Below are 72,089 nucleotides of genomic sequence, written 5' to 3'. Positions count from 1 at the left end.
AGCTTCCCAAGTAATACAAAGTTAAAAACCCAAAGCAATCTTGTAGTAGTCCAATAAGCAAAATTTAAGTGATACTGAAAAGAAAATATATATGCATATTGCTTACTGGAAAATTTAATTTAAGTTCTGAGCCTTATTGTTTCTTCCAAAGTAGTCTTTCTCCTTGAGCTTCATATGGGTAAGAAACCTCTGTTAAAAAAAAAAAAAAAAAAAAAGGCAGTTAAGACCAGAATAATTTAATTTTGACAGATGGTCTTGTGTGAGACCCACAGTAAGAGGAGAAGGGCACAAGGGACAACTCTTCTTGTAGGGACCTGCCTTTATGCCGGCTGATCTAGCTGTTGTGTAGTTGCGAAGGGACGTTCAGGACGTGGTATGGTATGAAGGGCATGTGAGCCATCCTGGGTGCTGCTAATAAGAGGGTGCGTGCTCATAGTAAGTGTGCTGGGTAAAGTCAAACCAGCGACTCTGTACGTGTGAACAATTTTTTTTTTGTCTGTACAAACTCTAATTTTCTCCTATGTTTTAGAGCAGCTCTTCCCCTGGGCCCTGCCCCTTAAAGGAAGCCACTATACAGGAGGGGTTTCCAATGTGCAAAGTAGGTGGCTGGAAGGAGGAGGAGGTGGTAGGAAGGTAGGCTGTGCAGCTTGAGGGAGGTCCCTTGGGAATCCGAGCAAAACAGCTGCTTCTGGGGATGGGCAGCCATGCCTGACCTGGGGTTTCTGCAAGTGGGACTTGCCCAGGTGAAATCATTCAGTCCCATTCTTGTAAAAAGTGGGACTAGGGTACAACTGGTTGACGCGCGTTTTCTTATGACTTATCGTTGTGTTACTGACTTCTGCTCTGAGTTGCCATCTGTTCCTCCTTGGCAAGGGAACTGTTGTGCTTTTATTTTGTGTATTCATATGGTATCTCTGTTTATACACAGTAGGTTTTGGACTTGCTTTGCTTTTCCCAGCCTTCTGAGACTGCAGTTCTCCATGTTCAGAGCAAAAATAAGTTGTCCTCTCGATTCTAGTTGAATTCAAGCATAGTGTTTTGTTTTCCTGGCTGATACAACAAAATGGCTAATTTTCAAGAACAACTATAAAAATTCTCTTAGGATAGCTTTAAACTGGTTCCCTCTTCTGTATGAGGACTTTTTTTTCTTTGTTATGATTATATGTGCAGTTTCCAAAAGAAAGACAGTTGATATAAGGCCATTACATCTATTGTTCCTGCTAGTTCTGATTTAAATCCTGGGATTCCCTGGAGAGCCTATACAATTCATCTTTGTGCAGCAGTAAGGCCATGACTGATGAGGTGGTTCATCTTGTCCTACAACTTCATCAGAGCTGAGAATTAAGCTTAAATGTTTTATATCCTCCACTGCATTAATTCTTTTGGGGGGTTAAGATTTAATTCAGTAATTGAATATTGCAATACCATACAATAATATAATGTAATTAGTGCTTACCTAGTTACAGCACAGTTCTTTCAGCAGTACTGTAATTTTTCCCTTAATAGCCCTGTATTTGTCTTCTGAAAATGGTTGCTTATGGAATACACAATTAAGCATCTTCCTTGTTGTAAATAACTAGACCATATTCTTTGAAGTTTGTATATGGTTGTTGAATTCTAATTTTTATATCAACAGCTCTGTCGCATTCTGTCAAGCTGCCAAATTTTCTAGTAATTTGTAAGGAAGCAGAAGTTCAAACTTTCTTCTCTGACTTCTTTGATGCTTTCTGTCACTGTAAAGGTTGCTGGTACAAGAAAAGTTTGCGTGGTGTCCAGTTTAAAACATTTCCTAGATAATGGAAGATGGAGATTTGTAAAGGAGAAACTTTAAATGTTGTATGACTTAATCCAGTTCTGTCATTCATTCTCTCTCTCTCTTTCTCTCTCCTCTCTCTCAAAAATGCTTCTGTCCAGGCAGAACTTTTTTTTTTAACTTAAAGTGGGATAGGGCATTACTGCTAGTGTGCACACTGCGTTAAACTGCAGGTGACTAATGTCTAGTTCAAGTGCTGGGTGTTCTCTGGCCAGGTTTAATGACTGAGCTTTGCGTATTTGAGCTGCTGTTTAACATGCCCAGTTTGTAACTTTACAGGGCCTTGTACTTTTCTACGCTGTCAACAGAAAAGCCTAAAATAGCTGTAGGTTTGGGTACATTAGAACCCATAAAACTTTGCCCTCCTCTAGAGTAAAGAAGCTTCATATGATATAATGGTAATACATTTATGTTGGTATAATAGTTTCCTCGCTTGTCTTCATAAAATAAAACATAGAAATGGTTCGGTTATTAGGCTTTCATAAAGTTTCTAAAAAAGTTTAAGAGATCCCAAAACATTTGATGTTGGTTACTCAAGTAACAGAATTTAGCAGAATTCAGTGTTGAGGATCTGTTCTGCTGCATTTTAGATTCCTTCCCAGCTGTCTTCAGTTAGCATGCTATTGAGCACTTGTTTTCCTATTACTATTACCAGTGTTTGGGACTTCAATGTGGTACAACTATTCCATTCTATATTTTACAGGTCAAGTTTTATTTTAAGTAGCATCATTTTAACATGCAGGTAGTTTGCTTCGCTAGTTCTGCATTTGCTTCTAGACTGGCCTGTACAGCTGGTACGTTGAAATGCACAACCTGTAATAGTGTGGTGAGTCTGAAAAGGCTTGAAGTTCATTAGAGAACCTTAGCTGAAACTTTGTGCCTCTCCAATTATTCGGATAATTAGTGCTTTTTCTAATCTCTGCTCTCATAGAGGCAGTACTATTGTGTGACTACAAGCTGTCTTAATGAGTAGGTCACAATGTGGCAATTTTTCTGGTGAATGCTGCAGGCTTTTTCTGAAACCTTTACCTCTTACTGGCTTTGTTCTTTGGGGACAGGACTGTGAGGGTACAGTAGTGATTGCCCTAAAGTTTCAGGCAAACATCAGAGGACTTGGCACAGCAGACTTCTGAAACACACAGTTAAATATTGGTTCAGCAAACAGCTGCAAGCGTTGCAGTTTGATTTCAGAGACACAGTAATGATTAATCTAGGCAGAGATTTTAATCATGCTTGAGAGAAATGCATCCTGCCTAACATCTGTAAATACAAACTCATGCTGTACTTGCTGCAGTTGTATGTCCTGGTCTAACTGAAATTAATTTTCTCAAATTAGAAACTGTTTAGTCCCCAGTCTATTTGGGGACCTGGAATAGGTTGGTATTCAGAAAGGAAAATATGGGGAACTCTGAGCACTTGGAGCAGTGCAGTCAATTGATTCTGAAAAAGGTGTTCTCATATATCATTGGAGCTCCTCACTCATGGTTAAAAGTTTTGCAGTACATTGTTAATAACTGATAACTGGTTTGTAAGTAATGTTTTAAACAAGAAAAAAATTTCAGGTGCTTAACCCAACTGAAAGCTCAGATGTGATTCACAGGAGTATCTGAGTCAGTATTTGGAAACATCTCTAAATCATGTGGGCGTCTAGCATGTATTTCTGCAACTGAATTTCCCTTGCTTCTGTATTGCTTGGGTGCATGGGGATTCTGTTATTTGGTTTGACAGTGCCCCATAAATAAGTCTGTATGAACACCACAAAAGGTAACCAAGAACCTCTTTTAATAGTGCATGATGGTTCTTTTCAAAGTATTAGAATTTGAATGCTGCTTTTTAAAACTACTGAGCTGCTTATAGATAATCTACAGACTTTAAAATTCTTAAGCACTGTTGTAAACCTGGAAAATATCACAGTTTCCCTTTGCTTTTCTCATGCTCTGTGGCAGTGGTTATCTACCCACCTGATTTGTACCTGCATGGAAAGAAGCTATAATTTGTTTTAATACCTTAAGATTTTAAGACCTGTTACGTTCTAACACTTTTAAGAGATCTTGGCCTTCCAACCATTTTAGTCCTCATAGTTCATCACTAACTTTTAGTCTTAGATGCTTGAGCTGAACAAGGGGCCTCCCGATGTGTAGGAATTCACTTGAATGCAAGTTCTCTAGTGTGTGTGCTGCCTGTAATGCTGGCCAGGAGTGCATTTCAGCGGGTTTTGTGGTGTGCTGCTGTTTGCTTATAGGCAGACAGCTATAAAGAAGCTCATGTTCTGTAAATCAAAAAAGGTATGTAACCAAAAATGAGCTGGGCTAGCCTGAACAGAGTTCAGGTCTTCTTGCCTGACCAAAAGCCGATTTTCAGCAGGACAGTGAAGTCCTGTGTGGTAGATCTGAAGAGCTAATCTGTCCTCACCGAGGAAAGCCTGAGTTGCTGAAAAGGCTAGTAAGTCATGTGTTTATTACTAGAGAAAACATTTCCAAGTCTCTTTAACACTTGAAAAATTGCCTAGTCGCTTCTTTCTTAAACAAAATCATACAAAAATGGTTTCAAGGTAAGCTTATTACACCTTTATTGTAATTCTATAAGTGCCAGTGGTTTAAGCCCACATGTTGGTGGAAATAGAGTGTTTCATACTGTCCTTTTACCCTATAAACACTTCAAACCTTGTTTTGTGCTTTTTGGAAACTCTTCATGCTTTGTTAACCATTTTCTTGCAATATGAGGTAGGCCTTTTAATCCAGTGTGAATATTTAATTAAATACCTGCCTGAAGTATTATAGGCGCATGCAGCTTCTGACGCTGAAGAGGAGCTCCCCGTTCTGTGTCTCCTCTGTCTGCAAGCATGTTTTATTAGCAGGGAGAAATGATACAAGTCCTTGTTTCTTACCTTTTTATCTGTATTTAATTTGCTTCTAATGTACTTACAGTCAGTGGTGTTGACTTCAAATGACTAGCTGCAGGCTATTGAACTTATTTTAGAGTTGAAAAGTTGCTCAGAAGAAAGTGAGCCAGCAGGTCAAGAGACATGTTTTTAATGTGAATTTGTAGAGTAATGTGAGGATCTAGCAGTTACAGCTGGTGAGGGAACTTGGAGTAATGATACCTGACTACTGTGACCTCTCTTAGTCCAGAAGTAGAGTTCTTGACTGAATTTAGTTTCACTTTTTGGATGAGTTTGGTTTAATTCTGATGATGCTGAAAGCAAAAAACCAATTGCGTTAGAAAAGAAATGTAATTCTAAAGGGAGGTTTTTATTAAATAAGTGAATTTTAATTTTTACTTATTGTTTAATAAAATCATAGTATAAAATCAATTTGAAGGGATGGTTCAGTTTCTTCAGGCTAGTAAGTTTTTATGTAGGCAGATGTTGTTGAGCACGTACACAAGAGTGACGCATAGCAGTATACAAGCAATATACATTTTTTCCATTTGCTCTGTATTAGTTAAAAAGATAAGCATTGGGGTCTTCTTTGTAATAAATCTTTATCACTGTAACTGGCAGTTTCTAGAATAATGTATAATCTCTCAAATTCCTAAGGTAAGTCTTCTGTAGGAGTCTGAGAATACAGTGTCCTTAGTGTCCTCTTATGTTTCCCATCTTCAGTTTTTTGTTTGCTTCTTGTCTCTTAGGAATGCCCGTGAGAGGAACATGTGCAGAGATTTCTTTAATGTAGGCAGGACAGAAGGCACCTGCCTTTCCAGGCTGAGAGGCATAGGCAATTGAAGAGCCGCTTGGTATTTCTGCATAGACTATCCAAATGTACACTTTGCCTAGCAGTCTGATACAGTTGTGACAGAGGGAATTTTTTGAAGTGGAATTTTTTGTCAAATTGTAGCCCCAGATGTTGCACCTGCTGCAGTGAAAATCTTTTCAGTCTTGGGGTACTTACTGGCTTTTGGATGAGCTTGGGTTTCAGCATAAAGGGTGGGGGAAAGGTTAAATTTATCTAAATGATGGCCACTGTTGGAAGAAAGGTAGTGTCCTCAGTGCTCTGAGGTGGGGGGCTCCTGCCTATGTTTCTGAAACAGTTTTCTTGCTGCTTTTCTGAGCTTTTTGGACACCAGTTGTTTTAAACTTCTCACAGTACCCTTGGTAATATCCACAGTGGGATTTAGCATATGTTTTGAGAGTTTTTTCAAAGATGCATTGATTAAAACGTAGCGACTTAAGTAGTCTGTGAATGGTGAAATGAAACAATGGTTAAACTGTCATTTAGAGCCTTGCCTACCCTACGTGGTTTCTGTAGCTTCACTGATGCAATAAAGACAGCTAGGGCTTTAATGCTGACTCTTCAGCTGATAACAAGTCAGATGTCTTGCAGTTGTTCTAAGCAGTAAACTACCTCAAAAACAATATTAGACAGTAATCACAGGGCAAATTGCTGTGAAAGATCAAACAGTACAGAACAGAAAACGCAAAAATAATCTCAGGGTAATCGCCTTTTGTTTTCAGAGTATTGCCACTTTTTTAGATTAAATGCTTCATTTTGACCTATTCTTTTGGATGTAATCAAAAGATACTGCCAATTTCTGAACTGATTTATTTGCAGCTAGTTTTTTGTCTTTATTCTTTTCTTTCTGCTTCCTCAGTTTCTCTAATCCTGGGATCCCAACCTGTATCCTAGTTATGCTTTTTCTATTTTGTTCTCTTAGAACTGCACTTTAGAATGAATATTTTATTTCTAAAAACAATATTGGTGGGAAAAGCAATTCTGAAAAAAAAAACCCCCACCCCCAAAAACCCAACCAAAAAACCTCCCCCCCAAAATGTAACCAAACAACAAAAAACCCCAACCAAACCCACATACAAAAAACTTGTAGTAGAGAATGAATAAAACAAAGTCTGGGAAGACAGAAATGCATTTTACTGTTTTGTGCTCCTAGGTGTGATCAACATATTGCTTATCATTGTTTCACAAGCAGCTGGTTTCAAAGGCTTACGCTTACTAGACATATTAAAGAATATTTGTATTAACTGATGCAGTTTTTGTAGCAAATCTTTCTGAAACTTATTCATAATAGAAATGTTACTGGAGGTATTTGAGGTGACCAAAAGCCCTTTGTTGTTCATTCCAGCTAAAAGCTTAAGCTGCTGTCCTAGAAGAAAAGTTCAAATCTGCTTACTGTCAAGGCTATTTAAAATTTAAGGACTTGACTTGTGAAGAAGAGTCCTAGATCAAAAAAAAAAAAAAAATTACGGTTTCTGCGTGTCTAATGGGATACAGGTTTCTTTGAAAAAGATTTATCTGCCCCATTTACTTTCCAAAACAGAAATATGGAATTTGATCCTCTTTCTGTGAATCTGGGAACTGCTGCCACCAACAATAGGACAGGAAACTGGAGGCAAAGCATGAACCTGAAAGGTGTTGCCATCCTTGCTGCTGTGATACATACAGCAGTTGCCTTTCTGAGACAATGGCACCAACCAAATTAGATCTGTGAATCCCTGTCCCTTGAAAAGAGCACTGCTAGATGGCTGAAGCACTGAACTGCTGAAGTGCTAACTACTAAAAGGCAGGCGTGCATTTATTATGGGAATTTCATGCTATGAACCTTTTATGGACATTTCCTTTGTACTATCTGCCACTGCTAGCTGTCCAAGAGAAGCTGAACTTTAACACATGGCTGAAACAGATGAATCTATGGCATAACACAAGCAGTCTTTCTAATACAATGAAGTCCTGTCTGTAGGGAAAGTATATTCAAGGGTGTGTCCAATTTTTGAGTGGCTTCTACAATTTTCATGCTATAAAGCATACCTTCATTGTAACACAGAAGTTCTGCATCAGGAAGTCCAGCACTACAAAAACACTTTGCTTCAGAAGTGTGAACTTAAACAAAAAACAGTAATCACTCTATGTGGGTCGTTAATCATTCTTATCAAAGATATTTAGACAGAGAAGCTATTATGAAAACTGCTGTGAGCACAACTGAGGTACATTAGCTGTTAGTCTGTGTGCTCATGGCTAGTGAGGAATGCACAGTGGTTTTCATTGTTCTCCTTCCCCATGGAAGAGCTAGCCTGCTGCAGGTGAACTGTAATGTGGGCAAGTGAGTGCCTGTGCACATCAGGATTGTTGGACTTGGGGGTAAGTTTCTTTTTCTATCTGAGCCTGGCATCTCTTGAGTGAAGCATCTTGGAAAAGGCAGAAGGATTCTTCTGGGAAATAGGTGCTTCTGTTGCTTTATCACCTCTTTCAAGATTCTGGGGGAAGTACAGAAGAGCGAGTCCATCAGGATGTCTGCAGGGATCTTGGATACTCTTCTAGTAATTTAGTGTAGTGGTAATGCAATCCTTCATTGGAATTTTATTTTAATGACTTTTGCTAGCCAATTTCCTTCCCACTTAATTTATGCTAAGAGTCTTGACACACTGACAGTTACAGTTGCATAGTCTTACGTCTGCTTGCAGAAATAAGTTGGCAAATGATCTTGGTTATTTTTTCTCTTGGTTTTTAATATTTTGAGAAGAGGGTGTAGGTACTCAACTCAGACAGAAGTGTAAGTAATGGAGAAAAGCTAAGGCTGCTCTAGGTCTGCAGAGGAGTAATACTTTCACTAATCTAAGTGCTGCTTTTCAATGTGAAGACTCTCATGTGTTTTAATATACTTAGGCACCATTACCATTATCATTCTAAAAAGATAGTAATAATAATTGATTGCAATGCCTAGAATTTCTAGAAGTTGAGAGGCTTCACACTGTAATAAGTCAGTAAATCTGTAAATGGGGAAACTGCAGTCCAGGTGTGTAACTACAGCAGACAGAACCAGCTCCAAAAAATGCTGATGTAACACTGAGAATTACTGTTTTCCTATTTTCTTCTCCTTATTAGAATCTAATTGTCTATAGCCATACTCCTGAAAAGTTCATTTTCCTTAAGGACAAATTCTTACTGGTTTCCCTCTGTTCTCAACTCGTAGAGAAAACTGCCTTCTCCCTCTCATTCCAGAGGAACTGCCATATATGCCAGAGCTGCAGAGATGCTGGGGATCAGAGATCCTTTCCTCCTTGGCATGTGGTTGTGCCAGGGTTCTGCTTAATCAGTGCCGGCCTTTTCTCATGCGAGGGACCATGAGATGAACTGTGTTACAAACTCCCAGTGGAGGTGCGGGAAGCTCCGCTGCCACCTGAGCAAAGGGAGGCAGTAGGTATACACTGCAATGACCAGGTCTGCTTTCTGGTCAATGAAATCTGTTTAAACTTTTGGGTTAGCAGTCCTTTTTCTCAAAGGATCTGACAAAGCAACTTCAGAATCCAGAACCAGTTGTATCTTGGGGGGGGGGGGATGGGGTAGATGGGGGGGGGAGAATAAGTGCAGTCAGTAAAAGAAACTAATTTTCTTATAGCTAATAGATTGATTAGCAATTCTTATTTGGTTTGCAGATTTGCAGTATTCTGTAAATGAAGCAATGGCCATTATTCCACTAATGAAATGTTTGAATCTCTGAAGTTCCTAAAGTTCTTGGATTGTTTGATCCTTTTACATATGATCAGAAGTAAATATGAAGCGCAACAGTTATTGTAACAAGTCTTGTTTTTTTAAAACCTGTGCCTTGAAGAAGTTGCCTTTGTGGTGTTCATTCTGTGATCTTTGGAATTTGTCAGAGATTGCAATTTTATAAATATTCAAAATGTCCATAACCTTAGACCTAATATTCGATGCATGTATTGCAGTGCCCAGGAGCTAAAATCCTCTTCTGGTGAAATGCTTTCTTTTTTCCATGCCCACGTACTATTTTGCATAAGTGGCAAAGATCTAAATCTAAGCCACAACTGCTACTTGGTTGTAATATTTGTGGCCAGTAAGTAGAAAAAATTTATTGCAAAACCAAACCATTTCCCTTTTTATAGTATTTTGGAACTGATTGTCAAAAATTTAAATAGGGTTGGGGCTGATGCCTCTGCCCAAGGAAAGGCTAGAGGCAGAGTTTTCCATTGTTAACAATACACTTATTAAATTGAGGGAAAACATTTAGTCACTTAGTTTCACTTACTTTGGAATTGGTTGAGTTTATACTATTTTTCCCATTAAATCTCAACAGTAGGAGGGTAGTGTTAAAGCTTACTTGCCAGGAGTTCTTAGGGACTTAATTCCCAAACTAGGCAAATGAGCCCAGAAATGCAAGTGAAATGGAGAGTACCAGCAAAAAAATCTGGGGAATGTGTTTGAGACATCAATATATGGATCAGGTTACAGACGTACCTCAAATGCTTAATGCTCTGTAATAATCCATTCCTGCAGTATTGAAAATCTTTTTTCTTTTCAATCTCTTAAACTGCACTAAGGCAAAAATGAAGGCTGGTAAAATCTGCCCATGTCCTGGTGAGCTCTCATCATTCCTGTGAGTAAAAGCAAGGACTTAATACTACAGTCTACTTGAAGAAGGCTAAGAAGGCTCCCTGGTTAAGAAAGCTGCTTTCCCCGTGGTTCAGATGCCTACCATCTGAGCATTGTTAAATTGACTTGCAGGATCTGGATAAGTATTGGTAACCTGCTGTAAAAAGGACATGTTCAACACCTTCTACTACTGTTGAGGGGAAAGGCCTGGAGGGTGGTGCTTTTTACACCCCTACTTAAAATGTTCTTGTATTTCAAAAGGTATGCTGCTTCTCTTCAGTTTACTTTTTAAGGAAAGTAAGGCAGCATATTCTTATATTTGCATGGAGGCCTGATTTTCTGCTGGAAGGAAAGCACTCAGTGTTATTATTGAAAACAGTTTTCTCATCTTCATCTTGGTTTTGCATGGCATAATCTGCAAGTGCTGAAAGCCTCAGTTCTAAGGGAAAAGCTTTCATGCAAGGAAGCATTCAGAGTGCTTGGGACTCTTCTGCAATGTTGTGCTTCTCTAGTGGAGAAGACAAAGTGTTTGATTTGTTGTGCACATGGTTCAGGATGAGCTTTGTGTTGTTGTTTAACCCCAGCCAGCAACTAAGCACCAAGCAGCCACTCACTCACTTCCCCCGCCACCCAGCAGGATGGGGGAGACAATTGGAAGGAAAAAGGTAAAACTCGTGGGTTGAGATAAGAACAGTTTAATAGAATGGACAGGAAGAAACTAATAATGATAATAATAACAATAATAAAATTACAATAATAATAATAAAAGGATTGGAATATACAAAACAAGTGATGCACAATGCAATTGCTCATCACTTGCCAACCAATGCCCAGTTAGTTCCCGAGCAGCAATCCCCCCAGCCAACTCCCCCCAGTTTATATACTAGGCATGACATTACATGGTTTGGAATATTCCTTTGGCCAGTGTGGGTCAGGTGTCCTGGCTGTGTCCCCTCCCAACTTCTTGTGCCCCTCCAGCCTTCTTGCTGGCTGGGCATGAGAAGCTGAAAAATCCTTGACTTAGTCTAAACAGGACTTAGCAACAACTGAAAACATCAGTGTGTTATCAGCATTCTTCCCATACTGAACCCAAGACATAACACTATACCAGCTACTAGGAAGAAAATTAACTCTGTCCCAGCTGAAATCAGGACACTTTGTCAGCTGAATGACAACATATGTGTTTTTTCTTGGCTCTGTTTTTATTTACACTGAAGTATCTCTTGACCAGCCAGAAGTATTTCCACGTGATACTTATTAAATTAAAATGGGGGAGGAAAGTTGTGTTTTTTCTGGTTTTATGTCAGAAGAAGGGCTGTCTAGGTGGGGATCATAACCTGCAATTTCGAGACAGGCAAGGCTTGATAGTGAACGTCTGTCTTTTGGTATTTTTTTTTTCCTATCATATAACTTGCTTTTAACAGAAATTATTTTTCTGTCATCTTTATGACCGAAACAATTAGATGTGTGTTTTGGTTTGTGGTTTTTGTTTTTTTTTTTTTATTCCCCCTGACCTCCAAGTACAAGAAGGACACTATTAGTGACACCATTATAAAATTGTTTTTCTTGGATTTAGTTTTTTAATCTGCAGGAACAAAGCCCACTTCTGTATGAGCTGAGGTAACTAAAGCATATGTCTTACTGGTGAAGATGAGACCATAGCCTTGCCTCTTTCAAGATGCACTAGGGAAATTGGTGTGTTTGCTGAAATAAATTTTCTGCTGCTCTCAGTCCTCTATGAGCTGGAGAAACAAGGGTGATGATGTAATCTGTATTGAGTATTGATTGTTTTGTTCTGTGAGCACTGTCTGTTAAAATCTGTAATCTTTCTGTTTGCCTTTCCTGACATGTAGTCTAGCTTTCCCTTTTGCTGCTCTTTGATACTTCAGTATTGGCATCAATCAGATAAATTAATGTATTAATTACATCTGGGGCACCTGGCTAATATAAAGTCTTGAGGTGTAAATAATAAGGCTTTTATCTTTTATAAGTTCTACTAGTTGATGAATTTTCTTTTGGAGGGAGTGAAGCTTAGATGAAGGGTTTACTGTGGTCAGGTTTTAAAGTTTATCTAATATGCCACTTCAGAATCAAAGTTTTAGCTTTCCACTTATATATTGCTTTAAGAGTCAAGGGGAAAATATATGTGGTTTCTGTCTGCATCCATTTCAACAGTTTGTGAGAAAATAAACATAGTCCCTTTGTAATTCCTGAGAGCTTTCTCTACTTTTAGATCAGAAAGGAATTTAATAGAAGACAATGAAAAGATGTTTGGGAATATAATCTTAGGCCATGTCACAATTCTTTGTATAAAGAAGCAGAACTGTTCTTTAAATGTTAGACAACTTTGTCAGTGTTTCAAACATAACATTTCTTTATGTAGTGTGGTAGCAGAGTCAGTACGCAGCAGAGCCTTTGTGTGTCTGAACACTTAAAAATTAGGTTGGCTTTGTTTTTCCTTCCCCCTTCGTGCCAGTTCATAACAGGCCTACTCTCACTGTTTGTCTGTGCATTTGCATAGTTCCTCCTGTATACAAAGAGTCTCAAAATATAATTTTACATATTACTTTTTATGTACAGCAGTGGTTACTTACATCTGCAATTACTTGTTTTTCTTTTCCTGAATTGCTTGCTCTGTGAAACAGTTCCCTTTACCCAACTGGAGTTGGAATATGTCTTGTAGAAAAAAAAAAAAATATTAATTGGGTTGTTTGCTAAAGTTAGAAGCCTTTCCTTCTTCCCCTGGAAAAAGTTGTCCAGATAGTTCTGGACATGGCAGAGAACAGCCAGTCTTAAACTGTGAATCCTCCTGGAAAATAATGATCATCTCTAACAAGCTCCACAGGAGATTTTAATCTTGTAAACTTTGTGTTAGTGTTCAGTTTGGAGTTCAAATTTAGGAAGTGTTAGCTTCCTACATGCTGAGTTGCTCTTTGTACATCCAGCCTTAACCCACTTACTATTTCTGCTACTTAGGAATAAGTTGTGCTGATACTTCCTTCATCGTATCTTCTAAATAACCTGGAAGGCTCACTGCTGTATTCTTTTTCACATTCAGGCTCGTGTTATGTATGATTTTGCTGCTGAGCCTGGAAACAATGAGCTGACCGTCAGTGAAGGGGAGATCATCGTAATTACCAACCCGGTAAGAAAACTGAGATGGAATCAAGGCTTCAGTGCACTTTCCTGACCTACTTCTAGCAGATGGAAGAAAAAGGATGCTAGGTGACATCCGAAAGCCCTGGCTACCCTCCCCTGAAGAATTAGCAAATAAACTAAATACAAAAAAATTTCTAATAGTTTTGTGGAAACAAATGCAGTGAGCAGTTTTGGAGGACAGGGGCCTCTCAGATTGTGCCTAAACACTTAGGAATTTGCTCAGCTTTGTTCCCCTCTAGAGCTGAGTGCCAAGGCAAAGGAAGGAGCTAATGATGGTGATATTCTTTACATCTGAACGTTGTCTTTTTGTGTGCCTGATGTTCCACATTTTGTGTGTATGCAGTGTTTCAGGTGCTTGCCACTTGCATTTAAATCTGACCTGCCGGTTCCCTTCTCGTTTTTGAGTTTCTTAATCAACGACTTCAGCATTCCAAGTCTGTTCAAAGAACTTGCAACAAAATCTGTTACTAAATTTGTGTGTCCTTTCATAATTAAGCAATTTGGACAAGGTACAGGGAAGGAGTGGTGAAAATACTATGGTATTACTATCAGGAAGTTCTTAAATTAATAGTATTTTTGAGGACTAAGATTTGATTTGTATGTACAATTTGAATTTGAGTGCACTTTTATTGTCCTGTATAATTATTACCCTTGGTAACAAGGTGTTAGTTGATTCTGCTTTTGATTTTTGTGTACTGATATAGGTGATAGGCTCAGTGACTAGGCTTTCCTTTTAAAACACATATAAATAAAAAACACCTGATCTTGATGCCAGGTTTTATTTATCTGGTTGAATAGGAAACATGGGTTCTGCAGAATAAACTAATTCTTTGAAGAGCCTAGTTATGTATAATCCTGGTAATTTTTAGTTCCACCAACCTTAAATATTTGAAGCAGCCATTTAATAGAACCAGCACCATCCTGGATAGTATGCTGTGCTGTGGCAGAGGTAGCATTTTAAATGAGTTCAGGAGTTTAATGCTGTTTCACAAAAGTAGGACTAAATAAATATTTTACCGCTTTTAAGCTAGTTCTTGCTGAACAAGACATCTGTGTGTTAAGGCAATATACCTAAAACCAAGTAAAACTTTATTTTATCCTATCCATGATTAAACTGTGGGATAGATTGCCACAAAGGCTCTTGATCTTTTTTGATACAATAAGTTTAGACAGCAATAGCAGAAGTCATGAAAGTCCACTGATGATTGCTCTTGAGTGCAGCAGTGCAAATGTGACATCTGGCTTGAGATGTCATTGCTCTTGCAGTTTAACCAAGCTAGTTGAATTTATAATCAGAAATGTCTAGTTGTTTCTGTGTTCTTGAGTGTAAGCTTTTAGGTATATCAGAAAAAGCAAATGAAAGTTTGTTATTTATTTACTGTTTAAAATCTTGAATACATAAGCAGACTTCTCCTTACTATGTGCAGGATTACATAAAATTTCCAAGTGAGAGAACAAAATTGTGAATAAACAAAGACATCTGTTAAAAAGCAAATTAAGAAAACCTGAAATTCAGTACTTGCTGTCTAGCATATGTGGTTCCAATTTGCAGCTGTGAGTTAGCTTGACATGTAACTGTGTGTTCAAGGAACAGCTTGATTTAAAACAGAACTGGCTTATTCTAGATAATGTTGTCCTGGAATTGACTTTGCTTAACTGCAATGGTCTGCAAAGGTTTCTTAGTGTATGCAGAATACGTGTTTAAAAACAACAAACAGGGTGCCCCACTGAGATCAGAGCTGAACTGTGTTAGTTCTTTCCAAACTAATAGCATGAGACCTGCCTCTGAAATTGAATGTAAACTAGAAAGTATCTCCAGATCTTGCATGGTATGTGCCTCTCAATCTTGAGATTATCCTTAATATTTTTGTGGGTTATAGCTCCCACTCATCACACACCTCTGCACCTGCAGAGATTTTACAGATATTACCATTAGCTTAATTTCTTGAGTCTTGTTTCTTTATAATCTGATTAAAATTAATGCTTTGGAATTGGCGTTCTAATAGCTGTGTTTTGATGCAGTCTGTGTCCAAACAATTGATTGTGGTTTCATAAATGATCAAAAGTGCTGAAAGTCAACCTTTTTTCCCCTCATGCTAGTTAAATCTAAAGTCCGCAATAGTTGTGTGAAAGAAGCACAGTCTGTGTTCCGTTTAAATGAGTATCTGCTACTTCAGCAGATTTATGCGAATTTGTTCACGGTCATACAGTCATAACTGTATTTCGAACATTGCATGTGACAGCAAGACAGTGCATCCTCCTGAGCTGTTTAAAGCATGCTGCGGGATCCATCTAACAAAACTCTTTCTGTATTATTACTTTTAGGATGTCGGTGGAGGCTGGTTAGAAGGAAAAAACAGCCAAGGCGAGAGAGGCCTTGTTCCAACAGATTATGTTGAAGTAAGTGACTCCACTGCTCTGCACTTAGAAAGCAGAACTACTGAAAAGGCCATCCTCTGGTTCGCTGATCAGACTGTAATGCTCAAACATAAAACTTCCAATGTTAAAGCTTGGAATATGTAATCTTACTGTAGCAACTGTAGCTGGCTTTGGAGACCAGTGCAAACATGCCATTCAAAGCTACTGTGCTTCTTAGTGGTTTCCCAAGAAGTGCAGCAGGAAGTTGTCTGTAGTAAATACTGGTGATCTGCAGAACATGAGCTATTTTTAGTTGTTGTCTTGTTTTGGGGGTCTCGTGATCCAATAATTGTTTTGTTTTCCTGTCTGAAGATACAGATATGGAAGTGAAATGAGTAATGCAAGTTTACACTTGTGTTGCTGTGGCTCATTTGCCGCATGCTTATAAATCTCTGGAATGGAACCCCATTTCTGGGATTGAGGATATGGAATCCCAAATCCAGGGACTACTCAGCTTATCTTCTTCCTGAGGGCCTTTGCTGTCTCTTCAGTGTGTGTTGATCTGCTCTTTGTTTAAAGACTGGTGGTATGGCGGTGGGAACAGAACGGGGGTCCCAATGCAAAGACTGGAATCCAATTCACTTTTGGAAGGCCCTGTGTCTGTATGTCTGCAGGCTGCCGGTTAGGTGAAGACTCTGGCTGTAATTCCTGCAGCCTCCTCTTAAGGCATGTGCTTCCCTTCCTTCACCAGTGCTTTCTTTATTTTAAAAATAAATAAATAAATTAAGGGAGGGGGGTGTGGTGTGTGAGGAAGATGCTGGCTCACATGGCCTTGTTTTTGTTTTCAGGTGGCTAGCTAATGGTCTAGTAGCTTTTGACTCTCCAGTCTTGCTGTCCCAAACTGATCCTCTGAGTATTCAGTTCCCAGTTTCCGAGCAGTAATGTTAACAACTTTGTTAAGGCCTAATGAATTTATAGATAGGTGTCCACTGCTACAACAGTCTTGCATGTTACATTGTTATAATACAAACCAATTCCATTTGTTGTAGAAGTAAACCTTCCAGATTATCACATCATTTTCTTGTAAAAGGTTCTATTGAATTTGTATTCAAAAAGGGTGTATGCAACCATCTTAGTTTAGTGACACGGATGTTAGGATGATTATATATGATAAACAACATAATTTGATTAATGGAAGCATGAAAAATCTTTTGCAACTTTTTCCATTTCAGATTATTACCGAAGGTGCAAAAGATGGAATTAGCTGTGGTAACTCATTAGCTGACCAAGCCTTTTTTGATTCCCTTTCTTCAAATACAGCTCAGACCAACTCTGCCGCAAAAAGCGGTAATCAGGTATGTCTCATGGTTTTTCAGGCACAGTGGGCATGGCAAGTTTTGTTGACGTAACTGCTTGCACTCTTCAGTTGTGCTGTACTGTCTTTGTGAACCGTTATAAAAGTACTGATTAAAATAATTGTGTTTTCATTAGGGAACACTTGTTGAATATTGATGATATGTGTGACTGTTCAGATACTGTCACTGCGGAAAATTTAGTATTCCAACACTTTCAGAAATAGAGCATTTTTATTCTATCCCATCTGCAATCATATAAATCTGTGACTACCTCAATCTCTGTACCTCAGTTCTGTGTAAGTGCACTCTTAGCAAATTTACTTCATTTTCAAGTTACTTGTGTTGGTATGCTAACCTTTTTAAGGAACCAAAGCTTGCTATTTATTTTATTTTAAATGTCTACTACAATTGAGTGGTTTATGCATCATCAGCCAGAGTGAATGGATATATGTCTCTTTCAGAATTTGAGTAAGAGTTGTTTGTTTGATTAAAAAAGATGAAGCAAGTGTCCCCAGTCAGTTGGAGAAGAGGCTGACTTTGGTTTTGCTGGAAGAATATTTTTCTCCCACCCCATTCATAGGTTTTTGCCTGGTCTGTCAGTTCATTAAGCAGCAAGTATTTAGTTTCAGGTTAGATATTTGAGGACATACGTTATTTTAAACACAAGCTGCTTATTATGGTCTACAGACTGCTGCATGTCCCACACATAGGAACAGTTAAACATTTTGAAGTCCACAGGTCAACAGAAGTACAAAATCTGCTTTTTCCAACAGCAGCATGCAAAGGTCTTTTGTCTTGGAAAGTAAATGCTTTACTTATTGTAGCAGCTGGGGAAACACACCTGGTTTGTGGGTTAATTAACTATCAGTTATTAGTTTTCTTAATTGTAACTTGCACCACAGGACTTTGACATGAAGTGAGATTTCTTGAAAACTGTACATGTGGCATTTTTATATGACAGTGAATGTAACAGTTCATTGACTGTACGTTGATTTGTGCTTCCTTGTATTCAGCTGGACAATGCCAGGATTGTAATTCTGTGATCACACATGTAGTGAGAACTCCAGACGTCACTATGACTGTCTCAATGTTTATAACTAATTTTTTTTTTATTGATGCCCACTTAATATTTAGGCTAAACACAGAACTCTTGAAATGCCTCATGAATTTCTCATGTCAGACTGAGCCAAAAGCACTGATTATAGGTTCGTTTTCCCTCAGTAAAACTTGCAGTAATTTGAAGGTAGGGTGGGAACCTCATTTATTCTGCTCTGTTGCCTTTGCCCCAGTTTTTTCTCCCATAGAGTTTCTAGCCAAACGTTGCTTTTGAGGAAGCTTGAAATATTTGCAGCAGCTACTTCTGTCAAATCTGAATACTAATATAACTTAATTTGATCTAGGAAGAATTACTTACTAAGATAATAAACACGGATACCTCTACCACCATTCACAATATTCTATCAGAGCTTGATCTGTGCTTAACACAGGGTACTTGTGCCTGGAGAAGGGAAGAAAAAAGCCCTTGCCTGTATAGGGGGAAAGGTTGAAATAAAGGTATCTATTATATTCTAAATAATAGAGAATTACTATGGCAACCTAGTTTTGGAAGTTGCATTTCTAGAGGAGGGAAAAGCTTGAAAATATGGTCACTTTACAATACGCTTTACACAGGATCAGCAGTGTACTGGCCCTGTAATACATACAAATAGCAGTTTCTTCATAACAGGTTTTTGAAAGGAGTAACTTCAGGTGAACAGCTTGGTAGTGCCTTGCTTTTATGTGTCCTATTCGTTTCCATTATCCTTCAAATGCGGTGTGAGATAGTTGGGAGAACCAGTGTACCATAGTACGTCATAGTAAAACTATATTGCTAACATTAATAGGGGGGAGAGAGGAGAGTGTGCGCCTGGATGCAGCCAAGGCCACGCAGGATGCAGGGGAAGCAAATTTCCTCAGGCTAGTGTGTTTGGGTCTTTTGTTTTCCTGTTTTTTTCATAGTAGGAACCATCCTGTTGCATGGGTAGGATTTTATGTCATAAGTTATTTCCATTTGCTCAAGTTTTTTTTAATGTAACTGAGTTCTGTAACTGCTGTTTGGTTATATTTATATTTTCTAAAAAAACAGCAGATCTTGATTTGAAGACTTGTTTCTTCAGCTTCTGACATATATCTGGCAGGTTTTTTTTCCAGTAGCTTATTGCTAATAGGAATTTAATTTGTATACTAAGCAGTCTGGCTTCCACTTTCAGCTGTTAGGCCTTTCTCCCAGATCAGAGAGCTCTCTAGTGCATGGTGTTTTCTCCTTGCAAAAATTCTATGGCTAGTTGTTCTCCTGATTAAGAAATTCTGTTTGTTTTATCTGTCTGGTTTAAGACAGTTTTCCTGCTCACAAAAAAAAAAGCTTTCTTCTGCAGTCTCTTTGGTCTTGTGACCTGTCTGTAAAATGTGTGCATTGCTCCTGTGTACATCGCATGATGTCAAACAGGTTTGACATTGCTGTTCTGGTGGAGAAAAGCCTAATATATGAAAGATTGCATTGATTCCTGTAATATTGCATCAGGAGGTTATACCAAGTTGCTCATTCCTGCACGCTGGCTTCTCTTTTAGAGCCACAGCCTTTAAGAATACAATCTTCTACTTTGGGTATGACCCTTCTTCCTAGATGTATTACTCTGCATTTGGTTATGATAACATTTACATTGTTTAACATGAGTTCGTTCAGGGACTTGGGATTGATCTGTGTACAGATGCACAGTTGCAAGCAATTGACTCTTTTCAAGTGCCTTAATGAGTGACTAGGTCAATATACAAAGCACTTCATCTTAAATGAAACTTGTGTGTTCAGGCTATGGAGAGCAAAGAAAAATGACAAATGCTGTATCAATGTAAAGCAAATTGATGCTAGAGGTGGCACAGTAGTGGGAGCTAGAATGTTCATATATGTATTCTGGTGGACTGAATAAGAAATAGTAGCATTCCTAAATGCTGACATTTTATGCTATCTATTATATTTTATAGTAACATGGGGGGGGGTACAAGTTTATTACAAGAAGACCTTATAAAAGCACTTATAAATAAACAGGATGTTTTGGGATTTTTTTAGTACTACTGTACTGAAGAAATTACCTTCTGTAAACATTAAGTCACTTTAACATACACGTAATTACACAACACCCCCACTCCCCAATTTCATTAAGTCAAAAGATGTTTTAATTCTTATAATTCCTTCTATTCTTCAAACAGTAAGTTAAAAACCCCAGGTTGTTGCATAGACTTTCAGTACCAAGCCTTATTAAAAATAATAGATCTAGCTGAGTTGAAATGTGTGAATGTGGGATTTTTTTTTTTGCTTTCTTTTTTAAGAGACCAGTTAAACCACAGTGTTGTGGTTTAACCCCAGTAGGCAGCTCAGCCCCACCCAGCTGCTTGTTCACTCTCCCCCAGGGGTATCGGGGGGAGAATCAGAAGAGTAAAAGTGAGAAAACTCATGGGTTTGGATAAGACAGTTTAATAGGTAAAGCAAAAACTGTGCATGCAAGCAAAGCAAAATAAAGATTTCATTCACTACTTCCCATCGGCAGCCTGGTGTTTAGCCATCCCCAGGAAACCAGGGCTCTGCCAAGCGTAACGGTTCCTTGGGAAGACAAATGCCATAACTCTGAACATCTCCCCTTCCTCCTTCTTCCCCGTAGCACCTACTGCTGAGCATGATGTTGTATGGTATGGAATATCCCTTTGGTCAGCTGGGGTCAGCTGTCCCAGCTGTGTACCCTCCCAGCCTCCTGTGCACCCCCAGCCGACTTGCTGCTGGGGCAGAGTGAGAAACACAGAAGGTCTTGACACTGTGCAAGCACTGTTCAGCAATAGCTAAAACATCCCTGTGTTATCAACACTGTTTTGGTCATGAATCCAAAACATAGCCCCATACCAGCTACTCTGAAGAAAATTAACTCTATCCCAGCCCAAACCAGTACAACCAGTTATATTTGAATGCAGACTTCACGTCTGTGACTTTTTTTTTCTGTCTTAGTTTTATTTTTAAAGTTCTGAACTGGTTAGCCTATCAGTTTAGAAATATATCTCAAATGGCAATGTGCTTCTGACAGGGCTTTAAAAAATTCCAACAAATTTATTTTTTAGCTTTATACATTATATTTTTGCTAGCATATCTTCATATGCCCTGATAGGTCTGGGGGGACAACTGCTTTTCTTAAGTAGTAATGCTGCATAATACAGAACCATAAATCATTACAGTTTTCCCAAATCAGTTTCTATGCATGCATCTGTCTCTCAAAATAAAACTTACTTCCTCCCTGTGTCTATACCCATCCCTTTTTGCTTTCCAAGAAAACAAGAGGCTTTTGGTTTTCTGCTCTGGAATCCATAACTTTTTGGTGTTAAGAAAACATCATCAGCTCAAACACTGCCCTACTCCCTATCTGTCCTTTTCTAAGAAGGTTTTTTGTTATTGTTCAGTAAATAATCTCCTGAAAAGCAATTAATAAGCAATAACTAAAAGCAGCTGCTTTTACTTCCTTTTCTTCACTGAGAAAGATACAATGACAACAGCAACACTTTGGTGTTGTACCTTACCTGGGTTTGCCATAGATATAAAGTGACAGTAGAAAAGGGGCACAGAGGTACTTCCTAAGGAGAGGAGAATTCCACATGACCCTTGGGAGTTCACTCTTCCCCAACTCATTCCTTGCATCAGTAGTGTCCCACCAATAGCTGCCTTGGTAAAGCTGGCAGCTGCTCTTTTAAAGACCTACCTGTAGAAGATACTGGGGAGATGAAAGCAATCAGAGAAAGCAATGAAGCTAATTATACACAAACAAGGGAAAAAAATTACTCAAGGTGACTATTTTCACACTCAGAAGAAAAGTAGGTGGGAGAATTTAATGCTACATCTGCCCATAATGTTTGTGCTTTGATGTCTGAAAAGCCTTTAAAAAATTATTCAACAAAATACAATTTAAGTAACCTTTAGTTGCCAAAGATGGAGGCTGCTGCGTGCTTTTGTATGGGTCTCGTGCTGTTTTGACCTTGTAGCCCTTGGACAGATGACGCAAAGGGAATGAGTAGTCTTTCTTCTCTGTCAATCCACTGTTCCTCTGAGCAGCAATGCAGGTTGCTAATTTTAGGCTGTCATTTGGAACAACCAGTGAGTAAAGTATGTCAGCACTTATGTTTTTTCCATTTGTTAGAATTGCATACATTTATATATTAAAGTTACCTGTAAACTCTTCTGGTGTTGGAATAACACTGGCAATAAAGGCACTGAAGTGAATATAAATTATGGCAGATTAAACCAAATAAACACCTTGAAATACACTGAACACAAAATTTCTCATTTCTCGTTAAAAATGAGTGGTATGTTTTTTCTATCGCGATATTTCTTTGATGCTGAGATGCTTCCAGGGGCTGTAGCAACAATGGATATAATTTCACACTTTTGAATAGTGTTTCTCATTGCAGTTGACCAAGAGGTTTTTAGCTTGGTGGCATTTGATACCTTCATAATTAAAGTATGTATGGAAATACAAGCATTAATGTACAGTTCATTCTGAGTAGTCTCCTCCAACTGGTTTTGGGGGGTTTTTTGGTGATAAAGACTAGTGCATCTCAAGTCACAGATGTACTTGCATTTATTTTGCATGTGTTCCAGGCTCCAAAACTGCTGTTTTAACAGCAATGATCTCTCTTTCCATTCTAAACCACAACTTGTGGTGGTTTTTCATTTATCTAACTGAAAATGTTTTAGAAGTTGTGAATAAATATCAGCTTTCCATTTGAACAATAGTGTTTATCTGAGTTTTTTAGATTCCATCTAAATTTAAATAAATTACAACTATATTGGCCCAAACTAGTTCTCTTGTTAACAAGCTAAAACTTTGTTATCTCTACAGTAGTCTCATTAGTGGTCTGTAAACAAACTGTATGTACAATTAGTCCAGCTACTTACAGCCTGTGTAACACGCATGTTTGAACATGGGCTAGAAATGCTATAAATTTCAATATACTATATATTTTAGTCTGTATGGTTTCTCCTCCCTTCCCTCTAGAGCTTGAAGTCTAGCCTTCCCATGCCGCCCGCCCCCCCACCCTGTCCCTTCTAGAGAAGAGAAAACTAGTATTAAAAATGTATAAATGAAAATAAAGTGGAGTACTGCCTGTCTGTTTCAGGGTAGAAGTGGATCACCAGCTGTGTTGACGCTAGAGCTGTAGATGTGGCTTCACAGTATTTGAGATGTAAAAATAGTTCTTCTAGCTAACCATAAGTTGCATTTGTAGAGGAGTTTGTTCCCTTTTCTTGACACTGATTCTCTCGTCACTGCGAAGTCTACTTTATCAAGATGACTGTACAGCTGCTCTTAGTTCTGGATAAAATAAGTATCCCAAGAGTTTGCATTTTTGTGAATTGCAGATTTGTCAGTTCCAGTGTGACCTTAGTGAATCCATGTTTTGTGTCTTCAGTTATTTTATGGGCAGAGCAGCAAGGCTCTGTGAGTAGGTACAGGAAACAATGAACAGAAACTTCTCATGTTTGTGGTATTTTATCCAGTGGTAAGTATGAAGTCACTCGGGATAGTTTCTCTCCCTGTAGAAGACAGATAAGCCTCTAAACAGTTGTTGAAGGATATGAAAATAAATGGACTGTCATGTGTAGAAAATCCTTTCTCTTCAGAAAACTGTGGAACTTCTGTATAGGCAGGATGAATAAATAGTGACAACATGTAGTATGGTGAGCAGGAGCTGAGGCAACTCTTAAGTTACCTGGTCTGTAGACCTAAGTTGTTGAATGTGTATAAGGAGGACACTAAAGAAGGTATTCCCAGAGCTTTACTTCATATCTTTTACATTCTTCGGAACTTAGTGCTGGAAAGGCAAATTAACGTTGTTAAATGTGCATACCATAAATCCTTCCCCCAAACTGCTATGAGCAGCAATAAATGTGAAGATGGAAGGAAATAAGTATAGTGCTCTTAAGAGTGCACTATTCTACTTATGTGGAAATTTTGACATCCATGTTATTGCATTCCTGTAACAGCATTTCAATTCTGACATTGCTGTGTGTGCAGTAAAGTGGAAGTATTGTCATGGGAAATGTGACTCACTCATGTTCGGTTGAGTCCAGTTTGTCTTGTTAAACCAGTATGCTAAATTACCTTATGACATATGCAGATAGGTTCACCGTGGAAGTCACAGTTGTTTGTGGTTTTTGGAAATTACTTTTACCTTGACTAATAAACCTTAACTCTGCATAAATGTAGATGTTTGTAAGATTAAGTGTAAAGTTGCCTCTATGTGTGCATAAGGCATGTCTAGAAGGGCATAGTGCAAAAGATATCTGAAAAGAAGTACAAGCAAAACTGGTGGGTTAGAACTGTTCAGAAGTAAAATAAAATAAAAAAAAAATACCCAGAGTGTTTTAAGCTAGTTTGGCTTTCATGATTAGTAACTTCTAGTTCCCATTACATATAATGACACTATAACATCCTCCATTGATACAGGTAATTTGAAAGTAACTCTTCCCCCCCGCCCCTCCTTCTCAATCGCAATATTGCATTCAGACTGGTAGCAGGAATTTGTGACCAGTTCTTGGTTAACCAAAGTACCAGGCAGTGACTTCAGTACTGGAAACAGTGGCTTGCTTGCTTTGAAATGAATCACATTCACATATTAAAAAATAACTGTCCAATATATGACAGTGATTGTACCAATTCCAATTATGGAGTTGTCTTGAGCTTTTTTTTGTGGATATCCCAGTGGAATGCAAAGGCTTGGGAAGCAAGTTTTTAAACTGTAGTACTGTGATCACTCCTCACCTTCATCTGTGCCCATACCTTCGGGCAAAATCTGACTATTAAAATAGTCAGTTTTCCACAATTGACAGTTTGCATGCTCTTTTTCTTGTAGCTTTGTTTTCATTTGACCTCTTATTTCATGAGGTAGCCTTATGGTCTAGTAGTTTGGCATTGATTGTATAAGGAATATTTTAACTTGATAATGGTGACAGTCTTGTCAGCCCTCCCAGTGTTTCTACTTGCTTGCACACTTACAGTGGCATGTGGCATGCACAATCCCCTTCCTACAGCAGGGGGCTTACTGCAGTATATAGTTTCCTTCCCAATTCTAATTTTTTTTGTTGTTCATTGTTCACTGAGCACTTATTTTAAGGTGGAGTCTTGGGCATTTGTAATTGAAAGTGGTAGGCTGAAAAGCCTTAGCCAGTAATACTCTTCAACTCCTCCTCCAAAAAGCAGGCAACAAGGAAACCCCCTGTCCTCTCTTCCCAAACAAAAATAGAGTGCTTTTCCCCAAAAGGAAGGATAAAGCCTTGTTTAATCTTTGTAGCCTGATCCTGGGATGTCTAGAGAACATCAGAGAGGAACAGGGAGTCTTTCTTCCATTTCTGGCATTGCTGTGACTGCTACTTGGAAAACTGTCTGAAATTCTCATCTGCATTTCAAGAAGAAACCATTAGGGATTAAAATCAGCTCAAAAGAAGACAAGGATATAAAGAGGTGACTTGATTGCCATTTACTTGTGCAGGTGTGAGTTACAAAACCAGAAGTCTGCGAGAGCTCCATTGAATAAATGTATGTAGGATTTTTAGTGGCTGAAAGTTGAAACTAAGCAAACTTTAATTTAAAAGAAACAAGGCATTTCCTTTAAGTAGTCAGGGTGACAATAGATGTGTTTTATCCCTCCCCTTGTCGCCTCACAGAGTATTCCTTGCTCAAGTCTAAATTATATCTTTTTTAAAAGACCATTCTGTTCTTCAAGCATGGCTTTTTTTTGAGCTGAATCAGGAGTTAATAGATGGGAATCCTGTGCCTGCACTGTGCAGCAGCAATGCAGCTTCTAGTCTATTTTGGCTGTGAACAAGCTCCCAGATAAAGAAATGGGATTGGAAGTAGGAAAAGAACAAAAAACTAACTGCTCTGCTCTTCATGGTAGTAACTTGGTTCTTCCATTGGTGGTTTGGTTTTTTTCCTGCTGAAAGCAAGGAGTGTCCAGTGGGTGTGCCTTGGCTTTATGTGGTTTGTAAGCAAGCAAAGCCCAGCTCCTTGGCAGGGACTGCTTTATGAAGGGGGCAGTAGGGCTGGAGTGGAGGTTTCCTCTGGAAGGAAGCAAGATGACGGGAGCATTAAAGTCTAGCCCATCTCCACTTTTGCTTTTCCTAAAGGATTTCTTCAAGGAGAACGCATGTTTAAATTGTACAACAGAAGTGGAAGAAGTGCCCAGGACCACAATGCAAAGGTTATGATTTACCAGGGAGAAAGTTTGGGCATAATGGGCATGGCAGCTACTTCAGTATCTGCTAATGTGCACACTTGCTCTATGGTAAATACAGCACAGTGAATGCAGTTCTGATTGCTGCAGAGTAGGCTTTTGGCCCTTCACATTTCTTCCTGGAGGAAAAAAGCTTGACTTTTAGGGTGACTGTCTATATTCACATACTTTTCTTATGTATCTGTTCAGAGGCTGTTATCCAAAGAACTTGAGTTTAGTGTAATGTCTGAGTATGCCTAAGGCTTTGTCTCCATGCAGGTAACTAAGGCAGCTATAAAACTGGAGAGGTATGCTCATTCCTGTGAGGTATTCAGCTGAGCCACCATGACTTTTCTTGTATTTTCTGCCATTTGTGCTGCCTTATCTCTTCTCAGCCCCTCTTCAAGAGTGTAACACTTCTCATTGCAGCTTTGGCTGTTCTGGACTTCCCTTGATCTGATAAGACTTACTTTCTCTATTCAATGCTTCAGCATGGCTTCTGTCTCTCATAGTAGATTTCAAGGGGTGTTTCTTATGGTTGGAGGTTGTAATTTTTGGTGGCACAGTTACCTAGATCTTTTTAGGTACTCAGCTTAGTTTCAGCATCTGAACATGATGTTTGTTTTGGCTTTTGTCCCTCAGGGTAGAATGGATCTATTTGTCCATCAGGGGCGTGCATTAATATGAGGAAGGATTCTGCCAGGAACAACTTAGTTGGCCAAGAGGTCAAAAAAAGATTTTTAGCCAGGGCAGAGAGATGCCTCAGTGACTTACCTTAGCTTTACTGTCTATAACTTTGGATTCTCTGGAAAATAGCATAGATGTCACTTCTTCCTATTTAATTCATGATTCATTTGGTAAAGATACTGACATTCCACCCCCAAGCTGAGGATTTTCCTGTTGTGGTGGAATTTTTTCTCATTCAGCTATTATTAGATCATCAAAAACATACTAGACTTCTCCTCCCCTCTCCCAGTCCCCCACCAGTAATGGTCTGTTTCTATAGTGAGTTTGAATTTGCACTTAATGGAAGACTCTTAAAATCTTTAGTAATATGTTCCCTCTGTTGCCTCTTCCCAAATAACCTTTTTGTGGTGGTTTTTCTCCTAGAACAGTAGGAGTGAGCAAGTCCATAATAGTCTACAAAAGGGAAAATCAGCTGCCTTTAAGTTTATTCTTGAATTTAATCTCAGTGTACTTGTTCGACGTTACCTTTAGAAGCAAAGAGATGTAATGTTTCACCTGATGGTTGATTAGTTTCTTAATTATGTGTGGTGTGGCATTTCTTTTTGTGTGTTTGCATTTGAGATTGCTTGCATACTTGGATCATTAGGTGTGCTGTATCAAGTTATATTGACTAAATAATACCTTCTTGCAAGGAGTCTTCATCTTTTTTTGTGCTGAGTAAAGAGAGATCAGAGGATTATCAATTTCAGTTATGGAAAACTAAAGGTGTGAGAATATGTAATGTAATCACTTACAAAATACTTGCTGGCTTAATTAGGGTTTATTCAACCAGAGCTAAGCCACATGAATGGCTTCTTGTACAGAATTTGTCAGCTGCTGAGATCCACAGAACTGCTGACTGGAGCTGAGACTACCCTTTTAATAAATGCTGTGCTATCACACCTTGAGGATGGCAGGCCTGATTCCTGAACCCTTCTCCACGTTTACTGATTCTTGGCTACCACTTAGAAGCGTCCACAGTGTGTGTGCATATAAGCAAACATTTGAAGAAAGATGAAAGGAGACCTGTAAATGCTCTTTGAGAGGTGTTGTCTATATCTACATTCCTAACCCATCTCTTACCCTCTTTCCCAGTATCTCTGAAAGAAATGTGGACCCTTTGGCTGAAAGGAGCTGAGTGGGAATAGCATATGCCACCCCTTTTATAGCCTGTGGGTGATATATCGAGGGGTAAGAGCTTACCCCAGAGCTTTCTTGGACACCTCTGAAGTAAAATCTTCTGATTTGAATAGTGCTTCATAGAGATAAGGCATCCGGGAGAGCTATTTAAGTAATCCATTTCCCCTTGCTGTACAGCATTTAGTGTATATCAGCAACTGTCTGCAAGTTTGGTGATGATTGCTCTTGACAGTCATTCTTTAGTAGGGTACCCAGTGTTAATATTATTGCCTTCCCCTTGTTTTGCAGCAGATTTTAAGGTTTCACATCAACTACAGAGAAATATAGTCACATGTACCAGATTTCACATGAACTACAAAGAGGAAAACTTTACTCAGCCTTTTGGCAATCATCCCACTTCTGGGCTTTCATTTGCCAGTAATCAGCACAACTTATATTGCAGAAGTATAGGCAAATGAACATTATGCAAACTATCCTTTTCTAGGCGCTCTAAGTTATATTAGGAGCAGGCACACTTTTCCATGTGGTTGGGCCCCAGCGTATGTGTTTTTTCATTTAGGAAAGACAATAAACTCTGACTGATGGCATGTATGGTTATTTCTCTTTACATAAACTCTTATCAGGTGAACATCATAGGAAGAGCAGGCTGGTATAAGCTACCAGCAACTTCTTTGTAATTGCTGAGAGTAGCGCTGCATTATCAGCTATCCAAGAATTAAGTAGACCTCAATGATATTGCTCCCATAGGGAGTAGTATTCTTGCATCAGTTTCATCCTAAAAAAAATAAAAAGAAAAAATAAAAAAAATCCTCCAACCTATTGGTATAGAAGCTGTCCACATAACCTCTCTAACTCATCAGTTCCTAGAGACTCACCGATTCTCATGAGTCTTCTGAATGGTGATTTCCCCACAGCTTGGGGGCTTGGTCTTAATTTCCAGATCCTGGGGATTCTGTACCTAAAGAACAAATGTTACATGATATCAACAGTATTTTCAAGTCTTAAAGGTTTGATAGTGTCTGAAATGACTGTCAGGTGACTTTATCGTAGGAAAAACTAAAGCGAGAGCTCTTATTCCTAAGTAGTATCTCAAAGTTGAAATGAGAGGAGAGAATTTTTAGCGGAGAAAAATGGAATGTGGAGTAGCTGTACCTGTTTTGTGTGTATTTTGTGTAAGAAACAAACTTAATGTTTTTGCAGAGAATAATTTGGCTTTTAGTAGGAGTTTTATTAAATTTTCTGTACTGGCAAATGTTCTAAGATTTGTGGAAATGTTATAGTCTGACAGAAATTCATTTATATTAGGCATCCCTTCTTTGATATGCTGCTTCATGATAAAAATAATGCACCAGCTTCTGTAGGTTTTGAGACTTCCTTTTACAAAACTCAGTTTCTCCCTCTGCTGAACAAGACAAGCTTTGTAGGCTTTGTTTGCTTTCCTTCCACTTCTCCTCCTTCTTCCTGCTACACTTTGGGGGTGTGGGTTTTGATTTGTGTGCTTTTTTTTTCTTTTCTTTTTTTTTCCTTTCTGCCAGCTAGTCTCTGTACTAAGTGTCTGGAGTAGACTGCACTTAACTAGTCAATGCTTTTTTCAAAGTGTAGTGTTAAAATCAAGCAGCTGAGCAGGATGCTAAGCTATTAATCCAACTTACTGACAGATGAACTTGACAAACTGATGCAGTAGTTAGAGACGTGTCAGTGAAAGAGTGTAGAGCAGACATTTCCACCTCCACAACCACATCAGCAGAAGGGTATGTGTGATTACCTTCACCAGAAGCTTATGCTGAGAGAGTAGGCCTACAGGGAGATGCCAGACTGTTCCCTGGCAGATGTTTGTTTCCTTCCCTTGTCTTCACTGTGAATGAGTTAAGCTCTGACAGGGAAGTAGAGCAGGTTGCTGGCCCTAACTCCCTAACTGTCACACCAATAGTGATGGTGTGGGTGGGCAATTTATGATTTGCTTTTAGTAAAGCCACTAATCTGAGCTTGATAAAATAAGCATTTGAAAAAACCTAATTCTTGACTTCTGAGTTTCTGTTTTAAATGTGCTGATTAGTCTATGGCTTTATGTAATTAATAGTTCACATGCACCATGCTTATGGTGTTGGTGTAAAATAATTACCATTGGTAAGAGTGCTTCCTAACACTGTTGGAGCAAATAGTTTAATTTCCCCTGAGGAGATGTAAAATTCTTATTAGTATGTATTGGTGTCACATTGCTGGAAAGCTGATCAGTTCTTCCAGGTGCTTAGTGCATTTGAGCTGTGTAGCTGGGAACGCAAGATTTGGCAGCTGCTCCTAAATCAAATTAGTAAAGTACTGAATGCAAACTCATAGCCTATCAGGAAGAGATCAAAGTCTTCAAGAAGAAAGTACGTGGTTGTTGCTTATTTCTTCAGCAATTTCTTCTTTACTTTTGTCTTTATACGATGTAGGCGAACAATGCCAGTGATCCTTGGTCCAGCTGGAACGTTGGGAAGTCTGGGAACTGGGATAATGGAAACACTGTTGACAGCTGGGTGACGAAACCTGAAAGTGCAGCTGGCCAGAGAAACAGTGCTTCAAATAACTGGGAGACAGCCACAGCATTTGGTCATCCACAGGCATATCAAGGACCAGGTGTGCTAATAATGCTCTTATTTTTGAATACATTAGAGTAGGTGGACAGTAGAGGTAAGAATTGCTTAATCTTTTGTAACTATAGAACATGGCTTACTTAAAAAACAAAACAAAACCAGCTTCCTAGTAGCATGTTGCCACATGTGTAAACTGGACACTAAAATAATAGGGGGTTTTTATATAAAATTAAAAAAGAAAAATCGGATCCACTGTAACAGATACCTCAAACTTGCATGGAAATCTGGCAAGGCAAAGTCTTGTGCATACATGATCTATTCTCAGGCATGCTGTTCAGCTTGCGTAACTGGAATTTAAACACCCTTGAATTTGTGCCCTCAGGTCTGTGAAGAAGTAATCTCTTAAATCCTGAATTTTAGGAAGTGGCTAGCCTTTCAGAAGGCTTCTGTAACTTTTTGTAGTAAAGGCCTAAATTAAGAGAACTCATAACTGGGGAATGCTAACGTAGAGTCTATGAATATGGAACAGTATTGAATTAATCTTAACACACCAGCATCTCTTCTTTCTACCCACTGATCCCCCCCGCCCCGCCCAATACATTTCTAGTGTAGTGTTTCGCAGGTTGAATTTGGTGGGGATAGAGGTAATTGAGGAGGAATCATAAAACAGAAGGCTGAACTAGCTCTTAATATATTTACCTTGTTGATTATTTGTGTATGAGTGCTGAGGTAGCTGCTTCTGCTTTTAAAGAGCAAATATTTAACTTTCTCCTTTCCCTACCTCCTGGCCCTCTCCTGTACTTCAGCTGCTGCTGATGACGATGATTGGGATGATGACTGGGATGACCCAAAATCAACTTCACCGTCTTACCTTGGTTACAAAGAGACTGAGGCATCCGAGGCTGGGGGGGTCCAGCGTGGAAATTCTCGTGCAGCTGCTATGAAGTTACCACTTAACAAGTAATGGAAAATGCGGGGCAAATGTGTATATATTGAAGAGAATTGGAATTTGTCAAGATGTGTAAATGTGTGGCCATTCAACCTTCTTGAAATATGCAATGTAAATATTACAGTTTTGGGGTAAAATTGGAGATGGATTTGTAGCTCAGCGTTCTCCCTGTGTGATCAGAGAACACAGATACATGAAAGCCTGAAAGTATGTGACAAAGCTGTATAATTTTTGGAGGTGTTGTACAGGCAAATGACACTCTTGCAAGGTCTGAACTTCTGAATGTACTGGTCTTTAAAACTGAACTGTCTTTAACACTATGTGTGCTTAGTGAAAATGAAAGGTGATGGATGGCTTGCCCATATGGTGAGACTGATCGGACATGCTGCCCCAGAGTTCGGGAGCAATTTGAGTTGCTACAAGTGGGGAAAAGTTCTGCTCTCCTGTGTCTGTGCATCACCCAGGTTCATTTCTGAGCCACAGAAAGCTTGATTTTTAGATAACAATTTTACAATAGCATGAAGCTTTGTCAGGGTTATACTAGCATTACCTCATGTTACAACTTAATGTTTGTTTATTCTAAACTACTGTTACTCTGAGAAGCTGCTGTGTAGTAATCTTTAAGTGGATGAAAGCAGAGTGGAAAAGGATTGTAGAATAATGGTCTCCTCAGATAGGTAACTAAAATTAATAACTAGTCGTGCAGAGACAGTTGATTTAGTCCATCAGCAGAGGCTTTGTCCAGTTTTGCAACTGTACCTTTGCATCACTGTGGCATCTACTTGTTGCAAACCCATTGACTATAACCAGCATAAACATACCTTATTTAAGAGCATTATTTGTCTGTGAAGTAAGCCCTACTTTACTCCTTGTGTTTTGGCAAGCAGGCAGGAGGTTGTCCGTACTTGAAGGGCTAAGTATCTTCCTAATTAGAAAGAGACCCACCATTTGCTTTTTGTAAGGCTTTTTACACAGAGTTTAAGGACACTACAGTGATTTTTTTTGTGTGTGTGTGTGTGGTTTTCTTTCTGATTGGTTGATACATTATTTAATGTAACTCATATTTAGAAGTGCTTGATAAATCTGCAGTTTGGCGTTCTTTCAGCTGATTGACTTCTCACCTGAAAAGGCAGAATGGTGTGCGTGTGCCCGTGTGTTTGTGTGTGCATGTCCAGAGAGGGTGGACTGCAGGGGAGTGGCAGATGTTACTCTGTGTCATCCTGTTATGTTTGCTCTGATGGGCTGCAGAGCACAAATAGCTACTTTGCCTTGGAAGGAGGGGCCTGTATTACACAAATAAAAGCTGGAGGTCAGTTGCTAAAACTTTTCTGCTTTTTCAGGGCAAATTGTTGGTTGTTTAAGTAACCCACATCAATTCTTTTCTATACTTGAGAAATACTAAGGGTTTTTTTCCTACAGTGGCAGGTAACTTACCACTTTGTTTTATTGTTAGATTTCCTGGATTTGCAAAACCTGGGATGGAACAGTATCTGTTGGCAAAGCAGCTAGCAAAACCCAAAGAGAAAATTCCCATAATTGTAAGCTGGGGATGTGTGTGTAGTTTTTGTGTGTGGGTGGTGTGGTTTGTTTTGGGGTTGGGGGGGGTTTGTTTTGGCTCTTTTTGTGGGTGTTTGTTTTTATGCTCCCCACCCTTCCCTTTTTCCTCAGCTTAACATTTAGCCTCAGGGATGCTATATGTATTTGGGTCAGAAGAAACAGATACTGAACATATAATTAGAAATAGAACTATCATAATAGAACTGTGTACCTTTTAAGTATTTTAAAGTTGTGGTAGGCTACATTCCAGAGTCATATATCATTGAGTGATTTTTCAGGGTCAAGTCCTAACTCCTCCTTTCTTCTAAGTGTGCTGATTTTTATTTTTTTTTCTCAGAACTTTTTTTTCCTCATGTTGGATCTGCATTACTTGTGATCATGAAAAAAAGCCTTTTTTGGGATTGGGAGGCAGAGCAAATGCATTACAGTGTCTATTAGTTATCTAGGTAGTTATCTAGTATATAGGAACTACATGCATAAAGGTTTGCAATATTCAGTCATGATGGTCAGGTCATCTTCTGATCTGAAACACCAAACTCTTCTAGATATATGCTGTTCTGGTGAAATGTAGTTGAAGTTGCAATCCCTAGAATTTACCACTCTTTTGCTATTTGGGAAAAACTGTAAAAATCAGAATCAGATAAACACAACTGTGGTTAGTCATCTCTGGTTGTGAGAAACCCCTCTATTTCTTGACTGTCAAGCTCTCTCTGAAATCAATGGAAACTTTCAAGTGAAGAGAGAAAGTATTTGTCTCCTTGTTTGCAGCTGGTACAACATGATGTATTTAAAGATAATATTGCAATTTCTTACAGATTGGTGATTATGGCCCAATGTGGGTTTATCCTACCTCTACATTTGACTGTGTCGTGGCAGATCCCAAAAAAGGTTCTAAAATGTATGGTCTCAAGAGCTACATTGAATATCAGTTGACCTGCACTGTAAGTGTATCTGAAATGGGGTCTTCTCTTTCCAAGTATGGGTCATTTGTATATATAAATAATACAGTTTGCATGACTTGGTAACAGGGTTGTAAGAGTAAGTGGCAGTTGTCACACTTTTTTCCCCAAAGAGTTACTTTGTTCTAGCATTTCAAGTTCTTCTGTAATTACAGGGTCAAGGCTCTAAATCATAAATTTTATTTACATTCCACATATTTACTATTCTGGTCACACTTATTTCATGTCACTATCTGTAGATGCCTGTCAAACTTCAGAGTTGTGTTTCTTTTACAGAACACTAATCGGTCTGTCAACCACAGATACAAGCACTTTGACTGGTTGTATGAGCGTCTCCTGGTTAAATTCGGATTAGCCATTCCAATCCCATCTCTTCCAGACAAGCAAGTAACAGGTAATTGTTCCCAGTTTTGAATTCATGAGATGGGAAGTAAAGGAGATCACTTTTTTACAAGGTTCAGTTATTTCTGTTTGTTTTTCCCACTGTTTTTAAAGAAGGTATCAAAAAAACCCCAACCTTTCACCATTCAGAATTTATGATGAGTTGTGATGGCCTATTGATTAAAAAAAATCAGCACTAAGAGCATCATTTCAGATCTCAGGTTTACTTATCTAGTCCAGTGACTTTTAAAAACAAACACCCCACCCCACCCCCCGTCCCCAGTTACCACAGAAAAGAATATTTATATTGACAAGAAGAGATAACTGCTTATGTTCCATATTTGCTGATTGCCTGGAGAAATGTTTTTTGAGGGGGGGATTGTGCATGTTGTTTTTTCTTTTGTATTTGTTTGTAAATGTTATGTTGTAGGAGCTTTGAAGCAAAGCTCCTGGAGGAAAGGGAGCATCCCCTGACAAACTGATTTAGAAAACATCTTTGATTTGTGTAACATTCTGCCCTGGTTTGATGTCAGTTCAGCTTGACCAAACCCTGAAGCTTATGGAAATGTTTTGTTCTGACTTCAAGAAAAGTGGGATTGGACGCTTTAAATGCTCATGAGTTCAGTCATTCAAGTGAATATGGCAATGCCTGTGTGTTTTCAGTAGTCTCTGGTTTCCTTTCTACAAGAGTATGCTAGACTACCTGTGAAGAAGAGAATTGGACACCTGTATAGGAGGAAAATACATTACTTTTTGCCTATTTCCACTTGTGTGTTTTCTGGTAAGATTTTTGTACAGCTTTAAGACAACCAGCCAATAACAAACATACAAAAGCCGGCATGCCGCCAACCATGTGGCTGTGGGCATCACTGAAAATTCAGCAGCTCTGATGTGTTTGAAGAAAGCTGAGCATTGATGCGGATACTGGGATAAATGCCGAGGAAACTGAAAAGTGAGGAAGCGACTTCCTCCCCTCCTCTTAGTCTCATGTTTAGAATTCACCAGTATTTTTGCTTAAACATGTGCATGTGTACTAAAAGGAAACCAGAAGACCTGATGGGATCTCTAGATTTTGTTGTAACTGTATTTTAAAAGACTTGAGAGTTTGGCATTGCATTTAAACCTTGCTTGTGGATTTCAGTCTTCTGGAGTCTGTGGGAGAGGATAGCTTGTGTCATGCGGGGGGAAAAAAAAAAAAGCATGCCTCTTTCTCTCTCTTTTTCTCTCTTTTTTTGAAACATTATGGGAAACTCTGAAAAGATGGTGCTTATTTTTCATTGTGTTTAGGAGGCTTCTTTTTGAAGACTGTCTAGAAAAGTATTTCTGTCCATTAGTCTTGATAAAGCAAGACTCTTTCACAAATTGACTGACTTTGCTTGGGATCATGACTTGCTGGTGATGATATGCCTAACTGACCAGCACAACTTCCAATTGTTGCTGTTCCTGCTGCGTTGCATTCCTTACGCTAGCAGGAATGCTGCAGAGGTTTCAGTATAGATTAAGGGTGACAAGGTATTACTGCAGGTTATATAAAAAAATCAACTACTAGGAAGAGACTTTAAAGGTTGTTTTTTCCTAGCTAAGTTGCAGGAAATGTATCTATATCCATTTTTTACTAGTTGTGTTCTTTACCTGCTAGTTCCATATTTGCAATAAAAAAAAAACCACCCCCCCCAACCAAACCCCCTCCCCCCAAACAAAACCAAAAAACACACCACAAAAAACTCAACCGTGTGGAGCTGCTGCCATAGTAACTATACAGTAGAATTATACTGAAAGAGTACATGCACTCAAGGTTTGTCATCTGCGCTGCTATGGGAAATTAGAAGAGTTGGGTGCTGGAGGAATCTCTCATTCCTTTCAAATACATCCTATTTACTATATGCGTTAGAAGTCTGATGTCATGCATTTTTTTGATTGAAAAAGATTCTCTCAAGGAGATAGTTTGTGCTAAAACTAAAAGGTTCTTGTAAATACAGTGATGATGCACTACTGCTTTAAAAAAAATTTCTGTTACTTGTTTGTGTTAAAATTTGTGTTTTGTGTTAAAATCTCTTAACTACCAAAAAATCAGTCTTACATGTATGTATTCTAACTGGTTTATACATATGATTTATTGAGATTTTTTGAGTTTTTTCCCCAACACATTCATTTACCTATATAGAAATATGTTTATGGGAAATACTGCTTTTTTAAATCTATTTGTATATGAGCAGTCCACTTTTAAATGCTTTGTTAGCTAGGACATGACAACTTGGAAAGTAGTTCCTTTTTCTCCAACATTTTTGAGCCTTATGTTGACCCAGGATTTACTAGATTGTATCGGAAAAATATCTGCATTCTGAGCCTGTGCCTAGCTTCTCTCTTGGGTCATCTGAATACCCAATGTTTCTATCTGAAAGTTTATTAACACCTCCTCCCCCCCAATTAATTTGAATTGTGGGTGGGTATTATGGGTTTTTAATATTTCCTGACTATCTTTAAAAGGAGGAGTACTCTTGGTCAGTAACCAATATACTGTATTTTAAGGTTCTTCTGATCTGTCAGCATAATGTTTCCTTCTTGTAAGTTCTCAGTCATTAAATGGTTAACTCACCAGATTAATTACAGATTCTGTTTTAATTAAAAAAAAAAGCTGAGAGTACTAGGGTAGAAATTGTAACAATTACTGTTCAATGCATAACAGGACGCTTTGAAGAAGAATTTATCAAAATGCGTATGGAGAGACTGCAAGCTTGGATGACGAGGATGTGCCGCCATCCTGTTGTCTCAGAAAGTGAAGTCTTCCAGCAGTTTCTCAATTTCCGAGATGAGAAGGTAGGAAATAAAGTTCACACACAGACTGAGGTTGAGGAATTGCTCACCTCCCTGCCCCCCACACCAACATCCTCCTTCGAGTTTAAGAGTTCAGCTTTGTAGCCTTCGGGCAGTAGTGACGAGATGAAAACTGCTGGGTTTACTAACTAACTTAGCTCATTGATCATAATGAGGCACGAAGTTGCTTGTGTGACATGCTATTTGCTGTTCCAATAGAGTTTGGGTCCTCTAGCAGAATAGGAATGTATAGAAAAACTCTTCTGGCTGTTGCCCTGCTCTGTCTCTGTTGGACTTAGTAATCACTGTGGTCCTCTGACTGGTACTGCTCCGCTAAAGAAGCTACTTTGTAGCTGATCTAGGATGTGTCTGATCCTGGATTATATTGAAAAACAAAATCCCCTCCCTCAGAAACACAGTTTTTGCGGGAGTGGGTTGTAGTAGCATTATGCTGCAGTCTTCCCTGATACAACCAGCCGTTTTTCTATTCCCATGCCGCCTCCCCCCCCCCCCAGCATTTTCTGATGGTTTGAGAGGTTTTAGCATCTTCACTTTCAGTTAATAATGGTTTCTTCGTGACTGAACTCCAGCTCTGTTACTAATTTTGGTATCAACTGATGAGGAAATAAACAGGAAAACTCTGCTGCTTTCTCCTCAAAATAGTCATAGTTCTAAATACACATAGATTTTGCTGAAAAAGTAGATGATCCTTGGAAGTTTTTAAGACCAGACTGCATAAAGCCCTGAGTAACTAAGGTCACAGCCGACCATGTCTGAGTAGGTGGTTGGACTACAAACTTCCTGAGGTCACTTCCAACCAGAATTATTCTCTGATACTGTAAGTAGAGGCTTAGTAACATAGTAACTAGCAGTCCCAGTGAAGTGCTATTTGGATGGCCTGTGGAGAGTTGTATAATTGTGCTAGCTAGTCAGCAGTTCTTAGTATCTAAGACTGAGACGGACTGATACAAACAGAACAGATGTTGCAATACATGTGGAATTTTTAACCTTTTTATCTGTTCCCACTAAGAACTTAGTATGGCAGTTGCATAATAGTCTCATGATCTTCTTGAGTAGCTTCTGGTATCAGCACTACCACGTATGCAGGGACAGCTGAATATAATTGCTCTTACACTGTATTTCAGTAATATGCAAGAAGGGTCTGTTGACCCCAGAATCTAGAAAACAAAGTGCACAAGGAGGAGGGGGGGAAGCTTTAAGAAACCATGGCCCCACTGAAACATTCATTTAAAAGGTTTTAATTTATGGGTGGTCTATTGTTTAACTGTTCTTCTAAACATTTCCTTCACTGCCCTTAAAGATGCATGAACACTGGTGGTGAAACTTTGTCCTTTTTTTTTTTTTTTTTTTTCCCCTTCCCCTCAAGGAGTGGAAAACTGGAAAGCGGAAGGCAGAAAAAGATGAAACAGTAGGAGTCCTGATCTTTTCTACCATGGAACCGGAAGCTCCTGACTTGGACATGGTAGAAATGTAAGGTGGTTTCTTTTTGCGTGGATGTTATGCATGTGGATATACAACAGATACTGAGCTAATATAAAACTAGATTAGTAAGTGTGCACATATATTCATGGATTTGAAGAGGCATTTATTAAGGCAGAGCTGAAAAATTGTTTGAATACAAGATTTTCATATCAGCCCCTCCAAAACTTGGTGGAACTCCATGTGATGTCTCTTTGACTTCATTGGCTGAATACTGATCCTAAACAGATTTATGCAAAACTAGTTGATGAGATAGAGTACTAGCAGAGCCTATGGAGTTATGTTTTATATTGCTATGAAAGTATATTTTGATCTTTAATCCTTCAGTTGTGAACAGTTCCAAAGTGTGCTAGACTTACCAAGTAGCTTAGGATAACTGTAAGTGGACCATCAAGGAAAACAATGTTTCTGTAAAAGACTTGTATGTAATGCAAACACAGTATGATTCTACTATCTGGAATCCATGGAAAGCTATTAAAAATGTAAAGTGACTTAAATTATCAAATTTCATTCTAAATGGTTTACTATTTTTTGGGGTATCCTTCTGGAAGGGGAAATGGATATATTTATTTTTATATGTATATGTTATAGATACATACTTTTTACAAATATATAGTTCTCTTGGTGGTAGACCTTTGTGTTTCATAGAGTGGAAGACAGGATTTACTCTGCAGCCTTATTTCACTCCTTCAGGCTTAATCATTTTTCTTAGAAGATATGTAGTATGCATGACATGCTTTGCTTGCTGTTGTAGAACATAGAAACTTGGATAATGTTTTGTGTCTGAAGCTGTGGATAAACTAGGTAGAAGTGTTTATAGTAGGAAAACAGTAGTGTACTTACACCTGAAAATATCCCAGCATAGGCTTTATCCAAGTGATGCAGTGCGTATTAAAATGTATATAGTAGCTGTGTGGTAGCAGTTCTGCGCTAGTAAAAAAAAAGATGGACATCTTTAGGTCACTTCCACTTCTAACGTGAAGATTTCAAACTTGACTACTTTTCTTAAGTGATGGGTTTTATATAAATCCCAGTGGTATAAAAGCTGAAGGGGTGAACCAGAGAGAGCATTTTGTACATAGGGTGCAGGAGAGAGTGACTCTGTATTATATACAGAACCCTGGCAGGGAAGGGCAGCATATTGTCTGCTAAACAGTTTGTCCCCAAACAGGGTGAGGGCAGGCAAGCAGCATGTGGGGAATGCTCACCAGAGGGTATTGGCTCCTGGGCTGGGGCTGGCAACCTGGGGTGGTTTTGGGGACCTATCTCCAAGCATTGCAAGGGTGGCTGTAACACCTCAGATGTCCGCACCGTGTTCCAGTGCCTGGGAACATCTCGGGGTGCTGTTAAAAGTGTGCATGAACACAGTTTTGAAAGCCATTAGTCCTGTAAGTGGACAAACCAGCTTGTTCAGTAGTTCTTAGGTTCTTCAGTGAAAAGACACTCTTTACTGAAACAATTTTGCTAGTACTTTGGCAGTCCTGTGTTGTCCTGGTTTTGATCAAAGGATGGTAACCCTGTGCTGGTTCATGAACTTTTTCTGTGATCATGATACCTTAAAGTATGAAGTACAGAAAATTAAAAGATGGTTTGCTACTGGGAAAATGGGAGTAAAACAAGGGCCTCTTGGAAAGCCCAGATTCTGTTTCTGTGCAAGTAATTCTTTGGGTAGGGTTTCCAGCTGGGGAAGGAAGTGCCAGTGGGGAGGTGGGAGCCTCTAGGTGGTTGGGCTGCAGCTGGAGTTGCTGCCCTGGCTCTAAAGAGTTGCTTGCTGTGAGAGCTGTCTCATACAGGCTTTGGCTGAGAGTGTTTGTAAGATCTGATGCAGTTTGAATAATTCTCATTGAAAATTAGAAAATATGTGTCTAGTTTTCTTTTGTCGAGTTCACAGAACATTGCTGTGTATGCAGTCTATGTTAATGGAAAGCTTTGATAGCTGCATGAAAACATGCTTAGAGGGGTAAAAAGGCACATACTAATTCAGAATTATCTTTTGAGCATCCCTGATTCCCCCCCCCCCCTTCTCTATAACACTACTGAACACAATGGTATTGTCAATACAATATAAAAGTTATGCATATATACTTCCCTAGAAGAACTGCTAGATTAATTTTTACTCACCTATTTTAGATTTCTATTAAAATATCTGGAACAATTATTTTCTTTATATTTGTTCATTGTTGTATGAATTTTGCTACTTCTGTTACTTCAACATCTAATTTCCTGTCAATGTGGGGTCCTTCTGTTTGTGTTAAGTGCTCTAGGGATGTGTTTTCCTCAAATCAGATTTTGCTGTTCTGTTATCATTTGATCTCACTGGGGAAGATATTTAGTGAGTAGCCTTTTTTTTTTTTTTTGAAAGTAACTAACTATAGTAAGAATGATGTCCCGTACCACATGTTTAACAGAGGGAGGGAAAAATAGAATGAAAAATGCCTGTCTTTAAAAAGGGAAATTCTGACCTCAGTGAAATGGCAGAGGTTTCAAGGAATTAATTTATTTCTTTGATTTTTTTTTTTAAGACCTAGTTGACACTACTAAACATTTCAATATTGCATTTAAAGTTAGCATAATGCATCTGTTAAACTGCTTTTTCTTTTTGCTTTTTCCAAATGCCACAGAGAACAGAAATGTGATGCAGTGGGTAGGTTCACCAAAGCAATGGATGATGGAGTTAAAGAGCTGCTGACAGTGGGACAAGAGCACTGGAAGAGGTGTACAGGACGTAAGTGTCCCTTTTGAACTCAGCAGTTATTTCTGTGTTGCTTTTCTGTGTGGGTTTTTTTGTTGTTGTTGTTTTTGTTGTTCATAATTCAAGGCACATCTTAAAACTAAAAGAAATCCTAAATTATCATGAGAATTGTGTGGCATTCTGGCTGTTTTCAGGGTCTGAGAATATAAATTGTGCAAGTTTTTTGTCTGTGTTTTTGTGTTGTGGTGGGTTTTTTTCTTTCTCTCATAACAGAAATATCTGGTCCCTGCCCATAGGTTTAATAATATTAAAAGTTAAATAATTCTAGTAATCCAGCTAAAGCTCTTGTGGGACCTGTTCTCATATATTTGTCATTTATCTACATTTTAGTGACATGGGCAAAGTAGACCTGTCTATTTGATTAAATCATAAATGATTGCATTTTATTAACCCCTTATTTAGGATTCTTGCATGCCAGCAGGAGTGATTTAAAGATTAAATGAGTTTTTAAAAAAGAAGGAAAGAAAAAACAACTTGATTCTAACTTAATCTTTAGCCCAATTCTTTTTCTCCTATCTTGTCTCTTCCTTCCCACAGATATTTAGGGTTGCAGAACTTCACACCAAGTCCCTATGACTCTGCCTGGGCCCTAATTTCCTAGTCCACAGCAGTGTTCAGTGTTTGTGGCCACCACAAGGCAGCTATTGAAAGGAAGCAGGTACTACAGCTGAGGATCATAATAAGAAACACTTCAGGGCAGGCTGTAGTGTCTGGTGACCAAAGACCTATCACATAGATCTCCTCAAATCCCCTCCATTTTCATCTTTCCTTTTTTTTTTTTTCTTTTCTTTTTTCTTCCCCCTCTCTTTAACTCCCACAAAAAACATTGTCCTCAGACTTGGGACTGAGTACATCTCCTGAGTTAGCTCTTCGCTGCTTTCTAATCTAACACTGCAGTTGAGTATCTGGGTCTGACTGGAGGGAATGGGAAGTATAGAAGCCCAGTCTCTTCTGGTAGTGATTACATTAGACCTTAGTATCTGTAGGATGTGAACTTAAAGTGGGGAAACATAAATAATTTAGAATAAGAGGGTTTCCTTCTACATGTCACTGACCCTCCTGCTGGTCAAAAATAGTCTAACACGGGACATAGCTCTAACATTGTACAGATCTCACTTCACTAGGAAGTGATACCGTGGGTGAAGTGGAGGGCAGGGGAAGGAATAAGGCCCCTCAGATGAGACTAGAAAAGTAACGTTGCTTTGTGGTTACAGAAGCAATGGTCAAAACCACCATAGTTAAGCACAAGTCACAGCCAGCCCTTACAGAAGAAATTCAATATTTTGTTCACTGCTAAAATCTCCTTAAACTTTGACACTAGTGCTTTATGCATGGAATGACTCTTCTAATACTTACAGCAATTAATTAGTTAGCATAAATGTAGCAAGTCAGATGTGATTGTGTTGAAAATTTGAACTTTTCATTTTCCAGACATTCATACCGAATAGAAAAAGGAGGCTGGTAAATTGGGACATGCAAAACTGAAGCATTTCGGTAGTCTTTTAGGTTTTAAGTTCTCTGTCAGCTCTAGTCCCAGCTCCTAGTCAGAATTATTTTTGGCACTTCCTGAGCAGTAGTTATGTGCATTCCATTCTATGATATTTAAAATGATTGACAGTGGAAACTTCTTCAATGCAAGTGGAAAGAAACCAAACATTCTTCACTGAATCCCCAGTGGGAACTTCAGTAACAAGTTAATGGCTGATAACAGAACTCTAGTACTCTGAATGGTACCTGTTTTATAAGAAATACCAGTTGTCATAAATAATCTAACTTCTGAGCAAGAACTTGATCAAAGATAATCAATAAAATTACGCGGTTTGGGGGGCGATGTTTTTTGGCTTTTGTTTTTTTTGCCACACAAAGGGGTTCCTCTGTGAAAATCAGATTGTGTAGGATGCTAGAGCAACTAAAAAACTGCTATTTACCTGGACAGTTTGCCCTCTGAATACAAATATTTGACAAAAAGCACATCTACTTGGTTTTTTTTCCTGCTAGCATAAGTAGCTTACAAAAAACTGCTTTCGCTTTTCAGATTGCTTTTTAGGCCTCTGGGGTGGTGGTATTCGAAGTGTTAATAATGAACGCACTCATAAATCACAGCTTATTGACTTCATTATGAAGAAGCAATTTATGCATACTTTTGCAATAAGTAGATTATAAAAAACAATGTTATTATTCAGATACTTCCATCAATTTTTATGCCTAGATAATCTTGGTTTCTAGTGCCTTTAATATAAAATCCGTGATTTGAGGAGAGTTTAGGTATTACAGGTCTGTATAATAATTTCTTCTCTTAAAATATTAATGAGATCTATTCTCCGTGTCACTGCAGCACTTCTCCCCTCCCCCCCCCCCCCCTCGCCCAGGAGGATAAAGTCTGCTCATGAGGGGGACAAAAAAATCTTGCTGTGTGCATAGGAGGACTGAGCTAGGAGTGCAGTGAGATTTTTTTTTTTTATAGCAATCACACACAGTTTCCCCAACTGTTTGTGGCTTTCAGGAATCCAGATTGTAATTGCTGTATCCAGTTTTGGAACGTCTGTAGCAGGGGAGGGGGTAAGAATGTGATTGTAAATGCTTCACTAGAGGAAATGTAAAACCTAGTTGTTTTTGACATCTGCTTCTATCAAGTTTTGGAAATGCTGCAGTTTTAGTCTCACTTACCCTTGTGGGTTTTTGCTTCTGTTTCCCTCTTCTCCCCATCTTTTTCCCACTTCCAGCACTACCTAAGGAATACCAGAAGATAGGAAAAGCATTGCAGAGCCTGGCACTGGTCTTCAGCACAAGTGGATACCAAGGTACTTCTATAGCTTCATTTGTACTTTACTTAACAAAAGATATTTTAATTACATGATGCTGCATTTTTTGCCAAAGAGCTTAATGCTTTCCTCTTTGAAATTCACCTGTCAAATATGATTCTGGAAAAAATATTAAAAACTTGTTTCCCTGTGTGTATTATGGGGTTTTTCTATTCTAGACTGAAATCTTGTTTTCTGTTACTGTATAATCATGTGGTGGGTTTGTGGTGGTGGAGGAGTTTAGCTTGATCTCGTTAATGTATAATCTGGCTACTGACCTGACTGACAAAACATGCTGTAGCATTTTTTGTGATATCAAAGGAAAGGGGAGAAAACGCAGCCTTGAAAATATCTGTCACAGAACTATTGTGTGACTTCATGAAACAGCAACTCCACATGAGGATGGAAAACTTAATACAAGATTTTTGTATACCATTATGTGGGCTGGAAGGTTGGCTACTGTAGCCTTTTCTTGTCCTTCACCTTTCCTTCTCCTTCAAGAGCCCTAAAATAGCCTGTCCTGTTAGATATGAAAGTTGTGGGAGGGAAAAGGAGGGCATCAATTGCTCAAAGTTCTCCTAAAATGTGGTCTTTAGGCTAAACTTAAAATCCTGCTGATGTTTTCCAGATAACAGGAAAATATCTCCTCATATCCCAGAGGGAGCTTATTGAGTCCATTTTCTCTGGGATTCTCTTGTCAATAGTTTTTTGGTTTGGGTTTTTTTTGTTTTTTGGGTTTTTTTTTTCCTAGACTTAATAGCAAAATTGCTCTGTTCTAAAACCTTAAATGTTATAGTATAGAGGTTCCCTGAAATCTTTCCATCTTAGGACTTTTAGTTGGCCAGTGCTTACTCTGGCTACTCATCTACCCCTTGCTTTGTACTCTTAAAGCTTTTTGCCCCATAAACCATGTATTAAAATGCAACTGCTTCTGAAACTTGGGTTCTCTGCTGCTGGAAGCATTGGAAATAGGCATAGTCCCTGTAGTTTGTTCTCATCTTTGTCCTATACTTCAACAGGATGACTGCTTAGTTAGAATTGGAGCATAGCGTATTGCCTAAAATGTTACTTTTAGATGTGAGAACCAGGTAGGGGATTTACATAGCTATGTACTCTTAGCATGGGTTAGAGAGCTGTAAATCCTAGCCAGATACAATCTAGTAAGAATTCTTGAGAAAGGACTGAAAATTGCTTGAACTATAACACATGTTCTTTTGCCAGGGTAAAGGGAAAACAATATGGCTTAAAGCTAGGGTGCAAAATTGCAGATCAACCTTAAGAATCAAAGCTTCAGTTTGATTTCCAGCATCTTTGAATGGTATGAAAAAATAGATCCCATGATGCTTGGGAACAAGACAAGGATGTTTCTCTTTGCTGCTTGCCCAGTTGTACCTGGTTGCACCCTAGTATCTTGCTGAGGAAAATGCCCTTCCCACTGATGCCTTTGTCCTAATTGCATATAGTTTGCTCTTTTTAATAACTGGTACACCAGTGTATTTTTCCAGAATTAATAATATATGGGATTCTTTGCTTTTTAATTTGAGTTCCCAGGAAGAGAGAATAAGTGCAGTGCACGTGTTGCTTTAAATGTCTTCATCACTGGTGCCCTCACTCTGTCCTGCCTGCTGTTCTGATACAATTTCATTTGATGGTTGCCTCAGGTACAGGTCTGTGGATTAAGCAGACTCTGTGCAAGAGATGTAAGCACCTGGATTTAAACTGATAGGATGTGGCTTTCCAGATCTCAATACTTAAAAGAAGGCACATTCCCTCAAATGAAGAAGTACTAGTTAGGCTTGAGTATGGGATATGATTTTTGTGGACTATCAGTAAAGAGGAATGGCTCCTTCAGCCATACTTAAAGGCACTCAGTTCAGTTTCTGTTGGGAGCTGAATATCTTCATCCTCTTTTTTTTTTCTTTTTTTCTTTTTTTAAATACTTCAGTCCTGGAAGTTTAAGCATATAGGCCACTAAAGATTGCAACAACTGATTTGATGACAGGAATGTTTCCAGCTACTGCTGATTTCCAACATACTGAATACACTGTTAGTTGGTTACTTTGTAGTTAGCATGGGATGTATCTACTGTCCTTACCTCTTTCATCAGTGCTGCCTGCTTGCTCTGTAAATCCTTATTATGTGTGGTGAATGTCTGCTGCCTTCTCTTCTAATTTCCAGCCTAAAACGTTTAAGACTTGCACCAGGCAAGATGCACTCCTTAATCTGACTCAGAATCCAGCTCTCTTTCTTATGCTGCAGAATGAGCCTTAGCAATTAGTTGCCAGCCACAGTGCATACTAGGAATCTGTCCCAAGTATTTGCAGAGGAAGGGTACCTTTAAAACTATTAAGGACGCATTGAGAGTTTCTCATTTAACTTGGCCATGGGCCTATGTACTGTCTGATCGGTTTTAAGAACATGTGCTTTGAAAGTATGATTTTGGTCCAAAAAAAAATGCATATTGGACAGCTCCAGAATAAGCCTGGAAGTGTCTTGCAGCCTGGCACTATGTTGGCTATCTTTCTGCATCGTACGATGCTCTTAGGTTAATGCAGCCTTAAATAGCATGGCTTCTCTTTTGTGGTGCCAAATCTGAGCGAGTCTTTCTCCTATATTAAGAAAACATGAATGGCTGTGATATGCCATTCAGCCATAGTAAGATCTCCTAATCCAACATCACCCCTCAGGAATTTTGTTAGGCAGTTACATGCAAGTTTCACTATCCTGCCAGCTAGCAACAGGCACATCTTGCCTTCCAAGCTGCTTGTGTGCTGAACATTCAGTCTAAGGTGTACTTGTCAAGAAAAAAATCTTGTTACAAGTAGTTCCATAGTACATCAAACTGTATCTTTTTCCTACTCTTGGATTCTGTTAAAACATGCTTTGAAAGAAAAGAAAACAAAAACACTACTTGATTAAAAAAAACATTCTGCTTCCCCAGTCAAGCCTTACAGAGTATTAGTTCCTTCAATATACCTGGTGTATTTCCTCAGATATGATAATCACTGGCATTTACGAAGCAGTTGAACTGCTAAGAGATGCTCTGTTAAACATCTCCAAAAGACTCGTCATAGTTTTACATCTTCATTCATCTCCCTATGACAGCATGCAGGTCTGTAAATCAATGACAGTATCAGTTTGTCCATGTGATTGGGTTAAAACATCTGTAGAATATTACTGACCATTTTAACTGGTCTTTTTGCAACTACCTTTAGTCAATACTTTTAAGCTCTCTCTGTTTCTCCTGTGGATACATGTAATGCACATTGCCCTAATTTTGTTGTAAACATCAGCAGCATGTGGGGCTTTCTGCTTTTCTGTTGATTAAAGAAGTCAACATCCTGGTATATCCTTGCACTGGGACCCAGCTCAGCTTTTAATGGCTTGAGTTGCGAAGCTGGCAAATGGGCTTCTTATCGGTTCAGAAGCTGAGAACACTAGAAACTCGGCCATGTCCAAGTAACAAAACTTTGACCAAAACCCATGCTGACAACAGTGATTGGGAGCAATCTGCTGCTGGAATTCAAGTTACTCTGATGGGTGAGCCTGTGGGTTGTATGTGGTATCTCTGACAAGGTGCCCTGGTGTAGGGAGCGACCTACTGAGCATGGCATGACACTGCTAACGTGTCTTAAAACTTGGAGGGTGCAACAGGTGAGAGATGAAATCTGACCCTCTAAGGCTGCCCTATGCACTACCTGAAAAAGGGATTGTAGAAGACGAGGATGCAGAGTGTGGAGCTGTGGATATTCTTCTGCCACTTGTGTGCCTGTCTATTGTCAGGATCTGCTCTCTGGAACAACTTTTAAATATACTGTCTTCTGGAGGAGTGTGGATGCCTCTGCTAGTTGTAGAAACTCTTAATGTACGCTTCTACAAGCTGGCTTTGTGCCCTGCTGCCCCCAAATGAAAGAGGATCAGTGTTGGGAGGGTTTGTCTAGATTCTTTGAAGCTCCAATATATGAAGGTCCTTTGAGTGAGTTCTGCACAGAAGGGGAGGATTTTCTATTTCCGCTCAAATATATGTGCTCTTCCTCTTCTGTTTTGCTCAGATAGGAAAAGTCATCATCTTTTATGGTATTATGAAATGAACAGCAACATCTAGACTAACCTGGCTTCTGACTCTAAAGCCACACCATGTTTTGTACCAAAATCTAGGAGTCAGTTGCCAAAGTAGCAGTTACTTCAAGGTTACTTCTGAGCAAACAAGGGGAATTCTGAAATAATGAAATTATTTAAGTCTACCTGAAATAATGAAATTGAGCTCCCCGAAATTTTGTTATTGTTTTACAACAATGTGAAGTTATCTTCTGAATTATGTACCTCTTAGATCCCACAATGGCATTTCATGTTGTTTTTATTTTTATTTTAGCCAGACAGGCTCAAATAGGAGAAAAATAACTATTTCTTTAGCAGTGTTTGTGTACCTGGACTTACTAGTTCTTAGGATCAGCAGCTTTCCCTCAAAGCTTTTGGCTTTATGAAACCAGTCTTATGGAAAGTAAGAATCGATTAATAGAACTGAAGCAACATTTAGTCATTACCTTGTTTCCTTTAGGACATGCTAAAATGAAGGAATACGATCTAATAAATCTCTAACGCAGATTAGTCTATACGTTGTAGTAAAAGAAGATACTTTAATGTTCAAATTAATCATTAATGAAGTCAATGTTTGGTAATTTTCAATCAAGTCACTGATTAATGTCTATAAAATAAAAACAAAATGTTTGTAAAAGACTAACTGCTGCCTAATATCAAGGCATGTCTGAAAGGGTGAGAAATTTTTAAAAATAAAATGCAAAATCTGCAAATTATACCTTCCCCTTTCTCTACTTCAATTTGCTTTCCATACTGTTGACTACATGCTTTGGACAAGCTAATGAGGATGGAAAAAACCTGTGGTGTTTTGGGAAGGTGAAGTGGCATGAAAAAACCAAGAATGTAAGGCTTGTTTTCATCTTTGTCCCACGTAGCCATGTCCTGCTAGTAATACAGTGTTATGAGCACTTGTGGTGTTATCTAGCTTAGGATTTGTGGTGATGTCTATGTTTTTAAGTGTAGTTTGTGGGGCCCTTTGATCTATTTCATGTGATGATGAAAGTTAGAAACTTACTCTCAAAAGCAGCAGTTCTTACAGAGCTTGAAAATATTATCCACGAGTTCCCTAAAGTGTCAGAAATCTTGTTGGCAAGGAAAAAAGTTAGCTGGGCCTCCTTCTGCTTCTCTGACCTTCCAACAATTATGGTCCAGGACTGTTGGAGAGCTTAGGGCTAGCATCACTCCTCCACAGGGCATCGTGGAGAATTTACTGCTTATCGGGTATGAAAATAATTTATTAAAAATCAGAACAGCAGGTGCCTCTTCAACTTTGTTAGTCTATCTTCTAGTGTCACCCTCCCCATTCTCCCTTGTCTCCCATTCTGGTAGGCTTCCTGTTGCCCCATGTGGGGGAATACCTGTGTATTTAAACTACATGTAATTATGAAATGTGGAAGTGAATAGTGCTAGCACTATGGTAGAATAGTGTTTACGTGGTCCCTTTAGCATTCATTTTCTACAAGATCTTCAGAGTTTTCCTTCTTTAATGATATAAAAACTACTAATATTTTTCTAACTTCTGTATTACTGTTGGTTATGAAATGATGACTAGGCATTTATTATTGTAAAATAAGCTATTTTAGAAATTTGCCTTGAATCAAGGTAAATCACTTACTGTAATTTGAACACTGATATTTACTTTTAGGAGAGTCTGATCTCAATGGAGCAATAACAGAAGCAGGAAAAACCTATGAAGAAATCGCCAGTCTTGTAGCAGATCAGGTAGAATTATTATGAATGTATTGGCATAGCATGTACAAACATACCACCTATTTGGATAACTTCTGACTTTTTCTTTTTTTCATTCCTGTTAAAACAACTGCTAGTGCTGCAGACCAGTTAAATGAAATTACTGTTAATACTTTTAAATGCACTTTTGTCTTCTTTTCTACTATATGTCAACTTAGGAGGGATGTGATGGGAGGGTCTAAAATACTAAAGTGATTACTTTCTCTTTAAATGTGTTTTCTGATGTCAAGGATCAGGTTTTTCCCTTCCCCAAATGTCTACAGGATCCAGATCTTACTGTGTTTCATTGTCTTGATGTGCAATTGCCTGCTTTAGTAAAAATGTAGCATAAATAAGTCCTGATTGGTGTCAGTATTCAAGACATAAATTGATGTGTAGTGTATTAAGCTTAAAGTCTCCAAAACGTAGATCCTCTTGATCTCAGGGTTGAGACTGGAAGTTCTAGAAACAGCTTTCCAAGTTAGTGACTCAGGAGATGCACCAGTGCATGTACATATCTGTATATGTAATGAGATTGTACTGGTAACTCCTCTTCAGTGAAAGCTTGAGGCAAAACCCTCACTTCATAAGCTAGCATTGAGTAAAACAAAGAACAGAGGCATTTGCTCACTGGTGCTTGGTGCCTTACTCCAAAAAGCTTTTATTTTTATAAGGACCTTTTTAAATATGAAAAACTTGCAACAAACAATTAATATTTTGGTTTGGGTTTCTTCTATTCTTTCCTTCCCTTTTTTTCCCTCATCCTTTTTTGGCATCATAGTTTCTTTTCTGCGATGTTAATATGCCACAGATACTTCTACTAATGCTTACACTTTGTTTATTAGCCGAAGAAAGATCTTCACTTTTTGATGGAAACAAATCATGAATATAAGGGATTTCTTGGTTGCTTCCCTGACATCATAGGAGCTCATAAGGTATGTGAGGGGCCTTTCCTTTTAAGGGTTGGGCAGTAGGAAGATCTACAGCAACAAAAGTGGTGGTATGGTACACTGCATTTGTGCAGAAGCCTGGGCCCTTCTTCCAGAAACACTGAAAGTTTCTGTGGAACTGGCATGTTGATTTTTAAAAAAAAAAAAAAAAAAAAAAAATACTTGCAGGGCAGGAAAGCTAGCACTTGTCTTGAGATTTGAGAATATCATGACTTTCTGCTATAGTAGAGCACTAGGAGCTTCATGACTTTCTTCAGGTTAACTTTATGTCCCAATGTGGTGAATAGCGGTAGTGTAAATTTGTAGTATTTGAGTCTTACATGGTAGTTGATACTAAACCATACCAGTATTGTAGGAAAAATTTGGTACACCTACATGGCTAGCTTACTGATATGCGATAAATAATCATGCACTGCCTAGAAGTTTCTTTAATATTTAAAAAAAAAAAAAAAAAGAGAGAATAGGACTAACTTTTCTGGGGAAGAAAACCCACAAAACACCAGCAACAAAAACCAACCTCTTTCTAACGTGACAGTCATTAAATAATAAAACAATAAATTTAGCCATTGTGTCTAGTTTGGGATATTCTGCTTTTTTTCGGTCCTAGAGAATTCCTTATGTTCACGTGCCTGCTGTAACATATTTCAAGAAACTAAAAATTTTGAAGCGTTACATTAGTACACAAGTATTATTTTTTTTTTTTTACCACTTGAAGTGTTCAATGTATAAAACAACATACTTCTGAGAGTAACAAAGATAGGAGCATATCAGATTTGTGTATTCTTTCTTCAGGACACTTGCAGTCCCTCATCCCACAGAATCCTTGGGGAAAAATACCACAAAAGGAGAATAAATGTTTTTAAAACTCGAAACATAAGCCTATTGCCAAGAGACGTGTAAATAGATTGATTCTCTTGAATGTTGTTTGGCACAAATACAGTGTGAAGGGAGAGGCATTTCTTCTTATGCTTGTTGTTAGTGACACAAGGATTTTCCCAAATCAGAAGTTATACATTGCAATGAGTTGTAGTCTCCTGGAAAATCACTCATGTTGTCTTACCTTGTATAATGTGCAAATAAGCTGCTACAGGCATTTGATAGTTTGAGGCTTTTGGATGTCTGTTGTGTTGGTCAGCTGTATTTTGAAACTTGGTCCTTTTGTTCTTTCTGTATGTATCCTTGTGTATTACTGCCTTTACCAAACTCGGTTTCCTAGTGACTGTGTTCATGCCTGTGTTCGAAGTCACTTTTTGCAAGCTGTTAGGACTCTTGAAAGCAATAGTGAAATAATAAACTTGGGTGAAAATGTGGGAAGGCAGAATTGGTCGTTGTGCATGTATATATATTTGTAGAGTGTGCAAGCTCAAAATGTGGCCAGTAGCATTTTAGATGATTATAAAGACCTTTGACTACTCTTTTAATGTACTTTTTTTAATCTTTCTGCATATGGTTTCTACAGGGAGCAATAGAAAGAGTGAAGGAAAGTGATAAATTAGTTGCAACCAGTAAAATAACACCACAAGACAAACAGAACATGGTGAAACGTGTGAGCACCATGGCTTATGCACTACAAGGTAAACCAAATTTTGGGCTAAATGGCAATATTGTAGACCTCTGAAGGACATCTCCGAAGTAACAAACTTTGAAAGAGAATCTTTGTTCTACCAGGAATGATAATAAAAGCTAGGCATGGTTTGGGTTTTTTTTGTGACCTGCTTAGATTTTCCTAAAATTGCAGTTACCTTGCCCAATGTTTTCTTTCAAATCTCATATTGCTATTGCAAGAGATACATATTTTGGAAATGCATTAAAAACAAAACAAACCACCAAACACCAACCACCCCAGGCTGATTCTTTCATTTTGAAGTGATAATGTCTCAAAGAAAAAGTATGGGCAGAAGTGTTTTTCTGACTCATGGCTTAGTCAGACATGATCCAGTTGAGATTCATGTTCTTGTGGATAAGATTTTATTTCCTGGATGTTCTTTGAATGAACTTTTTCCTCTTTAGGTTAGAGATGTTGTAAATATGGGACATAACACACCACACTTGAAAAACCGGGGGAAGTGAGGAGTCCGGGCTCAGTCCTGCAGGATATCAAGCCCTTAAGCACATCCTGTTACTGTCTTAAGTGGGACTACTTATTGCTGAGGGAGTTGCATCTTTTTTCACTGACTTAAAGCCAAGAGTACTCAGTATTTTACAGGACAAAGTCAGAGCAGCACACAAAACTGATTTTAAAAACAAACAAGAAAACTCCCCACTCCCTCTTTCATGGTCACAATGATGCAAGAGGACTGTGCTGTATAAGTGGCAATCATGGAAGAGACCTCTAGGATGTCTCTTACAACCTAGAATATTCCTTCTCCCTCTATTTGTATCTCAAAATATACTTAACTTTTTATTTCGGCCATAAGCTGTGATTTGACAAGAGATGCAGAAAGTGGTGAAAGGCTTTACAGGTTCAGTAATGCTATTTCTCAAGTTTCTACTGAAACAGCCTCAGTCAAGAATAGGTCAAACGCTACTGGCTGTATCTTTTTTTGAGCTAAATATTTACAGCTGTGGCTTACAACTTGATATCTATACCCTTGGAAATCTGAATGTCCTAGCCAAATTCTGTTGGAAACACTTCAGGAAAGAGCAGTTACCTCAGGAGAAAATCCCACTTCTATTCTTTACCAAATCTTTGTACACCTGAGTATTGTAACAAGAACCTGGCTTTATCCAGGAAGTGTCTATATTTTAGCAGTGAGTAATTGACACCCTATCAATTTTACAAACAGTTCCATCATAGTCTGAGTGCTACAGGCAAAACAGGTTGTGGAAGCATGAGAACAGTAACTGTGCTGGCAGGGCTGGACACTGAGCTTGTTGCACAGTAACTAACCTGAACTGAGTGAAACTATTCCTGATTACGAATGCTTCTCTTAAATAATTTGCCTCCTGGGTCTAATTGCAGCTGAGATGAATCACTTCCACAGTAACCGGATTTATGACTACAACAGTGTCATTCGTCTGTATCTGGAGCAGCAGGCACAGTTTTATGAAACGGTAAGGTGTAGCATTTCAGTACCATTTTCCTGGCGCGTGCTGTGCTGCTGCTTTCATAAGAAATACTCACAATACTTAATCATCTTTTTGTATAAGCCTCTCCCAGAGAGCAGATATTTGAAGAATTGTAAATGTAAAAAAAAAAAAAAAAACCAAAAAAACAATGAATGAGTTAAAATAGTATTTTCCTATAGATACTATCCTATGTATATGACTATGTCATTAGACCTAAAAACCAGTGTTGAGAAACATTATTGTTGACAGCTTGATTTTTTTTTTTCAATGCCAGTACTAAAGATACAAAGAATTTTAGTTCTATGACATGCAGTAAGACCTGCTGCACTGAATGCAACAATAAACCATTTGAATGAAATTTCCTTCCCATAGGATGGGAGGACAAAGGGAAGCTGCTGTGATTTAAAGCCTGATGTATGCAAGTGTGGGGTGGGGGGGACTGGAGTGGTTTAGGTGACTTATTAAATATGTTAACTGAGCACTTGACCTACAACCTTAGTTCTCATTTAACATTGTTCTTATGCATGTATTCCTTGTGGTATTTTAAATGAAACCCGAGGACAAATTTTCTAATTTGATATGCTGGTAAAACATGTGAGTTTGAGTGTGCTGGAACCTGGCTTCTATTACTTAAAGGAGGAATATAAGCAACTGGTTGCCCTTCACAGCAGTAAAAGGTGCCAGTGGGGTTTCAGAGGTATCTTTTGTGGATGAGAACTTCAGGTCCCCCGTTAGGTCACTTTGCTCAGTTTCTCTGACACATCTGATGGGGTTAGGCATAGGTTTCCCCTTGCCTTCCTTCAGTCTCTTGTCCAGTCTATCCCAATTCTTCTGGTTGCACCCTCACCAGTCTCCTTGTACCAATCCTCTCTTCCCCGTACAGGAACCAGATCCATGGTCACATGTGGCTACCATGAGAGCTGTGGGGAGAGCACAAGAGCTCTGTTCTGATGTGTGGCCTTGTTTCAGCAGGGAAGTGGATTTCATGAAAAATCTGGCTTTGTTCCTGTAGCCCTCCTGCATAGTGCAGTGCTAGATAACCTAACAGGCAGAATGACAGCCCTGCCTACAATATTTTTTTCCAGTACAACCTGAGCAGTGAAAGCACAAAATGAACAAGGCAGAAAATGTATATATGAGATGAAAAGTCTTTATAATGGAATGCTTTGAGAGTCCTATATACACAAAATCTGCAGTAAAATCTGCAGTTTTTCAGAAAATGAGGGAACAATTAATTTCTTAGCCTGCTGTTGTATTTCTGCATAGTATAAAGTGACTACATATTAAATATGTTCTGTTTCTTTGTTTCAGATTGCACAGAAGCTGAGGCAGGCACTCAGCCGCTTTCCTGTGATGTAGAGAATAATATTCAACAATAAAGAACAACTCCGAAGTGCTTTTCTGATTTGGGGGCAATGCTAATAAAAACTTGTTAGCCTTTGCCAGCCAAAAAAAATCCACCAAAAAAACCCCAACAACAGAAATCAGTTGTAGAAAAAAAGAATTATTTAAAATTTTACTTTATCAGCCTAAATCATAAGATAAGGTTCTCTTATCTTGAATGCTCTCTCATTTGTATCATTATTTAAATAAAACAGCTAGATAATGCTGTCAGTTATAGGGATCTAAATTATCAAACTGTTACATTGCCATGGACTTCATGCAGACTTGCGTCTATCAGATGTTCTTCCAAAAACTCTTAACATCAGTTACAAATTTTTATCTTTTTTTTTTTAAGTGGGAAAGCAGACAAGTTTGAGAATTACTTTAATACTCATTATATTCAATTCAGCTCTCTAGTGATTCAGTAGCCAGGAGGAATTATATTTGTGTATGTTTCTGGTATGTGTTCATGATAATCTCCTGAATGAACACTGTTCTAAGTTTTGCTTCCCATACACAGCCATGGCAAACTTCTCCCATTATGACTTCTGGTAAGTATCACTCATTCTTCTCTTTCCTTTTTTCCTTCTAACTAAATCTTGTACTTGTGGCACACCACCTCAGAGCTTATGTCAGGCTCTTTCTTTCTGGCTATGCACTGTGTGAGAAGACAAAGTACAAACTAGGAAAGAGCCATTCAGGAATGTGTGGAAAACAGTTTTCCATACCAGCACTTTGGCACCCCCTGATGTTATGCCATAAGGCACTGGTGTTCCTCAGTGATGTAGAGGGCCAACTTCCCTTTTATCCCTCTGAGAGTTTGAAGTGTTTCAGCAGGGGGGACACTGCCACATCTAATCCAAACTAATATAAGTCCCCGAATTCCAACTAAGCTCAGGTCTTCATGTAGTAGTATGGTATGCTATTGGCTTGGGTTAACTTTTTGTTACCTTCTAATGCAAACTAAAAGGTGACAACAGTACTGAATAACATCGTTAGTTATCACACAAACTCTGTGCTTTGATCAACATCTCTTATCAAGTGGCCCAGTGTCCTCTTTCATACTACTGAAATATCATTTGAGGCCTGGGCTTCTCAAAACAAAAAAGCCACCACCAACCTTGTTCACAATGCACACAAACTACAGTAATTCATTTCATGCTATAATCAAGCAGGGAAGCCAAAATGCTGTTTTTGCTAAAATGTGCCTAGAATATAAATGTTTTAGCAAAAAATAAAAACTAAAAAAAAAAAGGCATTTTACCAATAAGCCATTCTGAGTGACGGGTACAGTCTGCTGGTTGAATAGTTGCCTTACTCTGTTTTTGCACTGGTGTTACTTTTGTGTGCTAGAAGGAAAATCTGGGTCTGCCTGAATAACCTGAAACCAAACCAAACCAGACTAAGCCTAAGTCAAGTCTAGATGTTTTTCAGTGTCACGGGTTTTGTTCACGTTTTATAAATCTTGTCTTTTTCTCCTCCCAATTTTAGTTGTTTGCTTCCAAAATTCCATAGCGCAGTGTTGTTTGATACAGCCATTTAAATATGTACAAATTGTAAAGAATGTGTATAAATGTTTTACACCAAATGTAAGATCTGCTTGCATGTAGAAGCAGCTTATATAATAAATTGTTACAACGTGTACAGTAAATTCTGAAATCACTTTTTCAAGCCAGCATTTTTTTAGCATTGTATATTCACTTTTTGGTAATGAAATCTCTTTGTAACAGACTCTTAATTTGGGAGGGGAAGGGGAGGTCTTTTTACCAATCTTTAAATAGCTCCATATGCACTAAAGTTGAAGGTTCTTTATCTTGAATAGATTATTTTAGAATCTAAGTGTAAGCTGTGCATTCCCAGTGCAGGGAAGCTATGACAGTAGGAACTGTGTCAGAGATGCAACATTTTGGCAAAAAAAGAAAAACTATGTTTAAAGACTTCTAGTAAAATGAAGTTAAACTGATAATAAATATTTATGTATATCCACCAGACTATTTTATTTTTTTCTTTGAAATCATCATGTTGCTTTTTAACAGGGTGATGCAGTATGAGGCAAATCCTCCTTATAGCTTTTCATCAGCTTACACACACTGGCCAGCTGAGGAATGAGAAAGCATCCATGTGTCTTCCATAAAGCAGGCATCACAACTGAATGGTATAATAGTGCTAGTGACTGCAAACCAGCAAAGGCTACGCATATGTTGTAAGCTTTCATTATTCAGGTCAGTCCAGCTCGTGGTTGATGGAACCCTCCTGACTGCAAATAAGTAGTAGAGCACAGTGGTACTGTGTATTCCTGGCTTTGTGTCGGCATGGTGTTGACCCAGAATAGAAATTAGATTGTCTTTGGTATTTGTTTTTTTAAATTAGACATGAATAGTGGCATAGTTAGGTTGGGTGAGTTGGGAGCAACAGAAAATCTTCACACTGAAGATGCAGTCATAAAACAAGAATAACAAGTTAGAGTAAGACCTGAGCAGTGCCGTCCTGAATTTCATTTGTCATAGCTGAATAATTAATCTCTGGAGCATAAAAAAGCCTTAATACTGTTTACTGGTTTATGCTTTTCTTTGAGGGTGAGCCAAAGACTGGCATTATCCCAGTGACTTTGTAAAAGACATCAAATGCCCTAGCTGTTGGGTTTAACTTTATATTTTAATTGCTTATTCCATTACTGCTAAAATACTAAATTCATTTTTTAATAATAAAAATGTTGCTATACGAAGGGGAATGCTACCTGTATTTCTTGTCTGCAGTTAATCCCCCATGGGATTAGACTGCAGCAGCAGACTTTGTTGTTGTTGCAATGTATGGTATGTTTTTGAAAGAGTACTGTCTACTGCAATTGGAAAGAGTATTTTTTTAATGCTATAATGAGGCCTAACTTTGCATGAGTACTGAAACTTTCACATTACTGAGCAATTTCTGTTTTCTATGACAAAGTAGTTGAGAGAGTATTATCATAACATACACTTCATTCTGTAAATTCTTATTAAATGATATACATCAATTTTACTGCTACCAAAATTAATCTCTAGTGCAGCAGAATAATTCAGACTAACAGCCTTGTAAAGAAAGAGATGCATCTCCTGTGTTGTGGCTTAGTTAGACATACACCAGACACTCTGCCAGTCTGGATTGGCCAAAAGTACTCCACAGCCTTGTGGCATGCAGCCATCCACAGCAAGCAAAGTGCTCACTAGGCAGGCATCCTGCTACTGCTGCTTCTGCCTTTCTTAGTGCTTCACACTGAGATGTGTGAGCATGCACCGGGGAAGGCAAGTTGCGTATGGGTCTTCAGTCAGTTGTTTTTTTCCACTCTACATACTTTCCATATTTTTCTATAATTCTTCTGATAAAATTAACACTAATAACTGATATAATAACAAACAAGTATGGAATAGGAGAGGTAACCACTTAGGCAGAAAAAAACCTTTTTTTTTTTTTTTTTTTTCTGCCTAAAGAATCCCTAACAAAAACAACCTCATAGAATTAGAAACATACAGACTGGCTGGAGACCAATCCACCCATCCTGTAGTGTGGCAATATCAGTTATACCCCTACTATTTTAAAGGACATCTGAGTCACAAATACACATTTCTTGGCATTTTGTGGAATCTCCCAAGATTCCAGCATAACACTTTGCAGTAAAACAGCATGTTATTGCTTAAAAAGCTTTCTCTTACCTACATCATCACATCTGTAAGTTGTATATATATAAAATGCTACCTCTAAGTTTGAGGTTTTGTTAACTAGGACAGTTAACCAACATACCTAGTAATTTTTACATACTGGAAGTCTTTCCTCATGTTAAGGTGTTTTATCACTTCTTCCCCGGGTGCATAAAACTAATCTGTTGTCTTGCTCATACCAGTCCTGTCACTACATGCCAGAATGAGGATTATAGTTCTCGCCCTTCCAATAGTCACACCGCCAGCTCATCAGTTTATGGTATTAATGCCCATGTTGCCCTGCTGTGTTGCTGCCTGGCTGCATAACTTCCATACAGTGGTCAAATATGATATGTAGAGCTTTGTGCGACTATCACGTGAAATATAATTCCCAACCACATTTTCAATTTATAATACTTTGCTCTGTCTGTATTTGCAACCTAGACCTAGTTGGGGTCATGCAGGGTTTTTTTGCTTTTAATAAACTTATGTTATATTCCAACTATTTAATAGACTTTTAGTGTAAGTTTTCAACTCATTTTATGCCTACCTAGTAGTCACCATATTTAGGATACATTCTCTTTAATTTCTTCTGAGATTTGAATGTGAGAAATTTGTCAGTTGTTTCTAAAACCCTTCTGTTTGCATCTCTATATCCTGTTTTTAATTAGGCTAATCTTACAGTCAAAGGAGGATATTTGACTATTTACACAGATTATTCTCAACAAACTTGGATTAGATCATTTTTGCCTTTTTCCTGCGCCGCCTACCCCCCCCCCGGTTAAGGTTCTTTGCACATCAGTTGTGACTTTGGGTTCTTCACAGTATCTTTGCTGACCCAAGTCAGTATCTTTGGGGTATTGAATTTAAACTGCTATAATTTCCTTGTTTTATGAAAGTAAAAAAAGTATGCCTATTTCTAATCTTCCGGGCCTTTTTATCTTTCCTAATTTGTCATGCTTTCTTAAACTATCATAATTTTTTGCCTTCCTTCAGATTCCAGCTAGTACGCATACTACCTTCCTGCTGAACTTTCTGAACTCTAGGTTCTTGTCATCTACAGAGTTAACACTATTTGCTTCACAATAGACTTGATTAGTTTCTCTGAACAGATTCTGTCAATCTGAAGGCAGCTTTCTCATGTTTACTAAACACTGTTCTTCCCTTATTCTGGCCTGTAGCTGTGTTCTCCTGTTAAAATACATTTTTGTAAGTAAGTCACTTATTTTTTCTGTCAGGTCTGAAGCAAGAAGGTGTATCATATTTATTATTGTCTGTTAACAGCAGACTTTTGCTTCCCTTAGTTTTCGTCTTACACTTAGCATCTTTAAAACTATTCACTTTTTAAAAATATTTGCTAATAAACTTGTGTTGTCTTAGCACACGTTTATCAATTCAAGGTCACTTTTAATTCACACTGCCTTCTGTTGCAATTAAATCTTAGTAGATCCAAATCTAAAATTGTTACTCTTCACTGGTATTTCTCATCTTCTGGCATGTCTTTCCGCAAACAATTAAATTGATGAACAGTTATTCCAAGAGACAGTTTTCCTAAAAATATATAATAGAGTAGAATTTTAAAGATGCAATTAAGTTGCTGACTCCAAGAGGTTTGTTAGGGGTAATCCCAGCAGAATAATGACAAATGGAAGGAGTATAAAAATAACAGAAAATACAGAAAGATTGTGGAGAGTTAAAAAAAAAAAAGTATTAACTGGTTTGATTTCTTTTGAATTGTATGTTAGTAATTTGACCTTAGTTATTAGCCTGTCCCAAAAGACACTCACCAAGAGTGAGGAATAGGGGAAAAGTGATGTATGTTGTATGCACATATATAGGAATGTGCAGCATTTGTGCTAGTTAAGATTGTTGAGCCAGTCCCTGTGGGCTGACAAGTCTGCAGAGAAAGGTGTCAAACTGAGAAAACTGATCTGCCAAGTGGGTCAGTAATGAGGCGGGTTCTTTGACCATCTAGCAGAATTGATAAAGGGTAAGGGAGGAGCAAGAGGTACAGAAGAGAGCATTTGTCATCAGCCAGCTCAGAAGAGGCTTGGCTGGGGCAGTGGAAGAGCATTGCCTGAAGAGCTTGGAAAGGCAGAGAAAGTCTGACTCTGCAGAGGTGGGGGGCAGGGGATGGGGGTGGGAAGGTAAAGGTCTCCTTCAGGGTTTTGAATTCCTTTTCAGGGTTTCCTGAAAAGATTTGTCCAAAGATTAGAAGCAATGAGAGAAGGGGCAGCGGTTAAGTTAATTTTGTTTAGCTGTTGGGTCCCTGCCAGAAGTAACTACACTTTGGAACTCTTATGCACTTTCAATCATAACATGTCTCTTAGGAAAAATGCCTCTGGGCTGGATCAGTGAAACTTGGCCCTGAAGCTGGTGTTGTGGAGTCAGTGGGCTGTGCAGTCCCATTTACATGAAGGAGTGACCAACAGGAAGGCTGCATCTGTAAACATGGCACTGAGCTTAGGGGAGGAAAAGCACATCTAAACCAAAGCAGGTCATGTGGCCTGGGAGTGAAACACAGCTGCCGGGGGTGTCTGGCCAAGGAAGCGTGCTGTGGTCTGATGTTTAGAGTGTCTCACTGTTTCTTCAGACTTGTTCCTGCCTGTGAACAATGTCTGCCCTGAACTAGGAAAGACCAGAGTAATATGAAAGCAAGCACCAGGTGAGCTCTCCAGAAACAGAATTTCTACATGTGTGGTTTCAGTAAATTAACCTGCTCTGAATGTACATGATTTTTTCCTATAGGTTTCCTTGCAGGAAATGTTAGTGCAGGGATGAATGGACAGACAAGTATTTTTACCTTTTGCTGTGAAAGACCTGTACCAGGATGTGTGAGTATTCTCTCTGTATTTTACCGATAGAGACACTGAGGGACAAATGAGTTGTCACATGCCAAGAAGGTAGGAGGGCTGAGAATGGAACCCAACTGCTAATTCTGAGGAAGGAATTTGATGCTGAAATTCAGCGATGTTCAAAACTGCAATCCCCAACCCCTACCCAGCTTCCTTTTCCTCCCTTGAGCAGCCCCCTGCCTCCCCAGCCCCTTCAGCTGATGCTTAACTCAGAGCTCCTGACAGTTTGCAATGGTAAAGTTTCTGGTACATGCAAGAAGTACCTGTTAAATTGCTTGTCATAGCATCCACCCACATCCACCTGCAATTATATGATGCCTCATTGACTAATGAATTTGGTCACCCACAGGAGACTTGAAAATAGTGGGACAGCAGCCTGGAGTTTACAGAATAGGAACTGTGAAGAGCGCACATTCATGCTTTCTGTACCAAAGGAGAGGATAAAGGGACTGAAAAACAGGAGGACCTTGACAAATTGAAAGGCAAGCTTTTTCTTTGTGAGTATTTATAGTAGAATATCAGAAGAAAATCAGTCTGTTTAAAAAAAAAAAAAAAAACAAAAAAAAAACCAACCCAAAAATGACAGGTGTAGATGAAACATAATGGGGTACTTCTAATGCAGAAGGTAAATACTTATCAGGCTTCTTTCAGATCTGTAATTACATCAAGATAACTAGATTAGATTAGTTTAGGTACTAGCTGTTGTACTTTATAGCTCTTTGTATACAAGAGTGGTAGCAGCTTCTACGACTATGAATTGCCTTTGGACAATAATAATGTTAAAATAGTTAGCAAATAATATTGCAGTATCAAACACAAAACACCAAGTCTTTGTAATATTTGTAAATCTAGATTGACAGAAGTTCATCTCTTAATCCTATTAAATGCTTTATTATGCTTACTTCTCTGCTTTACAGTTTGGGAGAAGAGTATCTTCCTGCTCCCATATGATCCTCTGGCATTGCCTGCTCATCTAGACCTTTCTGGACCCATCAAAATTTATTGCACACCTAACATAAATTGCACTGTATTCACTTTGTTGGCAACTCTGAGACCCTGTGTCTCCTGCTAGGGTGGGAGAATGTCATTGCTAGTGTGTTGTTGCCATTCTGTAAGACTTTCTGGAGGACTTTGGCTAGGATGTCATTGCCTTATGATACTACCAGCACTCACAACTATACTAGGAATCTGAAATATCTTTTCTCAAAGCCCCTTAAAATGTTTATGTGAGAATCCCATCTTTTTTTCTTTTTTAATCCTGCTACTATAATTTCCAATGACATGATGGAAACACAGACCTTCAGAAGCCCAAAACAAGAGGGTTCCACTGTTTATCCAATGTTCATCTATTTATATTTATTTTATTATTTTTAATCAAATTCTTTCCAGGCCAGACACAGGATCTTGTCAGATTTGTTGCATCCAATAATATAATGATTCACCAAATGCCAAAGGGGAAGGTGCCTCGAAAATGAAGGCCACACAGGGGTGAGGGACAGTTTTCTAATTGTTGACTAGTTCCTGACTAGTTGACTACTATTTTTAAGCTCAGTAAAAATTTTGTTTAAAAATGCAACACCTGGAAGAGAATTTAATAGTTAAATATAGCATCTGTTGCAATATAGTAGCAAAATGTAAAATAGGCTGCTTGCTGTTAGGATGGAGCTGCTGAGCTTGACATTGCCCCAGAAAGTTCCCATCTGATAGTACTCACAAGGATGGCACCACTCAGGATTTGTTATGCCTGCAAAGAAAGTTGAGAAGTAAGGAAACTCTTCATTTGTCTTCCCTGTTTAAGTAGTGACACTTTTCTGGCTGGTTCCAAATCGCACCTACCAAACTTACAGCAAGGACTTTTTTTTTTTTTTCCAAGACAAAACTTCAGGAAGGAAGGTAGGTGTAGAACACTTCTTCCCTAGTATAAGCATGTTTATGCTTACTTGGCAATAGATAAACTTTACTGGGGAAGAACTAGTGCCAGTCTTATAAACACAGGCTTAATGCTTGGCAGAAAGAAAACCACAATAAAAAAACCTGCAAACAAACAAAAGTACAATGCAAGTGTTTATGAAAGTCTTCCAAAATTTAAACCAAATTTGCAATCAGTAAAAGGAGATTGTTATCCAAAGACTGCTATACTGTAAAATAAATCTGCAGCATGGCTGCAGGAGTTGGGATCTATTTGAATGTGGTGTAAAATCAGCATGAGAAGAGGGCAACTTGAAGGGACTGCAGTAGTTTCAAAGGGGATTGAGGGTCTGCTCCTAAAACAAGAGCTGAGTTCAGAAAAGCTGTGTTTGTAGGTGCTGTCTGGCACAGCTCCCCTTTGAGTGAGCTGCTAGGTTTATATTGTAATTATCTAGTGTTAGTATCCAATAAAAATGACTAGTGGCCTTAAGTCATTTTTTAATAGTAGAATAAAACAGCCCTTCCTGAAGGGGATTGTGTGTCACAGGAAGAAAAACAAAACCCAACCAACAAGTAAACACCGTATTGGGTGTTTGCAATGGAACTTGTGCCAATACCTGCAGCTGTGTAGACAGCGCTGCAGAACTGTGCATGGTCTCTGGGCTGTTCTTCTCACTGCTGTGGAGCCAGAGAGCAGTAATCAGCTCAGGTCCACTGCTGAACCCTGGCTGGCTCCAGGTGTATGTGCAGCACACAGGTCTGATGATAAACCCTTCTACAGCATGGAGAAAGACAAGACAGATGTGCACCACCGCTGTCTGCTTCCTCCTCAATCCCAGGATGCAGTGACACTTTGGCTGGTCCTGTGTGAAGCCAGCTAAGATCTTACAAACCATACTGGTTCTGCTCTGTGCCTTGCAAGAGGCTTTGCTAGACAGCTGATGGCCCTGAAGGCAGAGAGAGGGTGTGAGCGTAGCTGGCTTCTGGCACAATGAGTAAACAGCCCTAGAAATCTGCCCCAGGATACCTTACAGTTTTTTACTGTGGGACCAGCACTAAACAACAGTTCAATTGCAGGTGATCATAAAAAAAAATTAATCTAATAACTCTAGTCAGCATGCATAGATCTGTCTCTTAAGGCAGGAGGTTGCCCAACAGTAGTCATTTTATAATGGTTTCTCTGCAATATGTTGTATCCTGGCCCATCCAGGACTTCTGTTCCTTTAGCAGGGCAGCCTTCTGAGCAGCAGCTTCTAGGATTAAACTGATTTTGGTTACTTTGTCTTCAGAGAGGCATTTTTAAGCTCACAGAGCATCTCTGCTTTTATTCAGGCATGCTATGAACTCTGTGCGTCAGTGTTTCCATGTGGAAAAGATCTGCATGAGTTCTGGCCCTTCCATGTACTTTGCAATAAATCTCCAGGACCAGACAAAGTCTATTTCAAATTTCTGGAAGGAGTAAAGAGAGAATTCAGCTGAACTCCTACCAAAATATGCAGGGAATATTATTCAAGATAGCTACTCTGTAAGAAGAGCACAGGAAAGCTGTCATTGCACCCATCTTTTTTAAAAGACACAGGAAGTGATTGCAGGGATAACCAAACAGTAGCTCCCTGTATGCATCAGGATCACTAATAACAGAAACTAACTGTCAGCAGACCAACTGGGCAAAAAGCATCAGAGAACAGAGAAGGGAGGGGTAGGGACAAATTAGAGGAAGGGTAATGGTACTGTAAGGAACAGAAAAAAAAAGTCAGTGACGAGGGCAGCAAGGAAGGCAATCCAAAGAGCTAATTAAGTAGAGGTAATGAAAAAAGTAGCAAACAGACATTGCATGAGGTGAACGATAGTGGACTGGGTGCCTGACAGAAGCAGGGCTGTTACTTTTGGCATGTGGCTCAAACAGAGGGGAAGACATGAACACTGGTGCCATATTCCAGCCAACCCTGCCCCCTGCAAAGTTTGTTTTACATGGCACTGTAATTCTTATACTCCAGGAGCTGGCTTCCCCCCAGATCCACAGCTTTGCTGAGCTTTTCCAACCACACCCACACACAGCCTTTCCACCCACCCCCTGCTTTACTAAACTGCTGAGGTTTATTTTGGCTTGCCCACACTCTGTACTCACCCCTTCCCACGCACACCAGCCTGCCTAGGTCACTGGTACTACTGGGGTACCTGTAATGGTAGCTGGTACCAAAAGCAAGGAACTATCCTAGGAATAGAATGCAGACTACAGGGAGAGATGGTTTCTTACCTCCCTTCCACCCTGATAATTTTTAAGCTCCCCTGCCCCCCAGCTTGGAGAAAAAAAATATAATAGGCTGCAAGTGAATTCAGCTCTCATTCCTACAACTTTCAATCAGCAGGGCCAGTGAGCCCTAGGCTAGCCTACTCACTTATACGGACTAATCATTTCTGCTATGCATGCCATGACCAGTCCCCAGACTAGCAGGGATTGCATGATGGCTACAGACACAGTGAAATCGAAACCACTTGCATTCTGTATCATTCTTAATCACCCTCAAACTCCTATAATAGTTTATATGTTAATAGTGGACATGGCACAAGTTAGAAGTACAAGCAATTCTTTTTGTAAAAGCAATGCAAAATCTTGCTTTAGTGAAGCAGAATGGCACACCTAAATAAACAAGTCAAATTGTCAAAAAACAAATACTGACGAGCAAGCAGAATGAAAGCCTACCTATACTTACTTGTACATGCACATTGTCCACGGATTTAATTGGTACATTAAGAATAATGTAACATACCAAAATGGTTGTTCAAATAACCTCAAACCATGGTATTTCCTCAGGCCTCCTCTTTTCTGGTCTGTTCCTCTCATTTGCACACTCTGTGCTATTTTGTCAGCTACCCGTTTACAGCAGCACTGACAGAGATAACACCTCATTCTATAGCCCTCCTTTCCTTGCAAGAAAAACATATGTTATTCACTCCACATTCACCCTGAATTATGGGGCTGTGAAATAGCTTGACTCTTTATTTAGTTTGCTTTATTTTACTGTTTTAGTTTTTCTTTACCCTTCTCCAGTTCATGGCTGGTGATGTACTGAGGAACTCCCTTAACTATTCTGATTTGAACTAGTTCATATTCACTGTTTTTTCAAACTATTTGGTCTAAGTAAGTCATCTTGTCATAAAGCTGCTGAGAAAGAGAAGAACACCTAAGCTTTATCACCCAATGCCATTTCTACAAGATCTTTCAAAATTTACAAAAAACAGTTAAAAAAAACCCTCAAATCCTCAGTCTTCCATGTAAATGAATATGTTTTCCCTCCTTCATGGGAATGTGTTATTACACTGCCTCTTGCTCCCCTTGCTCTTTGGTCTGAAACCCCTCTAAATCTGAAAATTCATGGACAGGGCTTTTTAAAGCATGAGGAGACATAATACCACAAAGCATCTGTTTATGAAGTGAAATTAAAGAAACAAGCCTAACTTCAACTTAAAAGCACTACATGTGTTGTACCGGAAACATCTACAATGGAAAACGTGTTGACATGTGATAACAGAAGAGCAAATCTATGCATGCAAGACAATTTGGGTTGCTTTGAGAGGGTGACTGAATACATGGCTTTCTTCTATGTGGGTTAGTATCTGGCATACAACCAGTGGTCCATTATCAAAGGTACTAGCTAGAAATTCTGTATCTCAAGAAAGATGCAGCAAATAAATCCTAAACCTTACACCTAGGGAATGTTTCCCATGGAACTTACACATGAGAACCGGGGTTCTGGCTTATATTTAAGATTTGGGAGAAATTAACCTACTCATTACAGAGATAGAAGGCTCCTTTTTTTAGTAGTTGGAGGTTGGTGATACTGGTTGCTAGATAGCTGTTGTGTTCTACCAGGTTAATGGCACAGATCACTAATGCCACACGCTGTGTTTAAAGCAGTTTTAAAGACCTATGAGATCTTTCTGAAGAAAAGTAGGAAAAAGTAAAATGCTGATAATACATTGAATTACACAAGGACAGACTTGAGTTCAATAAGCTTTAAACAAATTAACATTAATTAGAGTTATGAATTGAGCATGGAAACTCCATTCTCCTTGGCCTCTCTTCCCACCCCTCATTTTTAAGTGCCTCATTATAGGTCTCATCTACTTCATATGCTCCTTTTTTCTCCTGTGTATTCTATATTACCCAATAGAACAAAATAACTAAAGATTCTTGTATTAACAGAACTAATTTACAAATTAATCATAGTAAGAGGGATCAGAAGCTAACATTTTCCTCAATAAATAAAGTCTACTGCACCAAAAAAATTATCCATATATATATGAAACGCTGCTGTGATTTGACTGACTGCATTTTCTCCTGAACTTTTCCAATTTTTGTACAACGTGGTTAGTCTAAAAAATACAAGTTTAGTTTTTGTTCTTTTAAACTATTTAGCTTTCAGGTTCATTTTCTGTATTATAATCAGCTTGCTGTTGTATTCTGGCATTTTCTACCCTTATATTCATCTGTTTCTGTCTGGCTATAACTTCTCAACAGACAATGAAACTCACAGATTCTGAACAACCAAAAACTCTATTCTTCCTTCTTACAAATATGGAGCATCAACAGAATAGTTCAATTCTTATGTAAGAATTAAGAATTACTTTGGTGCACTGAGCAGTGTCTTCCAGTACACTGTCTGTGACAATGGTAGCCACTATATACTAGAGAAATGCCACAACAGGCAATCTGGGATTGCCTCTTTCTGGAGTTTTCTTCATGGTTGATTCATGGCCAAGAGGAAGGCCTTTTTTGCCACCTCATCAAAACCATATCTCTTGATATGGGGTAATTATGAAACCCTGCTTTCACTGTTGATGTTAAACAGAGGTGTGCACAATTTGTCAGAAGATAAGAAAAGGCATATGCTCACTGAGAAAAACTGCCAACATACATGCTGCATCTGTGTCTGTGTAGATATTAAGCAGTCCACTTTAAATTTGAACTTTCTATTTTATTAAGTATATTGGTTTTCCTGTCAGGAGTTCCAGAAAATTAGGCAAGAAGCAGTGGAAAACTCTGTGGCTTCCTAGTCCTTTGAACACGAGAGGAGAATACCTACAACTAATCATAACCATGTCAGTCTGGAAGAAAGAATAAAAATTTTATCTGGTTGTCTGGTCACTATTACTGCCTAAATACATGCTGTCTGACTAATGCTGCTCATCTCCACATAGTTTTGGGATGAAGAAAGTTAAGCTTTAAAACAGCTGCTGTTACTGAAAATAGTCTCTTAATAAGAAAAGGCTAGTATCTGTGAATGCAGTCAATCTGCCTCTCTAGATAGATTTCTTTCATTTAGCACACACACAGTTAGAATATAAGTGGAAGAGGAGGTGAGAAATTCTACTGACCTCCCAACAACACTTCAAAAGCAGTTTTTCATTAGCAGCATTTATAAAATAGCACTCCACCAGAGCATCTCAGCCACTTCTGGTACACATTCAGAGCCTGAATTCACAGGTCAATCTTCTGCCAATCTGGAGCTACAGCCTGCAGCCAGATAGGCCCTGACTAAACCTGAACCTAAAGCCAGTTGGCTTCCAGTCCAACCACCTTTAGCAGCTGAACCTCCACTGTTTATTCACTGGAGAAGTCTCACCCAAGCAAGGAGCTGTGAGATTTAGGCTACTGATAAAGTTAGGCATATATTTTAGTATCCTGCTGAACTGGAAGCTCAGGTCTGCTTTGTTAACCCACTGTTGTGGTCTAACCCCAGCTGGCAATTAAGTACCACAGAGCTGCTCACTCACTCCCTCCCCCACAGTGGGATGGGGGAGAGAATTGGGAAAAAAAAAGTACAAGTCATGTTTTACAAAACAAGTGATGCACAATACAATTGCTCACCACACCACCCACTGACCAATGCCCAGCCAATCCCCAAGCTGCAGTGTCCACCAGCCAGCTCCCCCCAGTTTATATACTGGGCATGACATTACATGGTATGGAATACCCCTTTGGCTCATTTCATAGAATCACAGAATCATTTAGGTTGGAAAAGACCTTCAAGATCATCGAGTCCAACCATCATCCATGCCCACTAAACCATTTGGGTCAGTTGTCCTTGCTGTGTCCCCTCCCAGCCTCTTGTGTACTCCCAGCCTCTGCTGGCAGGGCAGTAGGAGAAGCTGAAAAGTCCTTGACTTAGCATAAACACTGCTTAGCAACAACTAAAACATCAGTGTGTTATCAACATTGTTCTCATCCTAAATCCAAACCACAGCACTATACCAGCTACTAGGAAGAAAATTAACTTTATTCCAGCTGAAGCCAGAATACCCACCCCTCTTCCTTCCAAATAATTGATTAAAGGGTAATACTGACACAGAAATATTAGTATTAAGTTTCTTTTCCCTGTTGTAAGGATCACAGCTCCCAAGGGCAAGGAATAAGCGGAGCTCGTCGGGCAAGGTTGTAAACAGGAGTGGAAAGTTGAAAATACTGTCAGTGGCTTAAGCAGAGAAAATGTCTCTGCATCACTCCTTTTACATTCATGGCGAGGTCAAATGTTCTTTGTCAAAATCTAAACACACAAATAAAGCATACTAATTTATCACTTGTGCTTCTTATGCTCCCCAGAGTTATTTTTAAGGAATTGCTGTTGACATTGTTGCAAAACAGTGACCTAGCTCGAAGTATATCAGAATCTCTCTGTAACAAAGTACCAGATGTCTTTTTTGCACATAAAGTTCTTTACACAGTCAAGACAAGTGTAGTAAGCAACTAGAATAGAAAGCTCTTCTCTCAATTTCACTGAGCGTAAGAGGTGACATTAAAAACCCACAGCTACTTTCAGAGCAACATTTTGAGCACTTTAGCCTACAAATGTTGCAAATGCTTCTCTGTGGCAAATTTCAGCCTTAAACGTTATTATAATATTAACTAGAAAATGTGAAAACAATAAAAGGTTTTGCATATTAGCAGCAGTTACTAGTTGTTTTGAGAGTCATGTGCAGGAAAAGCTATGCTGAGGTATTTCCCCTATTTCTTCTTTACTTACTGAAGTCAAAAGTTTCTCATAAAAGGCAAAACCCAAACTGTTTTCAATGACCTTGTGGGCACACACATTTCCTGAGGAATTTGTGACCACTGAGGCTATGTGCAAGTGGCCAGAAATCTCCAGGAAATCCGTCATAAGTAATCTTTTAAATTTAATCTCAGAGCTTTAAAAAAAATTACCATTGCTTCCAGTAGCATAATATTGGACACAGGTATTTTTTGTTTCTACTATGTATCACCAAAGAATTTTGTACAAGAGTCCCAGATTGCAAAGATCACTCAATAGCACATAAAGACAAACAAGTAATACTACAGGGACATTAACCCATTCTGTGCCCCAAGGTCTAGGATATTGGGTTCACACAGCTCTTCCAGACTGGTAGCAGACAGCTAAGCCCAATATTGTAGCCTTCTCTCCCGAGTTCTGCTAAAGTCTTTTTCGTAACACCCCTATTGTTCCTTTTCTGATGCGTCTCCAGACAAATATACAATGCCACCTGCTAAGATCAGCATGCAGGACTCTTCTTCATTAAGGCAGTTATCCAGACCCTGTAAACATCCATTACCATGAAGACCTAGGAGTGTGAGTCATTATAACGCATAGCATGCTTCAGAGGTAATCAAGGGACTGGGCAGGGGAAGGGATTCGAAATGTGAGCCAAAGTGAATAATGACTTGGAAGAAGACAGAAGAGTTCAGAAATTACACTGAGGTGACTTCTACAGCTGAGGTAACAGCTGAATCTCTAATGATAGCAAAAGAACTGTGCTTAAAAATCTGTATAAACACAGTGTGGACATTATCTCCAACACAATTTATGCCACAGGTGAGTTATCGGGAACTAAACTTTATTTAGTAGCTGAAGGCTGTATCGTCCAACCATGGAGGCCGGCCCTCTAACATATCAGTGCTGTGATTTTGTTTGAACTGCATTTCACATAGTTC

At 38.8% G+C, this 72,089-nt stretch overlaps 1 protein-coding gene across 2 annotated transcripts; it reads left to right on the top strand.

The window, feature by feature from the left end:
- The first annotated feature begins 13,214 nt into the window (after nt 1-13,214).
- On the top strand, nt 13,215-55,823 carry SNX9 (sorting nexin 9). 2 transcript variants are annotated; one of them, XM_010581846.1, is made up of 17 exons: nt 13,215-13,297; nt 15,637-15,711; nt 16,902-17,024; nt 30,605-30,788; nt 31,552-31,705; nt 33,148-33,232; nt 34,067-34,192; nt 34,487-34,604; nt 37,278-37,408; nt 38,793-38,896; nt 41,527-41,630; nt 44,381-44,458; nt 50,202-50,278; nt 51,130-51,219; nt 52,694-52,808; nt 54,197-54,288; nt 55,615-55,823. In XM_010581846.1, exons 1-17 carry the CDS (start codon nt 13,220-13,222, stop codon nt 55,660-55,662), a joined length of 1,782 nt encoding a protein of 593 aa, XP_010580148.1. In that variant the 5' UTR covers nt 13,215-13,219; the 3' UTR covers nt 55,663-55,823. The 2 variants fall into 2 exon arrangements, with proteins under 2 accessions (XP_010580148.1, XP_010580149.1); XM_010581847.1 differs by lacking the exons at nt 52,694-52,808; nt 55,615-55,823 and having other exon boundaries at nt 54,197-54,227.
- The last annotated feature ends 16,266 nt before the right edge of the window (nt 55,824-72,089 follow it).

The sequence above is a fragment of the Haliaeetus leucocephalus genome, unplaced genomic scaffold, assembly GCF_000737465.1.
Source record: "Haliaeetus leucocephalus isolate CR32 unplaced genomic scaffold, Haliaeetus_leucocephalus-4.0 Scaffold819, whole genome shotgun sequence".
Lineage (NCBI taxonomy): Eukaryota > Metazoa > Chordata > Aves > Accipitriformes > Accipitridae > Haliaeetus > Haliaeetus leucocephalus.
Note: the sequence above shows the minus strand (reverse complement) of the source record. Positions and strands in the feature narration are given on the sequence as shown.

Coding starts and splice junctions, on each gene's coding strand:
- SNX9 (XM_010581846.1), top strand. CDS start 13,220: ATGTATGATTTTGCTGCTGAGCCTGGAAACAATGAGCTGACCGTCAGT. Junction 34,193..34,486: donor AATATCAGTTGACCTGCACT/GTAAGTGTATCT, acceptor TTTCTTTTACAG/AACACTAATCGGTCTGTCAA. Junction 34,605..37,277: donor TCCAGACAAGCAAGTAACAG/GTAATTGTTCCC, acceptor AATGCATAACAG/GACGCTTTGAAGAAGAATTT.